Raw genomic sequence first — 71,542 nt, forward strand, 5'->3', positions numbered from 1 at the left:
TAATGACAGTGAGGAAAATAAAGAATGGGCTGGGTGGGGGCAGATAGTGGGTAAGGTCCAGGTTCAATCTTTGGTGTCACATATGCTCCCCTGACCCAACCAGTAGTGATCCCTGAGCACAGACAGGTTTGCCATCCCCCTTCAAAAAATATTAAGAACTGAATTCTGACCGTATAGGAGGTGGCATAGCCCTAACATAGGGTTAGGTTGAAACCTCTTTTTGCACAGTTGATCTATGCTGGGTGATCTGTGAGGTGGAGGAGGCTCTCAAAGAGGCCATAGGTGCAGAAAGACCTTTTCCTGCTACTTTTCCTTCTTGATCAGTTGAGAGATGAGGAGGCTCAATTTCCAGAAGCTCGAAACAAGCCCTAAACAGAGGCAGTCAGGACCTTCCTGGCTACACCTCCAGACTAGACACTTCCCTGGAGCTGTCTCCTGATAGAGGGAGAGTGATAATTGTTTGGGACCCATGATAGGGAAGTATGAGGGGAATGTGAGGGAAAAGGTGAATGCATTCCTGGGAGGTGGTCTCTGAGGATGAGGAGGAAATCAGGATGCTTTGGTTTTCATGGGCAAGTGGGATAATGCGCTGAAATCTTGTATGTGTGTGGGGAGGACTTTTTCCCCCCCCTTATTGTTCTCAGCAGCCATCTAGGTCAGGGTGCTAACCTAGCTCTGAGTCCTGGTACTATCTACCATGTCCCCCTCCCTAAACTTCAGCTTTCTCTGTAAAAAGGGGCCAGTAAGCATGTCCACCCCTTTGCTCTAGGGATTGGGAAATGAATCCACAAGCCACTGGCTGCAGACCTGCTGGTGCAGAGTGCTCTGTCCATGGTAGCCCTTCTTCCTGTGGAACCCCTCACAGCGCTTCCAGTAGATCCATTCTCAGCGAGTCCTCACTCTAACTCCAGAAAATGGGAATGCTCTTGGTTCACATCGGACTCAGGGGAAGTGAGACCCAGAAGGCAAAGCTCCAGTCTTTTCTGTTGGTCAGTAAGGGGGTGGGACTCCAACTGGGCCTCAGGACAGCCTGAGGTCAGTGAGTTGGCACGGAGGGCAGGAAACATCTACAGGTTGCATGGGGGCAGTATCCCAGGGCTGGGAGGCTAGAGCTGGTGTGGCCTGCAAACTGTTGGGTCTGAGCAGCCAGTAATCTGGGCGGAGGCCAGAGAGCCATTCTCCTTGGTTAGAATCCTGCAGCCAGTCTCCCTGCTGTGCAGACACATAATTATATTTCACATTAAAGGGGAAGCTGGAGGCTGAGGAGCCCCGGAGCTCTTTGAGGCTTGTGCTTCGGCCACAGACCTGCCTCCTCGGCCCAGTTCTGTGACCCCAAGCAAGGAGTCAGATGGGTGATAAAGTGGGGTCTTCCTTGGTCTGGACTAGACAGACAAGTCTGTCCGTCAGGATGAAAGGCCTAGCCCTGCGGGAGGCTGAGAGATCTGAGGACCAGACAATAGGCCTCAGGAGGTTGGGAGGGCAGGGGAGAGGGGATGGAGTGGAGTGGGGGCAGCCTGAAAGAAAAACCTGAGTTTCCTGGGGCAGGGTTGGGAAGAGAAGAGGTTTACCAGAGGGTCACATGGGGTTCAGGAGTGTTGGAAATTTGGGTGAGGGAAGGAAGAAGGAAGAGAGAATGAGAGCACACGGGGAGGAGCAGGGAGGAGAAGGCAGACTAGCAGAAAGCTGGGAGGAGTGAGACACGATGAGAAAGGAGGAAGTGGTGTGTGCAAAGGGAGCCGTGCGTGCCCGGCGTGCAAGGTGCAAGGCACAGCGTGGGAATGTGGGAGCCTAGATCTGTGTGCACGTGCAGTTCTTCTTACCCCCGCAGTGCACTTCGCATGTGCACGCACCTGTGCACCTGCAACCACGGTGCACGCCCGCGCCTGCGTTTTTTTTTTTTTTTTCTTTTTCCATATGTGGCTATGGATGCGCCGAGGGGGGAAGGCGTGTGCAACTCGTGTGTGTGCGTGTGTCAGCGAGTCTTGCCTATGTGTGCACTCGCCATGCACCTGTGTGTGTGCGCGTGTCCCTGGGAGGACATGCCACTTTGTGTGTGTGTGTGTGTGTGTGTGTGTGTGTGTGTGTGCGCGTGTGTGCGCGCTTGCGCGCGCGCCCCAGTGCCCAAGTGGCTGCTGCTGGGGTGTGTGTGTAAGGGAGGGTGGCGGCTTGCTTGGGGCTTGGGGGGTGCTCTGGGGCAGGGGAAAGGACCCAGGTGGGCGGAGGCAGTGGCTGCTCGGGTGCTGGGCGGGCGAGCTATCGCCGGAGAGTTCAGAGGAGTTGGGGAGCTGGGCTCCCCGGCTGCAGAGAGCGGGGCGCAGAGCTGGGTGCGCGCCGAGCCGAGCCTCATCCCCGCCGCCTCCTCTCCTCTCCTCTCCTCTCCTCGCCCTCCATTCCGCGCTCCCCGCCTTCTCCCCCCGGTCTCGCCGCTGCTGCCACCGCCTCCCTGGGAACGGTAGCCGGGGGCGAGGGGCTGCTGGCGCGGCAAGGCGCGGGGCGGGGAGGCGCGGGGCATCGGGGGCTCTGGGGAGCTTGCCCGCCCGCCCGCCCAGCACCGAGCGGATCCTTCCCGGGATCAGATAACACAGCCGGCGGGGGAGGGGGGTGGAACCGAGGGACACACGCCAAGAGCGCGGGCCAGAACCCCGCGCGCTCTGCTGCCCGGCCGGGGGGCGCCGTCCAGGTGGCAGAAGCCAGGAGGAGGGGGATCGGCGTCCCAGGACCGGCGCGCCCCTGGAGCATGGAGCACCCCCGGAGGCTGCCCTAAGGAGGCGGCGGCGGCGATGCGGCCAGCACGGTGGCAGCCGGGGCCAGGAGCGGCCGCTCCAAGCTCGGAGGACGCGCAGCGCGCACTGCCGGTGGTGGCACCGACCGAGGTAAGTGCGCGGCCCTCGGGGTGGGGATGGGCTGGGTCCCCTTGTCCCGCAGGCCCCCCTCCGAGGCCCGAGGGGGTGCAGCGGCCCCCAAGGTGGGTTGCGAAGGCTGTTTGCACGCTCTCGCTTTCTTTTCCTCCTGTGTTTTTCCTCCCCTGGGTGAAGCCATCCGAGGAGGAAACGCTGACTGCGAGCTTTTTTTCTTCCCCTGCCATGTCTCCGGCCACCGCCACCACCAGGGAACTTTGCTCCCTGCCATTGTTGGTCTTGGTAGTGGTGGTGGGGGGGCTTTCTGGGAAACTTTGAGGCTCCCCTGTCCCCCCCCTTTTATGCCCGGCTTATAGGAAGGGGTTCGAAAGGGAATGTTAGGAGGCACTTTCCCTCTTGGCATCCTCCGCTTGACCTTCTCACACACACCCTGGATGTTGGGAGGGGAGTGGATGCCCAGGGGTGGGAGACTTGAGAACCACGCACCTCGGGAGGCCCCCCACATCCCATATTTAGGCATTGCAGGTGCTCCGAGGCGCTTCTTTTGCCCACCCCCCTGTGCTCTCTGGGAGTCGAAATGTTCTGGAAACGGGTTGTGCTGGCCAGCGGCGGTACATAACTCCAGCCGCACCTTTCTCTGCATTTAGAAGCCGGCTTTGGGCGCTGAACTCAGGGTCCCCCTATGCTGAGAAGCCTCTCGGGGGTTTCAGGGCCTGAGTACCCCCATAGGCTCCTGTGTCACATCAGGGCTATCTTGGGGGCCAGGGTGGCAGGGAACTGGGAGCTCTTCCCAGTGACAAGTGGGGTGGGATGGGATGGGGGCATTCCCTGAAGCTGAGGCCCTAGCCGTGTTCGTCCCTGGCGCCTGGTCTGTTGGAGCCTGCACATGTCATGTGAGGTTGGTTTGGGAGCTGGTTTGGGAGCGGAGCCAGGAAAAGTGGTGCTCAGGAGGTGGGCTTAGATGCTGGAGCTCTCCTACCTCCTCCCTGCCTGGCTCTGTCCTGCTTCCCATCTTCCCTGGTTACCCATCTGAGTGTGCCACGGCCCGGGAGCCCAGGCCTGGGACCTCCCGTAACCCCCAGCCCCCAGACACCTCCCGAACCCTGAATCTCCTGGGCTCTGCCTTCCAGAGTGCTGAGGCGCCCACACGTCGCTGAAATCAGCAGCCGCCTCCTCGAAGGTGCGAACCCAGGAGGCGTTAGCCTCCGGCCTACCCTCACCCTTCCTTGAGGAGTCCCTGAGGCCAGCCGGCTGATGCCCCTCCTAGCCAGGCTCCCACCCTGGAGTGCTCCTGAGTGGAGTGCTCCTGTCTTAGCTCTGCCCGGACTACCGCCATGTGGCCAGGGAGGGCCAGGAGGGGATCCTGGAGGTTTGTGGGCTTCCTGTGGAGTACTCACTTCTCTTCTGAGAAGAACATCCGTCCTGGGGCCTGAACCCCCAAAGAGACTCCTGAACAGGTCTGTGGCTCAGTTTTCGGGGCCTTCTTTCCTCCAGCCAGACTGGAAGTCAGCATCTCTAAGAATGGACTAGGAAGGACCCTTATCCTTTGCATTCAAGACCCCCACAGAGCTCAGAGCCGGGGGGAGGAGCTTGAGCAGTTCTGGGGTGAGGAGAGGGCTGGAGTGAGCATTCTACCCTGGTGCATGGCTAGTTTGGAGGCTGGGGTTTCTGAGCAGGTCTGGCAGCATCATTCACCTCCCCGATCCCTCTTCCAGTGAGGGAGAGCCATCCCAGGAGCCTTCTATGTCCATCCACCACTACAGACCCCCCCCCCCCATAGGCTTTCCTGTAGGCACCCAACTGGAGGTCAGTGGACTGTATGCCAGAAGACAGAAGGGCCCAGAGAGGAAGCTTCCATTCCTCATCCAAAATCATACAGCGGGGCAGGATTTGAACAGAAGCCTCCAGCTCGCTCTGCCCAGGTCAGTGGTCAGCTCTTGACAGGCTTCCTGCCCCAGAGCCATGGCATCTATCCCCTCAGACAGCCAGTAGCAGGGAGGTGACCCTGAAGACTGTGTGATGGGGAAATAATACTGATGGCAAAGATATCAGTAGCAAAGGGCAGCAGTGCCCCTCAGTTCAGCAGCTCTGCCCGTGGACAGCTTTCTCTGGCCTATGGTGCCCAGGATCACAGTTGGCAGCACAAAACATGACACCTGGAGGCCTTAGCACATGTATCTAGGAAGTGACCGTGCCTCTCTCCCAGGATCCTCTGTGGCTCCTGCCTGCATGAGGCTTTCCAAGTACCCTCTGAGCCCACTATTGCACTACCTTGCCTTCCCTCTCTGGGCCAAGCTCTGAGCTGGCCCAGCCCTCCAACAGGTGCAGGTGGTGGCTGCTGCTGCCCCTGCCAAGGCCTTCCCGTGAGTGACACATGGGCACACCTGCCCTTCCCTTGAGGCCTATGACTGGAGCTCTGCCACAGGCTGGCACGAGGTGAGGCTAGGCGGGAGGTGGCTCGTGGGCAGCGGGAGGATGGAGGTTGGATTGGCCACTCAGGAGCAGTGGTGGGTGTGGGCTCTGTCCCACGGAATGGCTGCGTCGGGGACTTGGCAGCGTGCTCACTCGGGAGCCGGCAGCAGGGAGAGTGGAGATGAAAGAGCCTGCCTGAAACGGGGCCTGAAACTGGGCCGCGGGCAGGGCGGGGAGACCAGGAGGCCTGGGCAGTGCCGGGTGTGGGGAACACTGAGCTTCAGGAGGGGGGCAGCTGTTCAGAAGGTGCTGGGCTTCAGAGCAGGATGGAAGCCTTCTCGGGGCACTGGCTGAGGGCCCAGTGCTCCACCGGCTGATTTAATTTCCTAATGGGCTTCCAGTGCTGAGGATGGCATCCGCTCCACTGTACAAACAGCAGGCTTCAGGCCTGGGAGGTGTAGGGTGGAGGGTGGGGGTGAAGGGGCTCGGACAGGAAGTTCTGCCACACTCCCCTCTTTGCAAGACACCCCAGCCAGTACATGCTGTCCCTACACACACGGAGGTGCCACCAGAGAGGCTTTGCCACCTCTCAGGCCTGGTTCCCTACAGGGTCCTGGAACCTGGCTGTCTCTTTGCTCCCATGCAGCTGTATCTGACAAGGATGAAGGCTAGGATCTTGAGTGCTCAGCAAAGGTGTAGGGTTTCCTGTCAGGACTGACTTCCGGGTCACAGAAGTTCCTCAACTCATGGGGCTGGCTGTAGGTTCTGGGGTGGGCACCAGGGGTAGTGCTTAGCTGCAGCCCTATTGTCCTCACCCACAGCAAGTGTCTACTAATAGGGCACTAAACAAGTGGAGACCAAACTCATCAGGGGGCTCCTACAGGGAAGGAGATGAGGGGGTGAGGGCATTTGTGACTTTTTTTTTTTTTGATTTTTGGGCCACACCCAGCGGTGCTCAGGGGTCACTCCTGGCTGTCTGCTCAGAAATAGCTCCTGGCAGGCACGGGGGACCATATGGGACACCTGGATTCGAACCAACCACCTTTGGTCCTGGATCGGCTGCTTGCAAGGCAAACGCCACTGTGCTATCTCTCCGGGCCCGCATTTGTGACTTTCAAGCCTGGGTCATTCCTGTCCTGCCTACCCTTGTCCATGTGGGGAAACCAAGGCCCAGAGAGTGGCGTGAATTGCTGCAGCAGAAGGCCTCGAGGGGCTCGACACATACCCAGTAGGGTGTCCTGCCTTGCTGCTGAAGTGCACTGTAGGGACCAGGGAGCGGGTACATCTTCTGCACTGTCCTCAGGCCTGCAGCATCTTTCCCCTTAGGACACATAGCCAGACCAGGGCAGCAACTCCAGACTTCAAGCCTGGTCCCCATACTCCTGCTGCTTTGTGCTGCTGAGGAACCCTTCACCTTCAGCGTGGTCCCATAGGGGAGGCTGCTTTCTCATGGATTTCTCATGCTTTCTCATGGGGCCCTCATGGATGCCTAACCATACCCTGGACTCCCTCTGGGGACTTTGGTCCCAGCACAATCCTCAGCCTTGGGCCTGGTCACAGTGCCTCCTCCCTCCTTACCATATCCCAGGCCTGCTCCCCATTATTTTCTTTGCCTTCTGTATCCTTTCCACAGACTCCCACCTGCCTCCTGCCTGTGCCTCAGGATCTTTGCACTTGCTTCCCCTCTGCCTTGCCCGAGAATGCTTGCCCATTGTTCATCACTTGCATCTTCTCTTTTATCTTCTTAGCTCTTTCCCAGAAGCACTTTTATGAGCCTGGTTTGGCTACCCTGAAACCTAACAGCCTTCCCTGCTTTCCACCCAAGTCCTTTCCTGCTTCTTCTGGGATAGGGTAGAGGGTGGTTTACGTCATTTCACACGTCGTGTTTTCATTGCTCCTCTGTTCCTTGGCTGGCTCCCACCTGGAACATGAACTCTGGGCTCTCGGGGTTTAGGGGTGCTTGTTTGAATGTGTCCTCTGTGCTGGAGCAGTCCCTCTCTGCAGGAGGCATTGGGGGTGAATAGGCCAGTCCCTTTGCCCATGGGCCAACATAGGACCCGCTCATCACCAGAGCTGCCTGCTTGCCCTGCAGATGAGGAAGGGAAGCCTCAGCGAGGAGCTGGCTGGCCCCAGAGCTGGCGCTTGCTGGGCAGCACTGGCACCAAACCTTTCCTGGAGCCCGTGGCCTGCCATCTGTCTGTGTGAGGGGAGGGAGTCTGTGTGTATTTCTGTCCCCTCTGCCTTGCACTCTCTGATCTGTGACCCCACCTGCTTTCAGCTCTCAGCCTGTCTGTGTCCCGGGTGCCTGGCCTCCTGCCAGCTCCAGCTGTCTGCACCCTACCCTATGCGGGTCAGAGCCGGCCTCACCTCTGATCCAAGTACAGGGAGATGCGGATTCTGTGAGAATGGGCTTGGGAAACTCTCGCTCCCTTTAGCCCATCTTTCCTGCATTTTCTTGCAGTAGCCTGGGTGGCTGCATTTATGGGGCCGCCCACCCCAACCCCCCCCCACCTGCCTGATTAAGCATATCAGAGCCCCATTGCTGGGTCTGCTGTCAGTCTTACATGCCCCTGGCAATGCTCTCTGTACAGGATACCCAGACTTTCATTTTTTTTTTTTTATGTCTGATAAACCGACTATCATCAAGTTCTCAGTTGCCCTATTATGAAGAACCACTTTGCTTGCCCCATGGGCAAAGCCCAGTCTGGCCTCTCTGTCCACAAATCCTGTTGCCTCTGATAAGCTGGGGCTCAGGGCCCCTTCTATGGGTGACCAAACAGCTTCCCAGACACTCTACCATCTGCCTGCTGGCCATTGAATTGAGGTGCTTAGGCAGGGCTCCCCTCTGGTCCAGAAAAGGGACCCATTTCTGCTAAGAACTAGATTTATCTCCTGGTGTCTCTGTACATGACCCTCGGGCTTCATGCTCAGAACCAGAGTCTTCTCCTGGGGTCTCTAGCCTGCCCCACCTGTGAGAAGTATGTGGGAGGCAGGTCATTTGACTATCCCACGAGTAAGGATATCCCGAGTTCCAGAGAGGGGCCCCCTTAGCCAGAGATGCACAGTTCCTTAGGAGCCAAGTGGAGGAGCCCACCTCTCCATCACCAACCCCCCAGCCTGGCTCTTAGGCTCTTAGTTTGGAGACTGGCTCTCAAGGGCTGGCAGGAGGGAGTGTAGGGGGGTACAGAGGGGTTGAACTATGTGTGTGTAAACACCCAAAAAGCAGAGGGCAAGAGAGGTCAGTGAGAGGCTGCAGGGCTCCCTCCTTGACTGCCTCACTCTCCTTCCCAGCTGCAAGCCCAAGCCCCCTGAGCCAGCGGCTCCAGCCCTGCAATTCTCCAGCACTTAAAGCAAAAATAAATCGCTGCCAGCAGCTGGCATTTTGGGTGGCAGCAGCCGCACCATCCCTCCAAACCCCCCACCATTCGACCCTAGGCCTCTGGGCTCTTGAATCCAAGCCAAGACCAAACCCGGCTTCCTCCAGGGCTAAAGGAGGACCTGAAGAGCTAAGGGACATTGGCCCCATCCTTTCCCTTTAGAGAACTAGAAACTTAGCAAGGCTCTGATGTCTGTGGGAGCAAGGGCCAGAGAAGGAAACTGTGCACCGCTGAGTCTCATGGGGGGAAGGCAGAGGTACACGGACACTTTGAAACTCTTGACGTGCTTTGATCCTGGGGTCCATTGAGGGACTTTTTTTTTCTTTGCACTCACCTGTCGGCCCAGGACCTCCATTGAGGGACTTTAAAAGACTATTTCCCAAAGGGGCTTACTCCTAGCTCAAGGCTCAAGGATCATTCCTGAGCCCAAAGTTGGGAGCCATATAGGGTGCTGGGATCCAACCTGGGCCATCTATGTGAAAACCAAATGTCATATCTGCTATACTATCTCTCCAACCTCTGAGCTTAGATCTTTGAACCAAGCAGGTCATGGATAGGACTGAGGACACATATCTGCTCAGGCCCTGGGGGATCACCTTATTTTCTACCATTGGGGCCACACCAGACATCTTTTCTTTTCAGCCCTCCTTCCTCATCTCAGAGGATCCTCGAGGTTTTGAGTATTTCATGCAAGGCCACCACATATTGGTGGTAAAGCATCAAACAAGTCTAGTGAAAGAAGGTGAAATTTTCCTTCACAAAACCTCTCTGCACCCTGGTCCCTAGCTCTGTGTTCTTTTCTGGGAGGGGGCCAAGCAAGGGATGGAACCCAGGGCCTTCCACATTCAAGATTGCTTGCATCACTTTATACTCTTGAGATAAGCATTGTTGCAAGAGTGCAGGGTTATCCTAGTGTTGTGAAAATGCGTGATTGTAGTTACATGTGATTATAGGCAGCACATGTGGTTCTTCCTCACACTCACCTGCTGGCCTGCTGCTGCATCTAGGATCTTCCTACAGGCCAGGACTGTGCCTTCTCTGTGGAGGGGTGTTGGCATTAGGGTAAAATTCAGCTCCCAAACTGCCTGACTTCCAAGACTTCAAAGTCTTAAACACACAGGGTTAGGGAGGTTATAGCCTTTTGATTATTTTTCTTCTTCTTCTTTATTTTTTTGATTATTTTTCTTTTGGGGGACATAGTTATCTGTGCTCAGGACTTATGTGCCCTGGCTCTATGCTCAAAGATAACTCTTTTTTATTAGTAATATCTTTATTTAAACACCTTGATTACAAATATGATTGTAGTTGGGTTTCAATTATGTAAAAAACACCCCCCCTTCACCAGTGCAAGCTTTTTCATGTCTCAAGCCCAATTTTGCCAGTTCTCTAGCTTGGTTTGAACGGGATCAGCTCTCTCTGGGGATCATGAAAAACCACCAATGAGACTGAGTCTGAGAGGCATGTGCTCATTCCTAATGTAAAGCCTCAGTTTCTCTGTTTGTAAAATGGGGGTAAGCATTGTGTCCACACCTGGACTTCACTTATCTGGATCTCTGCTCTGCAGCCAGGGAGGTCAGGCAGCTTCCTCGCCCTGCTTATCCCTGCCACCCACCCAGTCTCTGCTGTGAGGACCGGAGGCTCAGCCATGCCTGTTACTTGGACCTGCTGGGCTTCAAGCTGTTGGTTGCACCTGCCAGCTTGGGATAGCCAGGTCTCTCTGGAGCCCTGAAAGACTGTAGTATCACTGAGTAGAATGTCTTTCCATTCTAATCCCCAGGCAGCTCTGGATTGTCCTAATCCCTCCCTGGGGCCTGGGTAACAGAGGAGACCCTTTGCTTCCTTCTAGGGGTGCCACTGGCCATACCTCACTGGCACCTGAGGTCCTGGCTCCATTCCCATAACAGGTGCTTTGGCCCAGAAGCCGCAGGTGACCATATCCTGCCCTGACACAGATGTTCAGCCTTTTAGGGGTATCAGCCCTGAGGGGCTACATGAATGCCAGGACTTCCCCACCCAACCCTGTGTAGTTTAGGTTTTAGACTGCTAGGACTGAAGCGAGCGGTGTGGCTGCCTTGTGCTTTGGTCTCTGCTGTGGGGTCTGTGGGATGGGGAAGGCTGGGATGAGTCCCTGTTTCTGACATCAAGGCTTGAAAAGCCCTGGGGAATGGTTTTGGGGGGTGCTTCTTAAAAAAGAGAAAGGACTAAACAGAACCCCATGATCCAGATTAGTGACTGCCCCAACACAGTCCACACCAGGGCACTTTGTACAACACAGGGTACTGGGTTCTGGGGAAGTCTGAAGTCAGGTCACTGCCAGGATTGGAGTCTGCAGTTCTGAAGGATGGAGGGCTCCAACTACACTCTCTGCCACTTGGCTGCCAGCAGCCCTGTCTTCCCTTGAAGTCCTCCTTCTCTGAGCTCCTCTCTCTTTTTTGGGGGGGGGTGTCACACCCAGCAGCACTCAGGGGCTACTCCTGGTTCTATGCTCAGAAACTGCCCCCGGCATGCTTGGGGGACCATATGAGATGCTGAGATTCGAACCACCGTCCTTCTGCATGCAAGGCAAACGCCTTACCGCTGTGCTATCTCTCTGGCCCCTGAGCTCCTCTCTCTTAATGTTCTTTTGTCCCTTATTCAGGACACTTGTCATTGGACTTAGGCCCTTGCCTTCAGGAGTCTCCTTCCAAAAACTGAATAATAATGCTAGAGACCCCTTATCTAAATGAGGTCATACACAGAGATTCCCAGTCAATGTATTTTTTTGGGGTGTGGGGAGACCTCCCAGAAGTGCTTTCGGGACAAGCAGGGCTGACCCACTTGTGCTATGGTGTGGGATTAATCGAATCCCATCCCACTCAGTATACACCTTCTTACTCATTGGTTGGAAACATCTTTTGAATGTAGTACCTTGGATTGGTGTTTAGACCACTTAATCTCCACCTCTTGATGTGGTCTGATTCTTCCTAATAAATTCCCTGGGTTTCAGGAAAATGCTCTCTTGTGTTTCCAGATTTCCCATTGAACTTCCTGCATCTTAGGAGCTGAAGGCTTATGTATTGGAACTCCTAAATCCGCTTTACCTTCTTTAGTGTGTGGATTATTTCCTACATCAATATTAGCTTCCAGACTCATGTCTCTCCAATGTCCTTGGCTTTGGAACTTGAGGCCTGATTTTAACACTATGGTATTACCCATGGTGGGCATGTGAGAACAGACACCCCTAAACCTGGCATCTTTTTCCTTTTTTTTTATTCCAAGATTTGGGCCACACTCAGAGATGTTCAGGCCTTAGTCCTGGCAAGGCTCAGAGGACAATGGAATGCCAGTGATTGAACCTGGATAGGCCTGTGCAAGGCAAGTGTCCTACCTGATGTACTATAGCTTCAGTCCTGAAGTGTCTTTTTTTTTGAGGGACATCACCAATGAACTCTCTGCATGTGGTTAATCTGGGAGTGCTTCCTATGTCTTGACTTTTTCTTTTTTAAGAAAGAGTCTGCTTTAGCAATGGGTCTTGGAGATATATAGACTTGGGTTGATGAGTTTAGGTGCTGCTGCTCATCTACGTGCCTTCAGGCTAGTCTTCTTCCTGATGTCTTCCTTTACTCATCTGTGATATGGAAGCCTTGGAAGTCTGTCCTCTGTCTTCATCCAGCAAGGTGGCCAAGCAAGTGCCCTGGGCGGAGATGGCACTGTGGTAGACAGAGATGGCAGTTTTATAGGTTCAGCCACTGTTTTCACTGTTGTCTTGCATAGCAGCATTTCCCACCTGAGCAGTAACCCAATGCATGATCAGCTGGTCCTCTGTGCAGGGGCTGAACTTGGCTGTGGTTGTATGGAACACTGAAGAAAGTACCTAGAGACTTGAATCCTCAGGCTTCAGTTGTTTCCACAGAAAGTTCTGGAAGTGAACTTGCTAGGTCTAGGGACAGATACCTTGGTTGCCTGTGTGGTGGTCACTACAGTGCCTCCCATAAATAAAGGGGCCCCATTTGCTCCACTATTTGACTTTGGGTCCCACACCATAGAAATCTCTGAGACCTGAGTGAAGTCTGCAGAGGGCTGAGGTGCAGGAGGTGGCAGAGCAGAGATGGTCTTGTAGGGAAGGGGACTCTGGCCTCTGAAAACATGGTGCTCTGATGCCAGTGCTCCCTGGATGAAGTCTTGCTCTTGGATACTAAGAAAATCTGTCAGAGCCATCTCTAATCCTGAACAGAGTGGTCCTTGCTACCTGATTCCTCTCATCCCCAGTCACCCCAACATGTACATTCAGGTATAAAAACTTAAATGACACAAAAAACAAGTCCATGTGGAGTCTTCTGCCATTCAAGGTGACCTTACAGACAAATATTCTTACAGACACTTCAGATTTCAGATTCTACTTTTAACTGGGGTTCTTGGCTCCTGATCCATCTCTTCTCTCCCCATTCCAGAAATTCCACCCTTCTTTTCACCCCAAATAATGGGTCTCTACTGGTAGTATTGCCTTCTCTTTTGCTTAGGATTTCTACTTGCTCCTACCAGCCTTCCCCCCCCCCCCCCCGCCCCTCTCTCAGAACCTGTTGCCTTCATTGTTCTTCATTTTTTGTGATGGACTATTTTCCCTTCTGTCTGATGGTCCCCATCCCCATGCGCCATTACTCTAAAGAGTTCCTCTGTTTCTACTAGATACATCCCTATGACTTGACCCTCTTTTTCTAAGGGTAACCACTGAGAACTCACTGTAGTCAAATACTTTCCCCAAGCACCAGGATGATCCAGAAAACAAAACAAAGTTCATCCTATATCAGTGATAAAACAAATCAACTCTTGGGGTTGGAGAGAAACTACATTGGGTTACTGATTTTGGAACATCATAATGACCCCCAAGACCCACCAGAAATGACCGATTAGCACAGAACTAGGGGTAAACCCTGAGTATAGCCAGGTGTAACCCTAAAACCAAAATACAAAAAGAACAACAACAACAACAACAACAAAAACAAGTACTAGGAATAGAGGGAAATTTTCTCAACTTAATAAAGACTACCCAAAACCTTCAGTTAACATATACTTAGTGGTGAAGAACTCTTATTTCCCACTGAGACCAGAAACAATGCAAGGATGCCCTTTCTCACCACTCCTTTTCAGTATTGTACTAGAAGACCTTATTAAATGCAAGAAGACAAGAAAAAGAAATGAAAGATTGAGAAGATATGCATGTCTTTGCAAACAAAATGGTCAAACATATAGAAAATTTGGACCATTAGACAATACAAAAATCATAGAACTGATTATAGCAAGACTGCATAATATAGGTTAATATATATGAAATCCAGTAATTTTCTTATACACCAGAGATGAATAAGTGGAAGTTGAGTTGAAAAATTAATACCCTCAGCTGTCCAAGAGTCACTCACACTATGTACCTTCTACTTCCCATCATTCCTTATTATCAGACCTTCCTAAATCACTGACTTTGATTAGATCTAATTATCCTGATTCCCTTGGTTGAAGTGATCCGTTTAAGAATGGGTTTCTTGGGCCTGGAGAGATAGCACAGCGGCGTTTGCCTTGCAAGCAGCCGATCCAGGACCAAAGGTGGTTGGTTTGAATTCCGGTGTCTCATATGGTCCCCATGCCTTCCAGGAGCTATTTCTGAGCAGACAGCCAGGAGTGACCCCTGAACACCGCCAGGTGTGACCCAAAAACCAAAAAAAAAATGGGTTTCTTTTTAAAACTTTTTTAGTTATGGGCCCGAAGAGATAGCACAACGGTGTTTGCCTTGCAAGCAGCTGATCCAGGACCAAAGGTGGTTGGTTCGAATCCCGGTGTCCCATATGGTCCCCCATGCCTGCCAGGAGCTATTTCTGAGCAGACAGCCAGGATTAAGCCCTGAGCAACGCTGGGTGTGGCCCAAAAACCAAAACCAAAATCAAACAAAACTTTTTTAGTTATAACTCAATCGTCCATTTGTTCTTCCTCTTTCTGTGCTGCAAACTTTTAGCCATGGTAAACTCTGTGCTCTTGGGTTTTGTTTGGTGTGAAGTGGAATGTTCTGGAGATAGAAGACACTCTCCATGGAAATTGATCTCCCTCACTGTTTCTCCTACTTGCCATCATTCATGGTAGGGGGACCGTTAAATAAACTTAAAATACCACACACATACATATATATGTATGCTAGCATATACTGTATTTATATCTTTGTTTTTGTTTTTATCAAGGCCATACCTTGTGTTGATCAGGGGCTACTCCTAGTTCTCTTTTCAGGGCACCATGTGGACCTGGGGAACAAACACAGACCTTCTACATGCAAAGCTTGCATTCAATCTCTAACACTATCCACCCCCAACATAAATTTAAAATAAGAACAAAACAAAACAGAAACATTTACATTAACATGCTAAATGTTAATTGTTTAGTATATGTCTAATGTTTGTACAAAATCTATAAGGGAAAAACTACAAGATTCTGATTGAAGAAAACCATATAAAAACTAAGTAAATGGGAAAATATTCAATATCTATGGCTCAGAAGCCTTATTCTTGTCAAGATGACCTCTTGTTTATAGATACAGTAAAATCCCAATTAAAATACCAACAAGTTGTTTTGTGGAAGTCAATAGACTGATTCTAAAGTTTACAGAGAGGTACAAGGCTCAAGATGGCCAACAGAGCCTGGTAGAAGCAGGACAGAGCCAGAAAGGGGGATGGCATGGAGTGGAAAGGGTCATGTTATCTGATTTAACACTTACTATCAAGCTCTGTTAGTCAGGACATTGTGGTATTGGCAAAAGGATAGACAATAGATCAAAACAGAACAGACGAAGTCTAGAAATAGAATTCTTTAAGTATAGTCAATCAATCTTTGACAAAAGAGCAAAGGCAATACAAAGGAGCAAGGCTCATTTTGGAAAGGATGTTAAAGGGCTTGACATCCACATACAAAAAATCCTAGATACAGGCCTAATGCTTTATAAAACCTATTCACAATGAACCATAGACTTAAATGTAAAGTACATTACTGGGGGCTGGAGAGATGGCATGGAGGTAGAGTGTTCGCCTTGCATGCAGAAGGATGGTGGTTCGAATCCCGACATCCCATATGGTCCCCTGAGCCTGCCAGAAGCGATTTCTGAGCATAGAGTCAGGAGTAACCCCTGAGTGCTGCTGGGTATGACCCCAAAACAAAGAGAAACAAATAAAGCACATTACTGGAAGTAAATGTAGGGAACATCTAGGTTATTTGGGGGTATAGTTAAGTCTTTTTGGTCTTGTTTGGATGGATCTACACCTGGCAATTCTCAGGGGTTACTCCTGGCTCTGCATTCTGGAATTACTCCTGGTGGGACTGGGGGGACAGTATGGGATCCTGGGGATCAAATCAGAGTTGGCAGCATGAAAAGCAAGCACCCTAAGCCTGTTTAGAGTACAGGCGGGGGTCGGGTGGGGAGGAGGGAGATTTGGGACATTGGTGATGGGAATGTTGCACTAGTGATGGGTGGCGTTCTTTACATGACTGAAACCCAAACACAATCATGTATGTAATCAAGGTGTTTAAATAAAATATAAAAAAAAATAAAAAAAAGAAAAAGAAAGAAAAGCAAGCACCCTAAACACTGTATTATTGCTCTGGCCCCTACCTAGGCTTCTTAGACGCAACATCAAAAACTTCTATTCTGTGAAGTAAAGATCAAGATAATTAGAAGGACAGACAGAGACTGGGGGACAATATTTGTGAAAGCGAACCATAAAGGACCAAATTATACAAAAAGTTCTTAAATATCAACAATAAGAGAACAACCCATTTTTAAAAACTGGGCCAAAGGCCTTAATGGACACGTCAATAAAGATGTACATTTGGAAAATAGACATTTGAAAAGGTGCTCAAAATTCTGTGTCATCAGAGAAATGAGACTAACACATGCCACAGCATAACTAGGAAAATGGCCTGAATCCAGGCCACTGGAACACTGCATGCTGGGAAGAGGTAGGACAATGGAACTCATTGGTTGTCATTTTTAATGAAAAATGACACAATCCTAAGGAGACAGTTTGGTCATTTCTTAAAAACGAAACATATTCTCACCATATCCTATAGCAATCCTTCTCCTTGGTATTTACCTCGTGGGGTAGATAACTCATTCATTCACTGAAACCTGCACATAGATGTTCATAGCAACCCTGTTTATAACTGCCAAAACTTGAAAGCATCCTAGGTGCTGTTAAGTGGTTGAATGGATAAGTAAACTGTGGTGCATTCAGATGGTGGAATATTATTTACTGATCAAAATAAATGATCCCTCTAGCTGTGCAAAGACCTGGAGGGAACATTGAAGGCATCTGGCTAAGAGACAAACCAGATGAAAAGGCTACTCACTGCATGATTCTAACTACAGAGCATTCTAGAAAGTAAAAACAAAACAACAAAAAACAAAAAACAAAAAAATATGGAGTGATAAGAGCAGTGGTTGCCAGAATTTAAGTGCAGGCAAGATGAATAAATGGAGGTCAGAGGATTTTTTTCTGTGGGACTTCCCACGTAAGCCATACTCAGAATGCCCAAGGCCCCTTTCAATGAACTGGACAGCAGCATTGTGATAGGACTTGGTAACTGGTGCTACCTAGGACAATCAGGACCACCTAGGCCTCTCCAGCTACACCTATGGTTCTGAGGATACCATTTGGAGCCAGGGATTGAACAGTCAGGCTTGTTCTTGTCATTTTTCCTAACCCCTCTACTATTTCCCACCTCCCATCATACCCTTGAGGATTTTAAAGGCACAAAATACAGCATAACTCTTTAAATGTCACCATTTGTCCAAATTCATGGCATCTACAATAGCAAGAGTAAGCCATGAATTGAACTCTGAACTCTGGTTGATGATGGTCTACAGTTTTCTCAGTTGTAATGATGCCCCACTGTGGTCAGAGATGCAAAAAAAGTGGGGACTGTGCTGGGGTGAGGGTCATACAGGAAACAGTCTGAAATTGTTTCCCAGTAATTTTAGTATTACACTTACCTAAATAGTAGACATATTAATAATATCTTATTGGGAAAAATGCAAAACCCTGCTAATGTCAGAGAATACCTTGCGCATGTATTCCTAAGCAGCCCAGGAACTTGTGAACAGATACTGTTTGCAATCTTAAGGGAGCCCAGAGAGGGTCTGAAAGAAGGACCCAGGGAGAGGCTAGAGGTAGGGATTGGTCACCCAATTCAATAGCAGACAGAACAGCATAGCATGGTGAGGGCCGTGGGGGTCTGCCTGGGCCCGCAGGCCTCATCATGTCCTGGAGCAGCTGTCTGACTGGGTCTTTCTTTTCTCTAACAATAGCCGATTTTCCCCCACTCCCTGGTCAATGGCCAGGGCTCTGCTGAGTGGCTGCCAGGAGTTGGGTTTGAATCTGTCAGGCTGCTTTTGGGCTCGCATCTCTTTCATGCACCTCCTCAAAGAAAAGTTGGGTTCTAAGCTGAAACTCACACAACATAAAATGAGTCCTTCATTTGGTGCTTGTGATCCAGACATGATTTGTATGTGCACTCATGGTGGCCAGCAGCGCCTCTTGCTTCCCAGCATTTTCAGCAACCCCACCTGCACCCTGAGCAGACCCCTAGCACCCTCCACTCCCCCACCCCTGGCAGCCCCACCTCTTGCTGTCTGCATGGATTGACCATTCTGCACATTGTACATAAATAGAACCACACAGTATGGGATCTTTGTATCTGGCCTCTTTCCCCGAGCAGGCTGTGTCCACGGCTCATCTGTGTGGTGGCAGGTCAGTACTTTCCCTCTCTTTGTGGCCTAGTGATGGTCCATTTTGTGGACCCCACAGTGAGTTTCAGCAGCTGACAAGTATCTGGGCTGTGTGGACCTAGCATGGGTAAAAACCGTGGCTTTGGGACCCCGTGTATAGCTGCCCTGGGCATATGCCTTGTTCTGTGGCTTTCCTGACATGTGCTCACATTGGCTTGTTGAGGTTAATTCCCTTCAAGTACCCTCACCAAGTCCTCTCAGCTTCTGCCTCATCTCCCTGACCTCAATAACCTACACCTCCTCCCAGGCGTATGCCCACTTGGCCCTGTGAAGTCAGGGCAATGTTGGGGGGTTGGGTCCACAGTCTGGCTACTTGCTAGCACTGTGTGTGCTCAGAACTCTGGCTCTCCCTGAGCATGGCTAAGCAAAGTGCTCTCTGAGAGTCTCCTCACTGGGTGTCCTATCCCTCCACTCCTATTCCCCATTCTAATCCTAACCCTTCCTCTCCTCCATCTGCAGCTGAGCTCTGGTATCCCCTAAGCCTGGGCCCCACCCTACCTCCCTGCAAAGGAGGATGTGGTAGACATGCTTAGGATGATCACCCACCAGAATAGCCCTTTGGCCAGGCTAGCCTGAGGTCCGTCTTCTAGTAGGTACTTTCTGGCTCTGTGTGTGTGTGCATGTATATATGTGTGTACATGGGTAAGGGGGATGTCAGTTACTCCAATGCCTGGATCTGGATTCCTCCAACCCACCGAGGAAGAACCCAGGTCTCTATCTCCAGTCTGTTGTTGCAGCGGTGGATGTGTGGCTGGTATGGGTTGCCCCCACTCCTGAGCTATAGCAATTGCTTTGGCAGAAAGCACTCTGGGCCTGCCTCATTGTTCCCATGCAATATGGGTTAAGATGCCGCCTACTAGTGAAGGTCCAGGGAGCCTTGCAGACTCACTGTCCAGTCCCAGCTCAGCTCACCACCTGTGCTCACTCGGGGGCACCAATGGAGGCTGTGCCCAGCCCAGCTGGTCTTTTAGTATTGGGGATGGGCAGGCCACAGGGGCCCTTTCTCTGACCCCCTCCGTAGGCTGCAGCTGCTCAAGGCGGGAGGCAAGGGCTCAGTGGAGCCCCCACCCCCTAATCAGCCTGTCAGCATGAAGCAGCCAGTAGTGCCCATGGCCAAATTTGGAGGGAGTTCAAGCCACCTGGTTCCTTTGGCCTGGTGGTGCTGGAAACTGGGGGCGGGGGGGGGGGTTAGTGGACCACACACACTGTCTTCTCTGCTCCCTGTCTCTCAATCCAGCCGCCTCGGTGCTTTGAAGCCTGGCTGGGTGCTGGAGAGCGTCTGAGGGAGGGCCTGGGCCGATGTGAGTGGGTCTGGCTAGCTGGTCTACCTTGATAGACACTATCAGGTGTCAGGGCCTTGTGGTTGAGATGGGCTATGAAGACTGGTGGGATAGGGGTGTGTGTGTGTGTGTGTGTGTGTGTGTGTGTGTGTGTGTGTGTGTGTGTGTGTGTTACTGAGGAAATGAGACCTCTCTTGTGTCTTCTAGGTTTTGTGAACACTTACATGCTGCTGCTTCTCCATAACGCCTTGTTGGGCTGCATTCTTTTTTTTTTTTCATTTTGAAGTAAAGTTAGAAAATTTTCTGGCCTCACAGATGATTCCCTCTGCCTCAGATGTGGGTCCAGCTCTGGCTGACAGAGACCCTATAAACCCTGTCTCAGGGCATCGATCTGTCATCTCACATAGCCGTCTGCTTCCCATTTCCTTATCTGCCCAGAATCTTTAAGCTTCCTATCTTTGCACAGGGCCCTGGTGGCCTGCCTCTGGTTCAAAGGGGCCCAGCTTTCTGCCAGCCTCTTGCCTGCTCTGTATTTTCAATGGGCCTCTCTCCCCAAACTCACCTTGTCTTCACTGATTTGCCCCTAGGGGTAGCAGTTAAGGATGGAGGCTGTGAGTTCATTCTGCTCCCCTTGCTCCCAGAGTGTTCAGAGCTCCTTGAAGCTTGTCTTGTGGGGCCCTAGATCTGCAGCTGCAGGATCAACCCTGAATCTGAGAGTAGCCTCCCTCCAGTAGGCCTAATGATGGGTTACAAATAGGTCTTGTTCAAGTGGGGAGTTGGGGGCTCTGGGGCCTGGTGCTGGCTTCTTGTCCTGTCATCAGGACCAGGCTTCAGCTCCATTGAGTCCCCAGGGCTCGCAGGCCATCTCTTAGTGCCTCATTTCTTTGTCTGTAAACCAAGATTGATTCATGGCCGTCTCATGTGGCTTCAATGAGCAAATCCAGGCTCAGGATGTGGGGACAGGCCCAGCTTGTGGTCTGGGCCCACTAAATTCTTGTCAGTTGCCATTTCATGGCAGCATGGATCCCATCTCGGCCTTGCCCTGGATGCTTTGGGCTGCTACAGTAACTTACTTTGAGAGTGGGTGTTACTTATTTATTTTTTAGGGTGCAGATACCAACTTTGATTATGACTATGACAGAGGCCCTCTGGGGGCTACAGAGAGTTAGGGGAGACTCCAGACCCAGTTGGGGGCCTGAGGACAAGCCAGAGATGAATGGGAAGTTGGGTGAGTTCTAAGAGAGTAGGGACTGCCTGAGCAAAGGCATAGAGTTGGGAACAGGAAATGCCACTTCATCTTCTTTCTAGAAACTTCTCCTTAGTCCTGCAGGGGCCACAGAATAGGGGTTTTTGGAAGGTTTGGACATAACCCACACATGGTTTGGCTAAATCAGGAGGGCCTGGACTGCTTCTTGCTGAGACCCTGACTGGGGAGAGGAATGTCGCTTTCTGTGCTGACGGTCATGGTGATGGTAACAGAATTGTTCTCCGTAGATTCCTCCTAGACTTTCTCTGGAGCTCAGTCACCCTCGCATGGACTCATTTCTTACCTCTGTATCACAGGAGGGTACCCAGGTGGGTGCAGTGACCCATCCAAGTTACCTGTCATTGTGCCTGGGAGAGAGTCAGGGGAGCCACACTCAGCAGGCCCGGACCTGAGAGTAGTCATGTGTGCTAAGGCTGGAGTGGCTGGGCGCCTGCTGGGTGGCCACTGTGCCTGCCCCATTCTGCCACTGAGCTCGGGCACTAACCATGCTGACAGGCCTCTGAACCCGGCTTGGCCCAGCCCTGGTGCTGTGAGGTTTCTGGCTGACAGGTTTGCTGGATGGGTAGGTGGGACTCTCTTAATGCCAGAATGGGACTGAGGGTCTATTAGTTTCACATACCTGACTGTTCCCATATTCCATGTGTATCTCTGTGAGAAAAGAATGACATGCTCAGCCAACGGTGAGGGAAACTGGCTCAGAGGGGCAACTGGTGCCTGGGAGATCCAGCGGTTCTGCAATCACACTGCCTGTGCTTTGAGCTGCGCTGGCCCCCTGCCACCAACCCCTCCCATGTCACCATCTTCAGAGGTTTTGCTAGTGTCCTGTAGACACTAAACCCCAGATGGGGAGGGACATCCTGCCCACAGGAATCAGGGGAACAGTCAGCTTAGTTCTCTGGGATTTTAGAGAAGCCAGAGAACTCTGTCTGGAGCTAACACCTCTGTGAGGGGTGCTGAGAGGTCATTCCTGTGCCACAGAACCTCATTTGTCTCTGTGCTGACAGCTGGGTCCCAGGTTGGGCTCCTGATACTGTACATTATAGTGAGGCCCAACATCCAATAAGGGGGACAGCACGTGGTTATATCTTCAGGTCCCAGTGGGACCTTTATTCTCGCCCTCACCCCCCCCATCCCAGGCTCCTCCCATCACTCAGGGTAGTCACAGTTCACAGGGGTCACCCAGGGCACTAATAGGAACACACACATACACATACATACATACATACATACATTTGGGTTTTGGGCCACATTCGGTGACACTCAGGGATTACTCCTGGCGATGTGCTCAGAAATCGCTCCTGACTTGGGGGACCTTATGGGAAGCCGAGGATCAAACTGAGGTCTGTCCTGACCCAGGAACACATTCTTGAGTAAGGTCACATATCTGACTTTTGTGTCTGGATGTGTGACTCTGGGCGAGTCTCTTGACCTCTCTGCACCCTGGTTTCCTCCTCTGTAAAGCAGGGATCTCTGCTACCTAGAGCAGGTAGGAGACACAGGTTCTGTGGCCACCTGCTGGGTTTATTCTCTAGCCCTGTGTGACTTTGAGTCAGTTCCTTCACCCATCTGCCCCTCTCTTCCTCGGTCAGAGAAGAGAGCTCTGACAGCACACAGGGGATTGTCCTTGTGCCCCTGTGCGTGGAGGCCTGGCCCCAGATTCAGCTCAGAGCTGCCCCAAAGAGCACAGGACACAGTACCTCAGAGTGAGTCCACTTTCTAGACTTGCCCATGTGGGGGTTTTAGCTCCTGCTGCCTGCGGGGAGCGAGTCACCGCGGTTCCCATGCACTGTCTGATGGAATATAAATAGCAGGCAGTGTGTTTGCCAGCGAGGAGAGGGAGGTGGCTGAGGGCCGGCCTCTTCCCCGCCCTGCACGCCCTGGCGGCAGTGCTGACAGCGGGCCATGGGGAAGAGCAGGAGAAAGGTGCTCCTGAATAAATCATCCTGTGATAGGGCTAATGCACAGGCCACAAGGCAGCATGTGCAATTAGTGGGTTAATTGTGCAGAGAGAGTGACCTCTGGGTGAGCCTGGGTGGGGGTGGGACAGGCTCACAAAGTGCCTGGTGTCTGGGGGTGTCTTCATTGTGGGCTTGATGATTGTGGGAGTGAACTTTCCCCAAATCTATATGGACTGGGTCCCGCTGACCTGGGATCTCCACTAGTTAGGTAGTGGGAGAAAGAAAGAGAGATAAGGAGAAGAGAGAAGAGGAGGAGGAGGAGAGAGGGTGAGAGAGAGAAGAGAGAGAGAGAGAGAGAGAGAGAGAGAGAGAGAGAGAGAGAGAGAGAGAGAGAGAGAGAGAGAGAATTGTGTAAGGCTGAGCTGAAACTCACCCAACTCCAGAAGTTTGAGTCCATTTTGCTTTGCCTTTCTATTGTTGCTTGTTTTGGGTTTGGGGGACACACAAAGGGTGTGAGTAGTGCTCAGGGGATTATGCAGTGGTAGGGTTGAGCCCTGGCCTCCCACAATGCAAAGCTTGTGCTCTAGTCCTTTGAGTTCTCTCTGTGGCCTTTGTTTTTATTTTTTTGGTTTTCTTTTTTTTTTTTTTTATTCCCTTTTGATCCAAGGCTGTCCCAGCTTAATCTGTTCTTGTCCTGTTGCCAGGGTGACCAGATCATCCCTGCACCCCCAAACACTGCCAGGAGGGACGACGAGTGTCCAGGTCTGCAGCCTAGCCTATGAGGCACACATGTGAGGCCACCCAGAGCTTATGTTTGCACACGCAAGACCTCTGCAGGTGCTCAGTTTGGTCCTGAGTACTAAGCACCCTGCGTTGCATGGTCATGGTCCCTTGACTGTGTTCCTGCAGGTGGCACCATAGCCTGAGCTTAGCTGGGTGTGAAGCCAGCCACACGCCCATGCCAGCCTTCTCTGGCCTGTGGAGAGGTCTGTATGTGCCCTCATGGAGAGGAACGTGTGTCCTGCCTGTCATCTTTATGACAAGGTGACAGGTCTTGGTGGTGCTGCTGGACAACCCACACTGACCTGTCTGGGAGCTTCATTGCCCTACGAGGAAAAAAGGAGCAGTGTTCTCTGTGTCCAGTCAGTGGAGCCGGGGGTCTATGCAGTGACATGCTTGTCCCACACTGTGATAATGTCGCTGCTTATTTTTCTGCTCCCCATCCCTGCCCTAGTAAGACAGATACTCCCAAATCCTTGACTTTGCATCTGTTTCCAGGGTAACACACCAGCTCTGTACCTGCTCAGACCCTCGAGAGTAGCACAGCCTGTACCCCAGGCCAGGAGTCCATGAAGGAGGTGGCACTTTGCAGCACCTGGTGTGAGCCAGACCAGCGTGTGGTCACGTAGCATAGACAAACTCCATGGGTCCATGGCAGTTGTAAAAGGGACAGGGACATGCCCATGTCTGCCTCCTTTGGTCTTTGGAGAGAATCAGGACCATTTAACAGATGCAAATATCAAGGCAAGGATTCAGCAGACAATGTGTGCTTTGAAGGTGGAGGTGGCAGACCATGGCAGGTGTGGCAGGACCCCAGCATTTCACACTCTGGATCCATACCTGGTCATCTGGTGCACTTGGGTGTCTCTTTTGAAGGGACACAGTGCCCAGACACTAACCAGTCTGTGGCTTTGGGGTGCTGTAGTCTCACTCTAATCTTGTGTTAACCTTTCCGAGCAGAAGTAACCCAGAAATGGCTCTGTAGGGTTGGTCAGAGATGCACACACATGGGGCCAAATAGAAGTTCCTATCTGGGCAGAGCTTTTCCGGAGGACATCATTGGCTTCCACAACTGCACTGGGTCCATTGCTGGCATGTGACATGCTGTCCTGAGGAGCAAATCCCTGAACACATCTCATTTTCCTAGGCACAAGCTCAAAGAATGCCGATGACTCAAGGTCACACAGCAATAGCAGACATCCCTCCCGCCCTGCCAGCCCTAGACTCTTGGCACTTCCTGTATCTCCATAGCACAGTTAGCTACGAGGGAGAAGTTGGTGTGAGCCAGCAGTTAGAGAAGGCCTTCCCCATAGAAGGTGACTCTGAGCCAGACCTGTGGAGAGACTGTGGTTTCTCCTTCCACCATTACGACCAGACCTATGGAGTCCTGGGTCTCTTGGTCTCCCTTCTAGGGACAAAAGAGTCCCCAGAGGGCCTGGAACAATGTGTGATTTGGGGTGCAGTGTAGCAATTGAGGAGTAAGAGCACCATCGGCTCCTTGCCAGGGTGTTCCCCAGTCTCAAGTCCCCTTATTATGGAGAGGAAAAGAGCCTGCTTTCCCAGACATCAGGGGAGTCGCACAGTCCCTGTTAGATCCCCATGTCCCAGAAAACTGCAGGTTTATATTTCTGCTCTGAGAGCCGCAGGCTCCTTGAAGATGCGTTTGTGCAATGAATGAATGAGTGAAAGAGGGAATCAGTGGCTTCGACACCAGGCAGCGCCGGCCTGGTCTACCTGGGCGATGCAGATGTCTTTGATGTCTCTGTGCTTAGAAGCATGTGTCTGCCGGTGAGGACACAGGCTCACAAAGGGAGCGGGTATGTGGGAGCCGCGTCAAGCATTATTTTAGAAGATGCGATCAGTGATCAGCATGCTGTTCGTAATAACGCTGCGGACATCAGAGCTAGCAGAGGCCCTGACACCAGCTGCCCTGAGCACCAGGCTTTGCAGGGAAAGAATGAAGAAATGGATGTTTCTTTTCTGATAAAACTCCCAGAGCTGTGACTTCCAACTTTGGGACTTTGGCCCCCTGGAACTCACTTCCTACATGCAGTCTTCCTAGCACTGCCACCATGGCTTGCACCCCGGCCCTGCTCTACCCTAGACATCCTTTCCTTCTCCCAGTCTCCAAGGCAACTCTTCCAGGTCTGGATTCTGTTCAGCATCTTCTGCTGTGGCCTGTACTTCAGTGCTCAAGAGTGGGGAGAGGGGGCACCCCTCATGTGATCTCTTCGTGTGCAAGGCCCAAGGTGATCACTGAAATATTTTCCTATGGGGTCCTGGTAGGGGCAGATAAATCCTCAGCACACTGAAGCCTGGCTGAAAGTAGCATGTTCTTTTTTTTTTTTTTTTGGGCCACACCCGGCGGTGCTCAGGGGTTACTCCTGGCTGTCTGCTCAGAAATAGCTCCTGGCAGGCACGGGGGACCATATGGGACACCGGGATTCGAACCAACCACCTTTGGTCCTGGATCGGCTGATTGCAAGGCAAATGCCACTGTGCTATCTCTCCGGGCCCGAAAGTAGCATGTTCTAACTGGTGGGCTCAGTAGGGCTCAGATAGTAATGGCCAGAACCTTTCCCTCTGGACAGCTCTGTTGTGAGCAGTCACTAAGGGACCCTGTGGAGGATTTTTGCTCCCTAGATCGTAGCTTCATAAACCATGGGTGATAATCCCAGATGAAGTTGCATAACTGAATCTGTAGGGTCACAGTTTTGCTAACAATTTTGCTAGCAGTTTTGCTAACAGTAAAAGCTTCCAAAATGTACAATGACCAACCATGCTGTTACTTGGAGTTGTATCTATCTGGTGGTGCTTACCCATGCTGTCTCCTAGATGACAAGGTGTGAGTGAAGAAAGTTTAGGAAGTCCTGCACGAGAACTTGGCCTTCTATTTTCAGGGGATTGGGTTTCCAAAGGGGTTCAGAGGGTCCACATCTTCAATGGATACTATCAGCTAACCAGGCTATTGGTTCAGCATCTGGTCCAGAGGATGTGGTGTTGCTCAGACCAACAGAGCCAAGAGGCTCCAAGGGAATCCAGGGCTGCACCTGGTGATGCTCAGGGGACTATGTGGTAATGGGAAGTGAACCTAAGTCTGAGGTACACCAGGCACATGCCATAACTGCTGTCCTCTGGTTTTCCTGTTATGAACAGGAGCCCAGAATAAGACCTAGAAGCAGGTGAGGAAATAGGCCCAGAGAAAAGTGACTTGTTGAGGTTTGCAGAGAGCTGTGCTGCAGTGGTTCAGGGGTCACCTACAGCCCCCAATGTCCCTTTGTGGAACAGGCCTTCAGGGTATTCTCTGGCCCTGGAGGCAGAAGGGGCCTTTGTGGCCCTCCCCAAACTCATCCCCTTCGAAGCACTCAGTCCCAGCCCTCTGCCTCAGGGAAGAACCTAGTCCAAGAAGACTCTTTGAGATCTGGGCTGTAACCCCCATCATGGCCTGGTCCTTGACAGAGGGAACTTGGAAGTGGATATGAAAGACTGTAGATGCTTACAGAAGAACAAGGGCCATGCAATTGGCTGGGAAGAGGTAGAGGAATGTCCCGCAGCTCCTGAGCTGCCTCTGGCTGGGAATCTCCTCTCCTCTCCTCTGTCTTCTCTTTCATTTCCTCTCTCTCTTTTCCTGGATCATTCTGCTTCTGCCCTGCTACCCTCCCTCCAGTTCTTTGAACACTAAGAGCCACAGTTTCGCCTGGGGCATTTGTCCCAGCTCTTCCTCTCTGGTCCCTGCACAGATCTTAGATCACGTGCCCTCTCCTCACAGAGGCCTGGTCTGTCTTCCGTGGCCTTGGCAGAAGCAGAGCTACCCTGCTCTGAGGCTGTGGGATTCCCTTTCTAGAATCCAGCTGCAGTATCTGCTCAGGGCTCAGGCTTTGTCAGGGGGGTGAGAGTGACAGGACTGTCCTGGGGGTGGCTGCAGGCTGCATTCTGGGTGCTGTTTCACCCAGGATGTGAAGGGTGGGCTTAGGAGCTGAGGGCCTTCTGGAAACCCTGTCCTGGCCTCCTGCTTGCAAAGGGAGAAACCTGAAAAGGTCCTCATATTCAATTCACATGAATTACACTTCACTTCTTCTTCTTCCTTCCTTCCTTCCTTCCTTCCTTCCTTCCTTCCTTCCTTCCTTCCTTCCTTCCTTCCTTCCTTCCTTCCTTCCTTCCTTCCTTCCTTCCTTCCTTCCTTCCTTCCTTCCTTCCTTCCTTCCTTCCTTCCTTCCTTCCTTCCTTCCTTCCTTCCTTCCTTCCCACCCAGTGGTGTTCAGGGCTCACTCGGGGCTCTGCTTTCAGGGCTCACTCCTGGTGGTGCTCAGAGGACCATATGTTTTGACAGAATCTCACCTGGGGTGGCCACATGCAAGGAAAGTGCCGTACCTGCTGTACTGTCTCTAAACCCATGGATTTTTTTGTTTCCCTTATAAGGACACATTTAGGAAATGAGGACAATGATTGATAGAGACCAGAACAGCTGTTCTTGTGCTCCCTGGAGTGGATGTGTTCATCATGTTTATTGCGGGGCACAGTTCAGGCTTCAAATAGGCTTCACATGGAGTCCAGCTCCTTAGAGAGAAAACAACCCCTCTATGCGGGGCTTTTCCCTGATAGGCACAAGGCAGGCTTGGAGGCTCCAAGAGAAGGTGCTGGCATCCCAGAAGGCAGGATAGCTCCAAGTGAGAGCCAGCTCTGGGCTCAGAGGCTAGAAATATCAGACTTGGCCCTGTACCTACCTGTGCCTTCTTTCCTCTGTCAAAGGTGCTCAGGGTTTCCTCATTTGGAAGATTCTCTGATGCAATTCTAGGAACTCGGTTGTGGGAACTCAACAGAAGACCCTGGGAAAGTTTGGAGGGCTTCACAGAGGAGGTATCTTTGAGCTACAAGGATGAACCACTTTCTAGAATGCAGAATGAGGCACTTTATGATGAGAGGCAAGCTCTCTTTGAGGCATGGGCATTCCTAAGATGATGCTAACTCAATGTCTCTCATGCAAGAAAAGTGCCTCTCAGCCCTGAGTTGCTGTTTATTTTTTTTAACCATATCCCTTTCTCTTGTATTTTGCAAAACCTCTTTACATATGAAGTACCTGAGTCCTTTTTTTTTTTTTTTGTTAATTATTTTAGGACTTGGGAGTGCCTCACCTGGTAGTGTTCATGGGCTACTTCTGACTCTATTCTTGAGGAAATAGCAAAATTTTTCCAGGGGTTTCTCGGGGTGTGGGAGCATACATGGTATTGGGGATTGCATACAAGGCAAGGGCCTTACCTTTATGGATCTCTCTGATCCATATTTATTTTTAATTCATGTGTGTGTGTGTGTGTGTGTGTGTGTATGTTACATCTAATGGTGTTTAGGGCTTTCTCCTGGTTCTGCACTCAGGAATTATTCCTGGCAGTGCTTGGAAAACCACAGGGGATGCCGGTCAGCTATATGCAAGGCAAGTGCCCTACTCACTGTACTATTGCTCCTCTAGCTCCTTACAGGGTTTTATTGAACCCAATAGGATTTTAATAGCACCAACTATGTTTTACTTCTGTTTTATATTTAATTTACTTCTTGTCTGATCTTTACTCTTCAAGTTTATTTTTATCTGGGAGGACACATCTGGCAGTGCTCAGGGATTACTCCTGGGGGGCTCAAGGGACCATATGTCTCGGGAACAAAACCTGGATCTGTCTCGTGCAAGGCAAGTATCCTGCCTGCTGTACTACTGCTATGGTTTCTCTTGCCCCCTTTTAAGACAGTAGGTATATTTTGCCTTTCACTTTGCTTATGATGGATTTCTATAAGCACCAATGGAGATTTTTTTTATGTTAGCAAATCAATATTCCAGCTTTCTCTTTCAAGCTCTTTCTTGTCCCGAGCTGTTAGTCGATTTGTCTCCGGTTTTTGCCCAGGTCTTAAGAAACGTCAGAGATGATTTAAGTCAAGCTTGAGAAATGACAGCAGTCAGAGAGACAGGGGCCATGACACCTAGCTCACTATTCCTTCTGCACTTGCCTCCTCTCATGTCCTTTCCCAACCTGCCATCTGCAGGGTCTGAAGCAAGTTTGGGGGCTCAGAGATGTGATGATGGGAGGCAGGTGGGGTTGGGAAGACTGCTCTGGGCAACCTTCATGAGTGACTTTGCTGACTCTGCACCATAACCCCATGAGATAGATGCTGTTACTATAACCGCACTTGACAGGTAAGAAAATTGGTTCAGAGAGGTTTTATAATTTGCCTAGGGCCACACAGGCTGGTACAAAGATGGTATTTGAACCCCAGCTCTATTGCCTAGAATTCATATTTTCAAATTCCTGCAGTACCAACGTGCTCAGGGTTTACTCCAAACTACTTTTAAGTGATATTAGTGGCTGGACAGAGCCTCATTTTCTTCATCTATTGTGAAGATGCCCCCATACACACATCAGGCACCAAAAATACCCTTTGCCTTCCTTTTATCAGTGTCCCATGGTCTATCAATAACCTCTCCCCTTACCTAGGATTCTGCAATGTGGAGGGGGAAGGGGCCACTGTGGCTTAGTCCCCTTATTTTCATATCACAGAGGCAGGTGGAGCCTTTCCAGTCCATGCATGAGGGATAGTGCTGGGACTGTCTATGGGTCTGCAGGACCCAAAACCCCTCATGCTGGGCTCTCTACTTCAGCTACCCCTTAGGAAGAAACCCCCACCTCCCATACCCCCTCTTTGTTTAAATCTGTTTGAGGCTCCAACAGTACTGGTGATTTTGGTTTCAATGATGCTCACCAGGGCGCCCCCTGCAGGCAGGCTGGTTTACCTCTAAGTCCCAGGGGGCCCACTGAACCAGTCTTTGAGCAGACCCACTTTGAGGGTCTGGATCTATAATACAGTGGGTAGGGAACTTGCCTTGCACACAGCCAACTTAGGTACACAGCCAACTTGGGTTTGATCCCCAGCATCCCATATGGTTCCCTGAGTACTGCCAGGAATGTTTCCTGAGCACAGAGCCAGAAGGAACATCACTGGATGGGGCCTCCAAATAAACAAAGAGTTCAGATTAAAGCTTTAGAAGAAAAAAAGAAAGTAACTATAAGATGGAGCCCCAGAAAGGGATGGAGAACTACTCCAGGTCACACAGCAAAATGGGACAGAGTAAGGGCCTTACAGGGGTCATGAAATCCTAAGAACTGCCAGGTCCTGCAGGATCCTGGGCCTCAAAGCCCAACAGGGGGCCATGTCTGTAGCCAACTTCTTAGCAGAGGGTGCCTGGGAGCCTCTGTCCTCTGCTGCTTTGGGGGCCTGGGGCCAAGGACACCCTGTCTCTCCAACCCCCACAGCCCAGGGAAAGATGCTCTCAAGATAAAAATACCCTTGGAAACATGTCCTGTGCCTGGCATGACCTGCCATCCACCATCAGGGCTAGAACCTCCTGCTTTGACTTCATTTCAGGGTTCAGAGAGAGGTGACTGTTCTCCTAATTCTTCAGAGCAGCCCATGGCTGAGGCTTGTCTGTGCTGCCCACATCCTGGGAATGAGAGGGGCACAAGACCTTCAGTTTGCTGTGATGAGTGCAGCGAGTGGACTGGCTCAGGGCCCTGCTCCAGTCTGTTGGGCAGTTTCACATAGGCACATGGCTGTCGTGGACTTATCTTTCATCTGGGGTAGTTGGTGCTATGTGCTGGAAAACCCTCCTCTGAACCTGCTTGTCTGACTTGGATGGAAACTCTGTGTGACCTCCCGCAGTTTCTCTGGGAAGGTAGGGCTGACTCTATTTTTTGTTTAATTTTTTTTGTTTTTGTTTTGGGGCCACACCCAAAATGTGCTCAGGGATCGCCCCTAGTGGTGCCCTGGAAACCATGTGGGGGTGCTGGGGATTGAACCTGGTTTGGCCGGATGTGCCAGAAAAACACTCTACCTGTTCCTGCCATGTCAAACCATTTTATAGAGGAAGACACTGAGGCCCAGTTCCAGGGGTCAGACCAAGCTTGTGTGCAGGACAGGGCTCACTGGCCCCTCAAGGGCCCCTCCCCAGGGCAGGCTGTGCTGACCCTGGCAGCTGTGTCTCCTGTTGCTCCGCCATGTCAGGCCCTGTGCCCAGCACACGCTGCCCTTGCCACCTTGGGTGTCTGAGGAAGACTGGCCTGCAGGCTCGTCAGCCCATTGTGCAGAGGCGGAAGCTGCGCCTCCGGAAGGGGAAGTGCCTTGCCTGCTCGGCACCCGCAGCAGTTTCAGCCCCACCCCTGCTGGGTGGAGGAGTACCAGGGTGGGTGGGGTCCACCCATCCAATCTCACTCAGCTGCCCCTCCTTGGCATGCAAGCCCTGTCCTCACATGGCCCCCCACTGGACTAGTGATTGGACTCTAGGGAAGCACTGGACACTCCAGCTGGCCAAGTTCTTCCATAGGCTTTAATGGCCACTGTGGGGACCATGGGGGAGCCCAAGTCAGATGCCTGGGCTGGTATCTCTGCTGCCACACAGCTTTGATGTGACTAGGTGACTAGGAGCCACTTGTGTTTTTCTTCTGAGTCTCAGTTTCTCTCTGTATAGAATGGAGCTCAGTTGAGATAGTGCCCTATCTGCAGATGAAAACAAGTTTGATTGAGTTTGTTTTCATCTATGAGGGAGGCAAAATGAATTCCCTCATTTTGAGTTTGTGGGTTGGGAAAAAAAAACATTTAAAAAGCAGGGCCACTGTGGGCCACAAGCAAAATTAAAACAAAAAAGTGGGGCTGGAGAGATAGCATAGTGATCTTTGCCTTGCACAGAGCACACATGGGTTCAGTCCTCGGCATTCCATTCTAACCTTCCTTAGAGGGCCAGGAAAATATTGAAGAAGGTGATATTGGAGACCCCTACCAGGGCCTTAGCTTTTCGGCCCTTTATCTGCCTGTGTCCTGTGGGCTCGGAAGGTAGAAACAGCTGAGGCCAGAGCTAAGCAGTGTGGCTGCCCTCAAGAGGGAAGTGTGACATCAGAGATTTGGGCACAGGTCCTCAGCTTGACAGCCCTAGCATTTGACTCTGGTCTTTATGAGGCTGCTCTTTCCCCACCATCTTCAAAAGTGGAAAGTTTGAGGGAGCATATGGAAGGGCCTGATGCAGCTGCTCACAGGGAGTGAGGAGAGATGGATGGCAGGGACTGAACTGAGCATCTTTTCAGATTGTTTTGCTTTTGGGTCACACCTGGTGATGCTCAGAGGTTATTCCTGACTTTGTGCACCAGTCATCTTTTCTGGTAGTGCTCAGGTGATTCTTTGGGGGTGCTGGAGATCAAGCCCGAGTTGGCCACATGCAAGGCAAGTGCCCTATCTGCAGTACTATCATTCCAGCCCCTGAATGGGGCATCTTGAGGAATGCTGGCCATCCCCTTTCAAAGTAAAACAAGACCCAGAGAGAGGAAGTGACTCAGGCCACTGTCATACAGGAGTGAAACCAGTGTTGAGTTTTGAACCCAGGTCTGTGTTCTTAAGCCAGTGCTGTTGCCTACCCTAGGAGGCTCATATTACAGGGGTGATTCACCCATACTTCTAATCCCATCCAGAAAAGCAAGTGTCGCTGTGGATGCAGCCAGCTCCGGATTGTGAAAGGATGAGAGGCTCAGGTCTCTTGTCTGGTGGGCGGAAGTGGGAAGGACTTCTTAAGTTGGAAAGGTGACCTAAAGGGAATGGGAAGACTTCCTTTCTACCACATGCTATCCTGGTCTTCAGGGACTGCTAGGGAATAAAACGGGGCGTCTTTTTCACAGATGGAAAAACTGAGGCTAGAAGTTTACCTAGATACACTTGATGCATGTATGCTCAAGGCAAGTCTCTTTCAGGTTTCTGATTTGCCCCTATCTATCTACTCAGCCACAGTTATAATCCACCCTCCCAACACCAGCTGTCTACTCTCATAATAATCTACTCATCCCTTTATCTTTCCCTCTTCTCTTCTTCTCTTCTCTCCTTTCTCCTCTTCATCTGTTTATCCAGACATCCTTCCACCCTCCCATTCTTTCCTCCTTCCATCTATCTTTCCATTCTTTCCTTCATCCATCCATCTACCCATCCGTCTATCAATCAATCTCTCTAGAGTTCCTTGACTGGGCCCTGGAATACTGACCAGGAGCTGAAAATAGGGGCTTAAACTCCCACAACTTGCTTATTCTTCTTTTCTGGCATGGGAATAGCAGTCATTCCAACCTTGTGGGATTGGTGTGGATTACATGAGTTGATGTTTGTAGAAGACCTACCACAGTGTCTGAAATATCTGATAACTATCTGCTGTCATTTTCTCTTGGGATATATTCTGCTCCATCTTCCTCTGGTTCTGAAAGATTGCTGTGGGCAGAGCCACATGCTGTGAAACTCTGAGGCAACAGAGGTGAATCTGGAGGTCACTTCTGCCCCTCACAGCATCCAGGGGAAGTAAGCAGAAGTGTGATTTCAACATGGAAATTTCTGGATTTTGAACTCCACTGTTGAGAACAGCATTGTCCATAATTTGGCTTTGCTCTGTTCACTTTAGGCCCTTCCTGCGACGGGTTCCTTTCCAGTTGACGCCTGGGAAATGGCAGCTGCTGCTAGGACAACCTTAAAGACAGCCAACTGCCTGCTCAGCACAGTTACTTAGAAGAGAGGATTCAAAAGGTAAGATTCAGGTCAATGAGCAGTATCCATCTAGTCACCTCTTCAACCATAGAGATGTACTCAATAGATGAAAATATCTGCTTGTGTATCAGTTTACTCATCAGCTTTTTATTCACTCATCTCTACCCATACATCCCCATCTGTCTTACCACTGTTCTATCCATCCACCTATCCAACTCATCCACCATCTTTCCATCCTTGTATTCATTCACTCACCTGCCCATTCATGCAACCTTCTATCCACCCATTCATCCATATATTGGTTCATCCTCCCAGCAATTCAGACATCTACCCATCTGTCAGTCCCACTTAGTGACCTGTATGCTAAACTATACAGATATGAGTCTGTCTATATATTAGTTCATTCATTCCTCATTCATCTCTTTAAGCTGCTCATTCCGGTATTTTTTCATCTGCTTAAGAGGCAATTTCCTCGGCACCCCCTTCTCTAATAGACCTATATCAGCCTCTGTAAGCCTTGGAGGTAGGCTAGAAGTGGATCATTGGCAAGGTGGATTCCACAAAGTGGAAAATACTACCTAACATGAAAATTCCAGGTCTGTGGAGAGTCAAGAAGGGCTTTGTGAAAGGGGTGATGTTGAGTTGTTGCTTAGTGGAGATGTACCACGTTCTTGGGATCTGTGATTTGGAGATTGCATCACATGGGTTGTCAAAAAATTCGTCAAGGAGCCTGTTCCTGTTGTTGTTTTCTGACAGGAGACACCCAAACAAAAGGGAGGAGTTGGATGGATAACAGGGAGTAGGAAGGTTTTGGAGGAGAGGAGAAGTTGCCTTTGCCACATGGAGATCAATCAGACAACTGGGAAGGATTCTTGGGTTCAAGACCCTGAGGAGAGGGACACTTGAGGCCTTTGTGGGTTTACTTAGTGAGAAGAAATCTTAGGTAAAAATAAGGAAAGTGATCCCAGGAAGGAAGGGAAACTATTTGGTGTGTGCTATAGGCAAAGTAACTGCAGGGATGACTGGAGTGACCCCTGGGACAACTGCCCAGAGGATGCCTATGGGGAACAGAGAGCTCCTTGTAATATATGAACAGAGGATGTATCTTGTCATTGACTACTCATAGTGTGTGCAAAGCATCTTCTAGCTGTCAGAAAGAGCCTTAAGGCTAAAGATTTGATAGTGGTCAGAAGTGGCTTGGAGAGAGTTGAGTACCAATAACCCCTCTCCCTGGTACCTATCTCTGCTGATTCTTTTTTTTTGCCCCTCCCCTCTGCTGATCTTTTGAGCACTAGTATCGACTTGGCACTATGTGAATCCTAGATGTTTACAGATCATGGTGTAATCATGGTGTAATCATGATGTAATCATGTTTACAGATCATGGTGTAGGCAGAGGCCCTAAGCACAGGTAGAGGAAGTTGAGCCTAGTGATTGTCTTCTCTTCCAACTGGAAAAATGCTGTCTCTCTTCCTCTCTCTCCCAGCTCTCTTTCAAGCCAACTTTTGGCTCTCCTCGGTCAAACTCTCTTCCTGGACCCTGATATAACACCTTTCCTCCTTCAGCATCTTGCATTATTATATTTGTCATTGTTGGCCTATCCTGCTTTATCCAGGCCCTGTTCTGCCTCTCACTTCTGTGTGGCTGAGTAAGGCACCCCCCACAACACACACACTGTGAGTCTCTGTCTTTCTATCTACGTTAAAGATTTAGTTTTTAAAGTCCTCATGCTAAACCTGATGGATAGTGGCAGGAGTAGGAAAAATAGTAAAGTGAGCCTGGATCAGTAAGAGAAGGTTCAGGGATGGATTAGTGATGTCTGCCATGGACATAGGCAGAAGTAGTTGGATTAGTGATATCTGCCTCCTGCACACACATGGGTAGTGGTGTATAAAAGCCTTCTACTGGCTTTCCTTGAACAGATGATTACTCAGAATTCTTTCAGTAGTATGACTAGATCATGTAGGATAAGATTGAGGTTATTCAGTGCCCTGATTTAGATTTCTAAGCAAGATCAGAATTCTGTTATGACCAGGGATTCCGGTGTATATGTCTTCCCTCTGCTTCCGAGGGCTAAGATTTGGGACCAACACATGGGATTCAGTTCTGAACCTGGAATCTGTGTCCTGTCCTGGGGCCTGAGGAGGATGGGAGCATGAGTATTCTTTCATTTCCCACAGTAGGAACTCCGTAAAGGCTGTTTGACTCTGAACAATGAGTCAGTCTTTCTGAAGTTCAGTTTCCTCAATTGGAAAATGGCGATAATAATTATAATGTCATAGGGATTAAATGAGTTAGTTTGAGCTCTTGGCACAGCTCCTGACAGTAGCATGAGCTTAATAAATATTGATATTAGGCTCTTGTCTCTGTAGGATCCCATTGACCTGGGCCCCTGACAGAGGGACATCCTCCATTTGAAGCCCCTCCATCAATCTGCTTGGTCAGTGCAGCTGGGATGAGCCCAAACCTTACCTTGGTCTACTCTCAGATGTTATTGAAACCAGAGGTGCCTAGAGCCTCAGGGCACTGGATGAGAGGGTGTCCTACTCCATTAAAGCTACCTCCCAGTGACTTTTGGGGCCCGCCCTTGGATCATGTGGCTTCTACCTCTAAAAGCTCTCCATGTAGGCTGGGCAGTACTAAGAGCATGCTGAGTGTCTGGTCTCTGTCTGCTGCACTGTTGCTGGTGGGGAAGGGGCTCCAGGAAGCGGGGCTTTGGGCGGTTTTGCCACCTCCCACAGGTCAGTTCTTGCCACTGCTCTAGGCCTTCTGCACTTGCTTTTCTTTCTAAGCTTGGTCCTCTCCTATAGCTCAGGGAGGAACTCCAGGCCTCTCTCCTATTTTCCTCCCAGAAAACTCTCCATCTGCCATGAGCCTCACTCTCCGATCTTCTCTTAGGCTGTGAGTTGCCTGTGCCCTGGGGTGAGCTTTAGTCTTGGATCTTCCTCCTATCAAATAACCTCTTTGCTTGTTTTTTTAGCACAAGCTCTCTCAACATTTTTTCAGCACAAGCTCTCACAAGCTATCTCTCCTCTCTCTCTCTCTCTCTCTCTCTCTCTCTCTCTCTCTCTCTCTCTCTCTCTCACACACACACACACACACACACACACACACCTCCCCCAAAAATGGGGACCACACTAATCTGTCCCTGCCCCAAATCCCACCTGAGGGTAATTGTCTGTCAATAGTCGAAGTAGAACCATTGGAGACAGAAGAGCACAGTGATCTTTGTGTGTGTCTGTGTATCTGTGTCTGTCTGTCTGTGTCTGTCCTTGCGGTGATTGATTAGTCTGTGGCACTGGCTCTGATGTTCCTCTTCTTGAACTTTCCCTGTGGCACTGTATTCACCAGGTGTCCAAGAAGGACTCCCCTTACCTGCAGCATAGTGCCATGGGGGAAAAAAGAGCATGATCATAGGCACAAGGGGCTGAGGACAGGGCAATACTGGGGCCTCCTCTACTTCTTTTTCTATTCCTCGGTTTCTGGAATCTGCTTCAGCTGGAGAAATGGGGGAGTAGGTATGAGTGTGGTCTTCATTCACACTATGTACATCAAAGGAAGAACCTGTGTGATACATCCCAGATGGTCCCCAGTCAGAGACCCATCAACCACTGTCGCATCCCTGCCTGCTTGAAAGCTGCTGGGGATGTGGCTGTGCAGCATGTGGACAGTGCACCAGGCCCAGCTCTCCTGGCCTTTGATTCTTGCAATTCTGTTCCTGCAGGCTTCTAGCTGCTCAGAGCACCAGTGGAGCAGCCATGACCCGCTGGACATCACTGAAGGCCTTCAGGTCACACAAATCCACCCCTTTCCAGCCAGTGACCTCTCGGCGGCATCTGAGTGCCCCAACCCTGGCCACCACCCCCCAGAGGGCCCAGAAATCTGGGGCTGGGCCACCTTCCAGGCACAATCCCAGGGGTCCCCGTCAACACCGGCTCCCTGCTTCCTGGCCCAGGCAGAAGCAGCATCAATCTTTATGGCCTCAGACCCAGGGTGAGGTGGTTAACTGTGGGGACAGGCACAGCAGTGTGAGGTACCTACCCACAGCTGGTGATCTTGTATTGGATTGAAGGGCTTCAAGTCAGCGCTCCTGAAAATGGGCTGTGTAGCTTTGAGACTGTTGCCAAACCTCTCTGAGCCTCTGTTCTGAGAGTGGAGTAACAGATCTTTCAAGTGGCTCCCTCTGGGCTGTGGCAAGGATGACTCAGAGTATTTACTGATGAAGGCTAGCCAGCTCTTGGGAGGGTAGCCAGGGTCTTGAGAAGTTTCAGGGAGTTTGAGAAGCTGCTCTGTATAGCAGGAGAATCTGTATCCAGGTGTCCTGGAACTGCAAGCCCTAGGCACTCAGCAATGGGTGACTAGAACAAACTCTGGGCAGGTTTTGAGACTGCTTGATCCAATGGGCTTCCTTGTCATCTGTCTCCCAGATGTCATGTGCAGAGGGCAAAGGTCATGTCCCCATTCAGGCTCTGACTGCACCAAGTCTCACAGAGCAATGCTGAAACACAAGTTGATCCCATCCTGTTTCTGGCTTCCATGTCCTTGTCTTTAAACTGAGGATACTGAGGGATTCTGGGTGAGGAGAGCTGAGGGCATGGCCCCATTTATTTGGCACATGCTCAATATTCCTGCTCCCTGGACTATCTTCCATGGGTGCTCCCCAGCATGCCAGCTTTCTGGCTCTGACCTCAGAGTGAGACTGGCTGGGGCTTGAGGACCCCATGGGAAGTCTGCACACTCTCAGGGCACCCGTATCCTTGCACCCCATCCACCCCATGGCTGCCATCCTTCTTGGGAAAGGCCATCTGGCTCCAGAGCCGCTTGGCTTCTGTAGATGGGCATGTCACAGCACAGCAGCACAGAGCCAGCAGGGCAGCAGGAGGGACAACTGCTTGCTTGTGTCCTGGGGGGCTGGATGATTGTGCCCCACTGTGAGACCAGGACTCGTCGGGCCTCGGGTGCTCACTGTGGGGTGTGCCAGGGATTCCTGGGGCACACAAACTGCAGATGACAGGCTAGCCAGTGCTCCTCCCCAAGTGGCTGAGGACTGTGCCACTCCCAAGTGCTCTCCACTTGCTTTTGCTTAGATCTGCAAATGGCTGAGCTCAGCCAGTAAGTGCCCCTGGGTGCTTCTCTTCTCCTAGATGAGAGGCTGTAGGCAGAATAAAGGCAGAGTGTGAGCCTCAGTCACGGGGTGTTGGGCCACATGGGGGTGTCTTCAGGGCTAGGATCCGCTCTGGGCTCTGGAAATGAGACAGCAGAGAGCAAACTGCAAACTCTGTACGAGGAGATGCGGTGCAGCTGCACGCAGTAGGCCTTGTGCTCATTGTCGCTTTTGTAGAAGTTGGAACTTCCAATGTGGCTGGGGGTCCTAGGTGGGCTGCACACTACTGAGGGTATAGGGTGAAGGGCTCTGGGGACATTGGATGCCGGCCTGGAGGAGGTGAATATCCAAGGCAGGGTAGGGCAGAGGCCAGGAGGTGAGATCTGGTGCCTCCTATACCTGCAGACTGTGCTGATGAGCAGAAAAAGACCAACAGGCTCCTGTGGGTCGGGAGCAGAAAGACTGATATGAGTATACGGGCAAAGATGGGTGACAATGAATCAGACAGTACAGCATATAGGGAGATTGCCTTGAACACAACTGGTCTAGGCTCTATCCCCAGCACCTCAGACAGTCCCCTAAGCATGTAATCTCTGAGCTTAGAAGCAGGAGTCAGCTCTGAGCATAGTTGGGAGTTGTCTGAAAAAACAATGAAAATTAAAATAGAAAAGATGGCTGATAATGAACTATGGACTGAAAGGGCAGTAACCAGGGTTAGGTATGAGCTAGAGACTGAAAGTAGTTTTAGGTGTGAGGGTGCAAGTGATTGAGGAATGATCCAGGGGTTTGGGCTGTAGACTCTGATGAACTCGGGAGGGCTGGTGACAATTCTCTCAGCAGAGAAGGTGAGTTTGGAAGTGGCTCAGTGGGATGGAAGCTTCATGCTCAGGTACTTCTGAGGGCCCAGGGGCAGAAGGGAATCAGTGTGACACATGCTGTCTCCCAGCCCTCCTGTCTTCTGTGTTGCAGGTGCTGCCCCACCTGGAGCTGGCCTGGGGGTGAGCCAGGGCCCCCCTGCCCCCGGGATGACCGCAGCTGGCCGGGCCAACCCCTATAGCATCGTGTCATCCGAAGAGGACGGGCTACATCTGGTCACCATGTCGGGAGCCAACGGCTTCGGAAACGGGAAGGTGCACACGAGGCGCAGGTGCCGGAACCGATTCGTCAAGAAGAACGGCCAATGCAACATCGAATTTGCCAACATGGACGAGAAGTCGCAGCGCTACCTGGCAGACATGTTCACCACCTGCGTGGACATCCGCTGGCGCTACATGCTGCTCATCTTCTCGCTGGCCTTCCTCGCCTCCTGGCTGCTCTTCGGTGTCATCTTCTGGGTCATCGCCGTAGCCCATGGAGACCTGGAGCCGGCCGAGGGCCGAGCAGCTCGCACGCCCTGCGTCATGCATGTGCATGGCTTCATGGCAGCCTTCCTCTTCTCCATCGAGACACAGACCACCATCGGCTATGGGCTGCGCTGTGTGACGGAGGAGTGCCCAGTGGCCGTGTTCATGGTGGTGGCACAGTCTATCGTAGGCTGCATCATCGACTCCTTCATGATCGGGGCCATCATGGCCAAGATGGCTAGGCCCAAGAAGCGGGCCCAGACGCTTCTCTTTAGTCACAATGCCGTGGTGGCCCTGCGTGACGGCAAGCTCTGTCTCATGTGGCGTGTGGGGAACCTGCGCAAGAGCCACATCGTGGAAGCCCACGTGAGGGCCCAGCTCATCAAACCCCGAGTCACAGAGGAGGGAGAGTACATCCCCCTGGACCAGATCGACATCGACGTGGGCTTTGACAAGGGCCTGGACCGCATCTTCCTGGTGTCACCCATCACCATCCTACACGAGATCGACGAGGCCAGTCCGCTCTTCGGCATCAGCCGGCAGGACCTGGAGACGGACGACTTCGAGATTGTGGTCATCCTGGAGGGCATGGTGGAAGCCACAGCCATGACCACACAGGCCCGCAGTTCCTACCTGGCCAACGAGATCCTGTGGGGCCACCGCTTTGAGCCTGTGCTCTTTGAGGAGAAGAACCAGTACAAGATTGATTACTCCCACTTCCACAAGACCTATGAGGTGCCCTCCACGCCTCGCTGCAGCGCTAAGGACCTGGTGGAGAACAAGTTCCTGCTGCCCAGTGCCAACTCCTTCTGCTACGAGAATGAGCTGGCCTTCCTGAGCCGGGATGAGGAGGACGAGGTGGACGGAGACCAGGACGGCTGCAGCCCCCAGGCCAGGCATGACTTTGACAGACCTCAGGTGGGAGGTGGGGGCAGCAGCGCCCTGGATCAGAGGCCCTACAGGCGAGAGTCAGAAATCTGAGCCGCCCTTCACCCCTTAGCCAAGGTGCCAAGTCCGACACCCCCACCAGGGAGACGCCTTCGGACCAAGGGGGCCTGGGTTTGAGCTGAGTAGGCCTGGTCCCCCGACTCACGTGGACTCCGTAGCGTCTTAGATGTTTTAGGTTTCTTCACGATGGCTGCAGAAGCTGGATGGGAAAGAGTGTGGCCCTCTGCTTCGGCAGCGGGCACGGCTCAGGAATGGGGTGGTGGCCATGGGAATGGGGACAGCCCCAGGAGCCAGGGTCCATGACCTGAGCACAGAGTCTCAACCTGCTCAGAATGGAGTCCACGGTGACCGCCGCTGGGGGCAAAAGAGGCAGGTTGTGATGCCCCTGGCTGGTTTTTAATCTGGGGGTGGGAAACACCGGGTTTATGGCTTTCTCAACCTTAGCTTGAGTAAGACTGTTTACAAGTAATAATACTAATGATAATAATAACAATAATATAATAATTATGTGATTGAAAATTTTTTTAATTTGTGGGCAGGAGGGTGGGGGGAGGGCTATTAGAGTTCTATTGGTCTGCTGGGATTTAGGCAGCAGGATGGAAGCTCCAGAAGGTTCCCTGAGGCTGGTCTGGCTTCTCTGTGAAGGTGGTGCTTACCCATAGTTCTCTCTGCTCCTGGAGCAAATTTGGCTCTGTCAAAGCCATTGCGAGGGAACGGGGACCGGGAAAACACCAGATTGAGCTTTTTGGGGTTTGACTCTGTGCCTCAGTGTGCATCTCAGATGGCCACTGGATGCTTTTCTTCTCTTTCTTGGGCTTCCGAGACTCCTTTTACAGTGGCCACCAGGTAGGACAGGTAGGCAGGGCTGATCCTGGCAGTGAGTGGGGGTCCTGGCTCTGCAGAACTGGATGGCCCCTCTCCCCATGGGGCCCAGTATGAGTTGTGCCTTAGAGACCCCAGGGGTCCAGCTCCAGTTGTTTCTGTTTTTATGGAACTTGCCCATCTTTCACTAGGGAGGTCTAAAGAAGCCAGGCTGAGCTGGCACTCATACCTGCCCCCCAAGGACGCCAAACCTGAGCTATGTGGGGGTAGGGAGAGTCCAGGCAGGGCAGCGAGGCTCTGCCAGCTGCTTGGGTGCAAATAGATGTTTAGAGATATGGACCACCAGGAGTGTGACTACCAATGGTTGCCTGTGTCAGGCCCTTGAGTCACTTACTGTCACTGACGATGCCACTGTTGGCCTGTGAGCCAGCCCTAGACCTGGAGTTTTCTGGTCTGGTCTTGTTTTAGCAGAGGAAAAAGTGGAAGGGCCAGGCCTGCTAAGACCATTATCCTCAGGGGCCAGGCCCATCTGAAATCAAACATCATGAAGCCTGTCTGTCCAGGTTGTACAATCTGTGTCCCAAGACAGCTCACAGAAGAGAAAAACAGGCCCAAGTGGAGAACTGAGGCACGGTGGGTGGGGTGAGTGAGACAAGGCCTCTTTCTCCCTCTCACCCTTGTAGCAGCTGGAGATTTGGCTCCAATTTAGGGACCATGGGGATTTTGAGGGTTTCTTCCCCCTAGTCCCTTGGGGTCCCCCAGGCCTAGGCCCTGAAGTTGGTAGACTTCAGAAGGCCTGGACAGGCACAGGTGCCACCATAATTTCTGGCAAGATATTTTCCTCTCAGGCTATTCTGGAAGCAGGGGGTATCAACTCCTTCAGGCCCTAAGCCCACTGGCTTTCTGAGCCTTTGTTCTGGAGATCTGGGGGTATTGGTGAATCTGGGAGTGCTCACCCAACCCCAATATCCAGCTGAGATCATCAGGCTGAGCCCAGTCACTGGCAGCCTGGATAGGGGCCCATGGTCCCCTCGGCCCAGTGGCCAGAGACCCTCCCAGGGAGGTATCGGCCAGCCTTGCACACCCCTCCAGAGAGGAATCCGCAACCTCCAGGCTGCTAAGGCCTGGGCCAGCTCAGGGGCGTTGTGCTCCCCTTGGATGGATCAGGCTCAACACAGCAGGAAACAGCTCCATTAGCTCCACCTGACAAGGCCGAGGCCGTCTTTGACTGCTCCTCCCTGCTCCTCCCCTATGTTGTCTGTTCCTTATTCATCATTTATTTATTATTGCTCTTGCTAAAGACCAAAATAGTCTCCTCTTCAGTGCACTTGAACAGGAGGGCGGGTGGGAGGAGCCCTGTGTGCAGAGCAGGGTCTGGGCCCTGGGCGTGTGTGCAAGCTCGTGTGGGTCTGTGAAGGGTGGAGCGCAGCTAGTTCCTGCGGTGCAGCTCACTATGTCTGCCTGCACGGCAGGGCCCAGAGTGAGTGCTATGTGCGTGAGGTGGTGTGTGGCTTGTGAGCATTTGTGTGTAGAAAGCAATGGCCTGTGTATCAGGCAAGTGTGAGGACCAGCTGGCCCTGCCCTCAGGCTGGGCAGGAGATGCCTCATCGCCTATAAGAGGTGGCATGAGAGAAAGAGTCGGCTGAGGCATAGCCTCAGTTATCCAGCACTCCAGTGACACAGCAGAGGTGGGATCCTGACACATCATCCTTCACGCACTCTCTCAAGAAGCATGGGGTCTGGGTGCAAAATGGGTGTCAGCCCAGGAGGGTATGTGTGAGAGAAAGGTGAAGGCTTGACTTTGCCCTGTAAGTACACCATATAGAGGCACATTATAGGAACCATGCTGTCCAGATGTGTGCTGGTCAGATGTACGCAGTATAGATGTGTGCTGTCCAGATGTGTCCAAGACAGGTATATGCATTACAGCTGTGTGCTGTACAGATGTGCCATGTACAGATGTGCTCTGTGTAGTTGTGCTCTGTACAGATGTGTGCAACACAGGTACATGCTATTCAGAGGCTTGCTGTGCAGATGCATGCATTACAGATATGCATATGCCATCCCCATGTGTGTAGGTCTGATATGATGTCATATGTACAGGGGCTCCCTGTGTGATATACACATGACTGTAGGTACTTAGGTGCCCATAGGGAAGCCTCATCCAGTGGCTTGATTTATTGTGAACAGGCATGAGAGGCACAGGCCAATGAGGAAGGATGGGGCTCTTGAGAAACTGCTGCAGTCAAATCCCAGCCCTCTGATGCCAAGTGGTCATGTATGGAGTAGGTGCCAAGGAATAGCCTTGGTCTTGTGGGTGTTAAGTGATAGTTGTGCACGTGTGAGACACGCCAGGTGAGGTGGCCTCTGCAGGTGGGAGGCTGCATGTGTGAGTGCTATGTGGGTGTGGATGTGATTTCCATGATGGCTGGGCCAGGCTCCATGAGCAGGGCAGTGCCATCTGCAGGTGCTTGTCCATGGCACACTCAGTGACTACCCCCTCCTGTGTCCTGCTGGTGCTGTCCCACTAGGTCCCTATGTCCCGGGTCCTGGGGGGACCAGGGGCCTGACGGGAAGGAGGCTGGTGGGGACCTGCTCTTCTTAAGGTCAGAGAATGTCAAATCTATTTTAAGTGGTGAAACTGGAGAATTCTCATGTTATTTTCAATACATAGTGTTACCTAAAGACTTAGGCCATGAGACTAGACCACATTAAATGCATTTTGATCTCTTTGAGTGCTGCTGTGTGCTGACCTATGTTTGAAAACCCCACTCTGAGCACTGCATGCTGGTGGCCTGCACTCTACTCCATGTCCTGGTTTCTGAGGGAAGGACCCTCACAGCCACACAGCTGAGAGGGAGCGCAACACAGGCTCCGGCCAGCATCTCCTTTTAGACCTGTGGAACTGTACTCTCCTCCCACTCAACCACTGAGGATGATGGGACACCTTGGGAAAGGCTGACTGGCTGCTGTGAGCCTGGGCAGTGGCCTGCTCCTGGGGTCCACCTTTCCTTTCATCTGTCAAGATTGGCCTTCATGGGCTGGAGCTATAATACAACAGGTAAAGCGGTTGGTCTACACACAGCCAACTGGGCTTTGACCTCTGACATTCACACATAGTCCCCCATTCTTTTTCAGGGGATCCCTGAGCACTGCTGGGTATGGCCCCTAAACCACCACCAAGACTGGCCACATCTGTGGATATGTGCTAAGGATGGGAGCAACTGGCCCAGTACTTATGTAGAGAAGAAGCCAGGGGGGATTTGGGGACCCTGGATTCACAGAAGCTCTGGTGAGGGTGGAGGAGGCAGAAAGAGTTCCATGTAAGAGACATGAGTTTCTGGGATGTATGGTCTCTGTAAGGGGCCACAGGAGAGAATTTCAGACTTTGCCCAAACCATTTCTAAGAGCGGGCATCTGCCACTGCCTCATCATGTTCTTTCCATACTCACTCTCCCTGTCTTAAGGACTTTGCACACACTGTCCACTACTCGTAGCACTTTCCCCTCAGATCTGTTTCCATAGCCCCCAGTTCTGGATCATACTGGCTTCTTCCTCTATGAAATAAATCTAGTTTCAAATATGTTTTGAACCAGAACAGGAGATGTGGAGAGGGGACTTAATGCTGCATATTTATTGAATACTGCTCACTCAATGATTGAAGTACAGAGAATTGTGGGGTTCACCCTGGGAACAACACCAGGCATCTTGTTTTAGCGATTCCAATCACTGGCCCAAGGACAGTGGGAGGTTGTGATCCATGCTGTATTCTGAGCACCACCATTCTCAGCTGTGCTGGTGCCATCCTATTGAATGAAGGCACCCAGACACTTCTAGCACCTACACATTCACCTGCACATTCAGGGCTGGGCTTTCAGTTTTGTCCAATTGATGGAGAGCCCAGCAGGGTACTGGCCTGGACTCTATCTCTCCATCCAAAATATTCATCCTACAGGAGATTGGCCTCAGACTTCTGGGGAGAATCAGAGATAGCTTCTTTCTGAAGCCTGTGGTGGGTTCGAACCTACCTGCCCCCTTGCTTCTTGGCAGCAGTGAGAATTTAGCAGACTTTTGAACCTATCCTGAACCCCATGTAGGCCACCTCCCTGCCTGAAGCCCTCATTGACTTCCTAACACTGCAGACACGATCTGACCCGCTTTCATGGCCTCAAAGTCCTTCTCCTATCCCTGTGTCCCCATGCTCTGTTTCATAGACCCACTTCCCATGAGTGCCATAAGTACCAGTTTCTCCCTAACCCAGGACCTTTCCATGAGCTCTTTTTTGCCTCTGCTTGAATGCTTTCTCTTGGCTCTGCCTCCTCATTCTAACTCTCAGTATAGGCCTTCCTGGTTTACAGGTAAGAACTCTCTCAGAGGGTCAGAGCAGTGACGCATCGGTAAGACATTTGTCTTGCACGCGTCTGACCTAGGACAGACCACAGTTCGATCCCCTCAGAGCTCCATCTGGTCCCCCAAGCCAGGAGCGATTTCTGAATGTATAACCAGGAGTAGCCCCTGAGCATCACAAGGTGTGCACCCCGCAAAAAACATGAACTCTCTCAGGCAGATATTGTCACCAGTCCCCAGTGCAGGTGCCTGTAGCTGAGTAGGAGGCTGGAAGGTAGGTTCTTTTTTTTTTTTTTTTTTTTTTTTTGGTTTTTGGGCCACACCCATTTGACACTCAGGGTTACTCCTGGCTATGCACTCAGAAATCGCCCCTAGCTTGGGGGGACTATATGGGATGCCAGGGGATCGAACCGCTGTCCATCCTACGCTAGCGCTTGCAAGGCAGACACCTTACCTCTAGCGCCACCTTCCCGGCCCCGAAGGTAGGTTCTAACACTTCACTCTGGAAAGGCTTTGAGGGTCTCTTTAGCCTATCCCCCTACTTTTCATATGGACAGAACTCAGCAGCCACTCTGAGGGGAAAACAGCCTAGCCTGCTACAGGGACAGCTGACGGACACCTGAGGAGGAGGGCTGGTCCTGAGAGGGAGGATGGTAGCATGAAAGGCCCTGGGATCCCCCAACCCTTTCTTCTTCAATGCTCCTAAGAACATATAGAAGACTGACTCTCTCTCTCTCTCTCTCTTTCTCTCTCTCTCTCTCTCTCTCTCTCTCTCTCTCTCACACACACACACACACACACACACACACACACACACACAGCTGGACTGGCAAGTGCTGAATTATGGCCTTTGTCCCTCAAGCATTCATGACCAGCTATCCCAGGCCTCAGTTTCTCTCTATAAGAAATAAGATCTTCATTCATTTCTTTGACTGTCTGTGAGCCACAGGGCTCTGGGAGGAAATAAGACAGATCCAGCTGCTGCATCTAGGATTTCCAGGGACAAAGCTGCCACACAGACCTCTGACAGTGTCACCTAGAGGCAGGGACTGGCGGTTCTCTGCTTCTGATTCTGTGTGCAAGAAGGGAAGGTGGAGATTCTCCAGGGGTGGAGCAGAAGAGGAGCTGGAGCCAGCAGAGCACCCAATCCTAGGTGTTTAGACTTGAGAGCATGGTGGGGTGTGCCTTGACTTAGAGGAGGGCTGAGTTCCCTGCCCCCAGCAGTCAGGTGTCTCCCACACGTGGGAGGCTCTGCGACTTCCATTCCTGGGTACAGCTATGGGCCATGAGCTGCTAGGGGACTTGTTTCTCCCCTGAGGGAATCTAGAAAGGCACTGCCAGTCATAGCGACAAACATTGAGTACGTGGAGATCCCGAGTTAGAGCCAGGGACAGATGGGGGTGCTGAGAGGAGGGGAGAAGAGCAGGAGGAAGCCAGTTGGAAACCCAGAATGAGTCTCTTAAAGAAGGGAGATTCCCCTGAAAAAAAATGAGAGGAGCAGTGTTTGCCTGATGTGTGTGGGCAGCTCTGAGTGTGTGTGTGTGTGGGGGGGGGGTGCAAAGGCCCTGTGGCAGATAGGAGTGGAGGAAGGACTGAAGAAAAGAGGAGAAAAGAGGAAGGGGTGGGGGGAGGCAGACTGGAGAGGGATGAGGAAGAGCACACAGGGCTCTGGCTGTGCTGGGCCTTCACTCCAACTCTGCCTCTCTCAGGCTTCCCAGAGCACTAGTATTTTTTTTTTTTTTTTTTTTGGTTTTTTGGGTTACACCCGGCAGTGCTCAGTGGTTACTTCTGGCTCTAACTCAGAAATTGCTTCTGGCAGGCTCGGGGGACCATATGGGATGCCAGGATTCTAACCACCATCCTTCTGCATGCAAGGCAAATGCCCTACCTCCATGCTATCTCTCTTGCCCCAGAGCACCAGTCTTAATTGTGGGACCTTCTGTTCCATTCTGTTCAGTGCCTGGGACCAAGATGGTGCTCAGGAAGCCTTTGGCTCCTCCTACAACATATAAAAGGGGACAGGAGAGAGAACTCAATGTGCTGAGCACAAGCTTTGCATGCAGAAGGCCTGAGTTCAATTTCTCGTTTCACATGGTTTTCTGAGCTTTATCATGGGGATCCCCAAACACAGAACTAGGGGTAACCCCTGAGCTCTGCTGAGGCTTCCCTGCAAAGAAAGCTATAGAAGAAGCATAGGGGTAAGAGGTGAGCAGGGATGTCCTTATCTGTGCAGGACGGATTGAGGCTGGGCCTCAGGGTCAGTCAGGAAGGGATACAGCATCCTAGAAACCTTCACTATTATCTGTGCCATGGTCTAGTACAGTGGATAGGACATTTATCTTGCATGCAGCTAGCATGGGTTCATTCTCCAGTTTCCCATATGGTTCCCTAAGCACTGCCAGGAATAATTCTTGAGTGCAGAGCCAGGAGTAAACCCTGAGCATAGCTGGGTGTGACCCCAAAACAAATAAACAAAAACCACATAGAAGAAACCCTCAACTCCTTAATATTCTGTATAAAACCCCACCTGGGGTGCAAAAGAAACACAGCCCAGGGAGCATTGATGCCAGTGACACAGAGGGGGATGCACTTGTAACATCCTCCTGCTGCTCTACTTTCCCCTGCTCAGAGCAGTTGTACAGTACCCTGCTAGGTCCCCAAGAAGCTGGAACTCGGGGTCAGAGACTTCAGTATTTGACAGATGCAGAAAGGGAGGTTAGAGGTCTGGAGTGGGCCCATCGTGCTCTGCTCTGCTGCTTAGGTCATGGCTCTACTCCTGATTTTGGACACCTCCTCTCTTTCCTTGAATTCAACTTAAGTCTAACACTCTGTCATACAAGATTTTTTTTTATAAGGAGCATACTCAGCAGGGCTTGGGGGCCACCAGGAAAGGAGTCAAGGGGACCATATGGTGTGGTGATTGAATTCAAGGCTTCATACTTGCTAAGTAGGTGCTCCCTAACCTGAGCACCTTCCAGGCCCTGCTCTGCCCTGTTTGAACACTAAGATTTACTTTGAACCTAACTGCATTTCTCTGTTGCTTTGCTTTCTCCTAATCTGGGCCACTCTTGCTGTCATTTGGACAATTACACCTGCTCCTCCAGAGAGGAGGAACCACCTCCTGGTCCAGAGCCACCTGGTCCTCTGGGCTTCTCTACCTGGCAACCTGTATAGCCCTAAACTTTGGGGTTTGTGGGGTCAGTTGGATCTGTTGGGGTCCTGCAGAGACGCTTCCCCAGGCAGAACTCAGTTGGATAAAAATGGCATGATATCAGTGACTTGGAGCCTAACTTCTTCCATTCAGAGTGACTCTGCCAATCCCAACCCTTCCATGAACCTGATTCCCCATAAATAAGTTGACTAGAAATGGACCACCACTATGTGGTGCAAAAGAAATTGCATTTTCAAAGTGAAGGATGAGGAGGACAGTCCCCGAGACCATCTCTGAGAGTCCTGGTAAGTCGCTTTCTTGCCTCTATCAGGGCTCAGCTTCTGCCTGTCATGACAGGCAAGCTACACACAACAGAGGGGAACCTCACATTGAAAGGGGTTCTCAGAGCCACGTTGCTTCCACGGTAGCAGGTGAGGTGGGAATTATCTAATGTCAAAGCAGAGGGAAAGATGTACTTAAACATGGAACATCATTCTGGCTGGAGCAACTGCAGGCTGAGTGGAGGGAGGTGCAAGGACCAGGAGAGAAACTATCCAAAAGAATGTCTCCTGTCTTTTGTTGTGGGGTGCCAGGGCTTGGTTTCATAGCAGAGCTGCTGGAATGCAGGTGGAACAGGACTTCAGGGCATCCTGCAAGGTAGCAGACATCCTATGGAGGTGTCAAACCTCTGCAGTTTATGTCTCTCTGCTCAAAGTGTGCCAATGGGCCTTCTCACAATGAGGAATCCCGTGTATTATGCTAAGATGCATAGTCCTCCTTCCTAGGACTTCTTTTACTTACCATTTTGGGTAGGAACCCAGAGAACGTACAGGACAAGGCATGGAAGGGCCACAAAGCAGAACTGAAGGTTTGAGACCAGAACTTTGCTTAGAGTAGGGTCCCTAATCCAGGCTCTGGAGTGATAAGAGTTGCCTCCGTTTGTACTACACAATGCCTGAGATAGCACTTACATCTGACAAAACTTGCATAACCCAGTCATTGATGAAGGTCATCTCCTGTCTATGTTGTCTCCTGTCCTGCTGAAGCTCATCCTCAGTGTCTCAGAACTCCAGAGAGAAAGATCTCAAGGGCCAATAGAAGGGACCAGAACCCAGAAAGAACATACAATAACACAGACAGGAACTGTTCTGCTTACTCCAACAACTTTTCTGTAAACTCACTGACAGAGTAGAGGCTGTTTGGAAGAGTGTTACAGATTCAGGACACACAGACAAAAATACATATGCACAGTAAAACACATAAATTTTCCAATCCTCACAAGGCACACATGTATTAAACAGGTACAAACACATGTACAATGGTACATGCAATATTATGTAGCAGTGAAGGAAGGATACTCCCTTGTGCCCGCAACAAAATGAAGCAATCGCACAGATGAAATGTTGAATTAAAAATAAGAGACCAGGGGTTGGAGAGATAGCATGGAGGTAAGGCATTTGCCTTGCATGCAGAAGGTCGGTGGTTGGAATCCCGGCATCCGATATGGTCTTCCGAGCCTGCCAGGAGTGATTTCTGAGCGTAGAGCCAGGAATAATTCCTGAGTGCTGCCAGGTGTGACCCCCAAAACAAGACAAAAAAATAAATGAGAGCCGATAGATACAAATGTTAGCATTTCCTGGGGAGGGGTGTGAAAAATAGGAGCTCCACAAATTTCTGATTGTTACAATAAAGCGTTTTGATTAGTGGCAAGTTAGTTGAGTTTTAGTGCTGATGGATGGACTGGTTTTGGCTCCTCTGTGTATCAGTTGGCCTGGACACACCTGAGATTTGATGGTCATCCAACCTCTCACCCATCCAACCTGGAATCAGTTTACTTAGACTCAAAAGGCTCCAGAAGTTTCCTCGTTCTGTCAAGACCCAGACAATAGAGGGAGGTATTCCTTGAAGTTCAACAGGATAAATCTTGAAGAGATGCATACAGTTATGGTGAAAGGATTCAGGATAATGGCTGCTGCTTCTGGAGACCTATGGCCCATGGCTAGGTATTGAGAGGCAGAGCAGGTGTCTGGGATTGGGTGGGAGAATTGGGCATTGGTGAAGGGGGGCAGTCCTGACATGTAGGTCTCAGGTCACAGGAGAACTGGTCTCCTGGCTGCAGTGTGGAGTCAATGACTAGCCTGTGGCTACCAGATCAGCAGTGAGAAGAAGGGGCTAGAGATGGGAGGTGGTTGTGGAGATGAGGAGTGCCTGGGATGGAGAAGGTTTCATATTCGTGATAGATGTGGTAGATGACAATTCAAGGTCCTAGATGCTCCTCCCAGAGATTCCAGAGCATGAACATGGGTATCCAGTTCTGTGACTTCTCAAACTTCTGCTTTGCCACAGAGATAGATGGTCTTTCTGTGCCCAATGGCTAGAGGCCCCTGGGAAAGCACTGGGAGTTCCCCAAGGTCAGGATATAGGGTTTCTTCTGCTCAGTGGAGAGGCCCTCCCCCCAGGCATGACCTGGAAGTGATTAAGGTGACCTACCCACCAACCACAGCTCTCACTCCTGCCCTGAAACCACCCAGAGAGTAAACAGGCCCCGGGTGTGACAGTTAGTGTGAGGGCAGTGGCTGCAGTGGGTAGGAGCAAGGAAGGCCTAGCAAAGGTGGATTTCTTTAGATCTCTTGCTGTGTGTGGAAAGCAGCCCAGATGGTGGCTTTTAGAGTAAAGTCAAGGCCCTGTGGGCCTTACAATATCACTCTTAGCATTATTTAGGGGCCATAGATTATCTAATATTTAGAGATATTTGAATCTTTATATATATAAAACATATATAAACAAGTCTTTTTTGTTTGTTTGTTTGTTTTTTGTTTTTGGGTCACAACCAGCAGTGCTCAGGGGTTACTCCTGGCTCTATGCTCAGAAATAGCTCCTGGCAGGCTCAGGGGACCATATGGGATGCCGGGATTCGAACCACCGACCTTCTGAATGCAAGAAACACCTTACCTCCATGCTATCTCTCTGGCCCCATATAAACATGTCTTAAAGCAGGAAAAGTATCTAAAACAGAAGTTTTCAGCCATTTTACACTGTGGACCAACACCAGTCTGTGGTTAAGAAGTACAGATTTAAGGACCTAAGAGATAGAACAGGGAATAAGGCACTTGCCTTGCATATATACAGATCACCCTAATTTAATCTCTGGCATCACACACATATGGTTAGTTTCCTGAGGCTACAGGTATGTTACCTGAGCACAGACCCAGGAATAAGCCCTGAGCACTGCCAGGTGTTGCTTCCTCTCTCCCCAAAATGCCCACATATATATCGGACAAAGCTCTGTCTGTTAAAGCTGACTTTCTTAGCATGTGCAGACCTTTCTTCTTGGTATGCCCAATCCCTTACTTCAGAATCAAAGCCTTTCATTAGTTCCATTTTATTTTAAATTTACAGATATATAGGGGCTATATAGATAGTATAGCATTTGGGTAGGGCATTTGCCTTGCATGTGGCCATCCAGCTTTGATGCCTGGTATCCCATATGGTCCCCCAAGTCCCACCAAGATAATCCCTGAGTACAGAGGAAGGTGTAAACCCTGACCAAAGATAGGTGTGTCCCTCCAAAACCAAAAGTATTTATAAGCAATAAATACATAAAGTTACAGTCATGTGTGTTTGCTGTGTGTTATTAAAATTAATTTTTTCTCCTACCCATCTGATGGTAATTTGTTTGTCTATCCCTAGAAGAACCTAGAGGTATGGGGGAGAATTGTTTCCCTGTGCCCTGACAGTTCAGTCAAGGGTTCTGGAGTGGGACCTGAGTTAGGAAGACCTCTCTGACTGAGTTTTGAGTAGTCCGGGTTATGAAAGAAGGAGAGCAGGTTTGAGCCTGAGGGATAGTGTCTCTGGACTGGCAACTTCTGACAAATGATCCACAACCTCCAGTCATCCCACTCCTAGGAACTATTCCAGACAAATGAAAACTCATTTCATACAAACACTTATAAGTAGACTTTGTTTTAACAGCTATATTTGTAATGGCTCAAACCAGAAGGTGATGAGCCAGAGCCTCAGGAGATATGGTAGACGACCATGAGGACTCGCTGAGAGCAAGCCTGAATGTTGAAACTCATGATGGCGTCTGTGAACAACCGGAAGCTGACTCCTGGCATTCTAGAGGGTCATTCTCAGGAAGGGAGAAGTATCGTGGTTGGGACCCTGAGGAGGAAGGGGCTGAACACAAAAATAGTGTGGACAGTTCTGTGGGAGTGAGGGAGACATCTGGGCCCAAACTGAGATGATTACTGAATTGGCAGTATTCTACGGTACAAGGATAGAAGGAAGTTAAGTACACCCGATAGAAAGAATTAGAAATAAGTCAAAGGGACTGGGAAGATAGCATGCTTTGCATGTGGGCCTGAGTTCAATCCCTGGCACCACAGGCCCCTCAAATATAGCACTCTGAGTGGTCCCAGGTACTGCTAGGTGTGGTTCAGAGACCCTTCATAAATAAATACAATTTAAAATGGTAATGGTAAACAATTGTAATTACCACAAACTTTGCTTAAACTTCTGGGTGCCTGGGTATCAGATCTGAGTGCTGAGCTGGGAGTCCTGAAGCAAGCATGAAAGCTTCAATAGTTATGGATTCAGAGCTGGAGGACCAGGAGGTCAAGAAGCTGGAAGAGAGTACAGCACACCTGGGGAGGGGGAGCTGAGCTGTAGGTGTAGGACAGATAAGGTGATGATGACCCCATCTATGTAGCACCCCCAGATCAGGATATGTTTTTTTCTCCTGACACTAATGGGGGATGCTTTAAGGGCAAAATGGATCGGGGGGGGGGGGGTAGGTAGAATTATAGTACACTGGGAAGACCATTTGCTTTGCGTCTGGCCTACCAGGGTTCAATCCCCAGCATCTCATATAGTCTCCTGAGCCTATCAGGAGTGATCCCTGAGTGCAGAGGCAGGAATAAGCCCTATGCTCCCCATAGCAAAAAGCATCCTGGGGACCTCAGCCAGGGCAATCAGACTTCAGGCTCTCTCTGCAGGGAGAAATCAGGGTACAGGGGGTCTCTGCCAGCCCCTTCCTGGTACACCATAATACCCCTGGGGACACCATAAATGGAAGAAAAAATTAACTTTTTGTCTGAGCCAGAAACCTTTTGCAAATGAGAGGCGTGATTAATTATAATCCTGGGGCCGTAGGTACAGGTGGTGGGGATAATAGCAAAATAATAGATCAGCGCTCTGCTGGATAGATTCACATGAAGACTACCAATGAGACTTGTTAGGGTGCCAGCACCCAGGGTGTGTGGCCAGGCCAAGAGCTTACATACTGCCTTTGTGTGTGCTGTCCCCCAACCCACTCCACCAACAGAGTGACTCATCCGCCATCTCAAGACCGCTCTCTGCCGAGCTCAGAAAAGTAGTCCCAGGAGGAATGGGTGTTCTGGGGGCGTAGCATTCCCTGAGGGAGGAGTGGGAGGAGCAGTTTCAGAAGGGGCGGGGCATTCGCAGGGCCAAACTCTGAGTCAAGTTGACACCTTGAATCAAACACATCACCAAATGCCACATTAAGCAAAGTGATGCACAAACAGAAAGGCAAATGGAGAGACAGAATGACTCATAGATATAACAGTTAGGTATTTAGATATTCAGATGGAGACCAACTTTTATAGATATCAAACATCATGTTTGATATCTATAAATGACTAACAGATTTTTACACACACAGAAAAATAAATCACAAACAGATACAAACAGCTACAGAAACAGAGCGAAAGACATTCAGCCTGACTGACAGCAGAGATATAATTGGGCAGACAAATAATGACACATTAACAGAGAACTATGCAGAAAGACAGATGGACAATACTTAAAGAGAAAGAATGTTGAGAACATAAGTATATGTAGATGGACAAATGTAGAGACAGGTACCCAGTAAGACAGGCAGAAGCACCAAATACATATTGCATAGGCCCTCCGGAGCTCAATGCAATGACAGAGTGAGAGCTAGACCCATCTGTCTGAGAGCGTGGGAGAGTCAGACAGAGAGGTGGGGATGTACGCAGGCAGGAAGGCAGGGGAATATAGAAAGACACATGGACAGAAAAGGAGACAGATAGATGGAAAGTCATATAACAAGGTAGAAAGATAGAGGCAGGTTGATTAATGGAGAGTGGAGGGCAGATCGGTGGATAACAGATAAAGAAGTAGAATGTAGACAGACAAGTGATTGATAGAAAATAAACTTCACAGATACAGAGGTAAATAAAGACAAACTACTTATACAGGTACTAATTAAGAAATAAAAAGTCAGATAAACAAGAGATTGCGTAGATATGCAAGTAGGCAAGAAAGAAAGGTAGATAGAAGAGTAGATAGATAGGTACTATACAACACAAATAGATTGACCCAAAACAAGAAAGATGTTTGGACAACAGGCTGTTAGACTCATAGCTATGTGAAAAAAGAAACTGACAGAGACAAGTGGAGAATAAAATAGACAGAAAGATGGCCAAATAGGCTTATTTGCAGAAAGATTGGCATATAGAGCAATGAGAAGACAAATAAATGAATGAGATGGAATAAAAGGCAGATAAAAACACACAGAAAGATGGGGGCTGGAGAGATAGCACAGTGGCAAGGTATTTGCCTTGCATGTGGCCAACACAGGATGGATTCCGTTTTGAATCCCGGCATCCCATATGGTCCCCCGAGTCTTCCAGGGGTGACTTCTGAATGCAGAGCCAGGAGTGGACCCTGAGCACCTCTGCGTATGACCCAAAAACCGAAAGAAAGAAAGAAAGAAAGAAAGAAAGAAAGAAAGAAAGAAAGAAAGAAAGAAAGAAAGAAAGAAAGAAAGAAAGAAAGAAAGAAAGAAAGAAAGAAAGAAAGAAAGAAAGAAAGAAAGAAAGAAAGACAGAAAGAAAGAAGAAAGAAAGAAGAAAGAAAGAAAGAAAGACAGAAAGAAAGAAGAAAGAAAGAAAGAAAGAAAGAAAGAAAGAAAGAAAGAAAGAAAGAAAGAAAGAAAGAAAGAAAGAAAGAAAGAAAGAAAGAAAGAAAGAAAGAAAGAAAGAAAGAAAGAAAGAAAGAAAGAAAGAAAGGCAAAGGGAAGGAAGGAAGGAAGGCAAAGGAAGGAAGGAAGAAAGGAAGGAAAGAAACACACAGAAAGTCAAAGTTATAGGAAGACATACAGATAAAAAATACATGGAAAATATATTGTTAACAGACAAACTATTTGAATAAAAGTTAGATTGTCATGATAAAAAGATAGGACTGGAGAGAATAGCACAGGCTTCAAAGCACCTGCTTTGCATGAATTCGATCATAATTCAATCCTCAACACCATATATAATCCCTTAAACACTACCAGGAGTGATCTGTGAGCACAGAGCAGGAGTAAGCCCTGACCTCCACTGGGTGTGCTCCCCAAAACAGGCAAAAAGTAAAAGGAAAGAAAAGTAGACAGAGAACAAGATAGATGAATAATGAAAGATGGATTGAGAGAAAAAGACAAACAGGCCAATAGCTGTTCTTCAGCTGTAATAAGACAAGCCCATCCTGATTCCTCCTGTGTTCTCCTATATTCTAACTCCATGCCTGCACAACTGAGTACAGCTCATTTCTTCTTTCCACCAAATGATCAGTTTGCACCTAGTAGGTCCAATCCTATACTCTACTTCACATGCTCTGTCAGGAGCCAGTTATTGCTGACTTCATTTCTGCAGAACTCTTTTCTGAAATAGATCTGGGACCAGCAGGGGTGAAAAGGGAAAGGTTGGTGTAGTCAGGAGTTTCTGGGCACAAGACTTAGAACTCAAAGCAAAGAACTGGAAAAAAAAATGGGTATGTACATGCATATAAAATAAGATATATTTTGTTCTGTTTTTTTTTGTTTGTTTGTTTGGGCTTTCTCAGCAGTGCTTGAGGCTTTCAGGGCTACATGTACTTCTGGGGAACAAACCCAGGCCATGCACATGCCAGGAATATACTCCAATCCTTTGAGCTAGTATTTCCCCAGCCTAATAAAGAAGATTTTTGAAGTTCTGATTATAATTATATGGTGTGTTATATGGGGAAGTTTTGGGGGATTACAGAAGTTATACCTTAAGCCTGGTGAGAGGAAGCATGGCATATGAATTAAAGACTCATTTTTCGTATCTTAATTAAAAATGAACAAAATACAGAAAATGCTAAAATTTTTGGTGGTGCACATCCAGTGATGCTCAGGGCTTACTCCTGCTCTGTATTTAGTAATCACTCCTAATGGACTTCTGGGATTTTATGGGGTGCTAGGGATTGAACCCAGATTAGTGAGTTGCATGCAAGGCAAGCAACCTCACCACTCTAGCCTCTAACTTCAAATTAACATTTCTGAGTGTTATGACTTATCCCTAAGATATATTTATCAAGCAAAACTTTTAGTAGCGATTGTCTAGTCCCTTAACATCTATCTCTTAAAAACTGTTGAGTGGTCTTTGGATTAAAAAAGAAGAAAGGAACCGGAGAGATAGCATGGAGGTAAGGCATTTGCCTTTCATGAAGAATGGTGGTTCGAATCTCGGCATCCCATATGGTACCCCGTGCCTGCCAGGGGCGATTTCTGAGCATAGAGCCAGGAGTAACCCCTGAGCGCTGCTGGGTGTGACCCCCCCAAAAAAAAATCAAGGGAAAAAGAAAAGAAGAAAAAGCTACTTTCCTAATTTTATGCTAATGGTGTCTAGAGATGAGCCTATTCTTATAGGCTTATAGAGCCAGGAGTAAACCCTGAGCGCTGCCAGGTATGACCCCCCCCCAAAAAAAAAAAAAAAACATGTCACAAAGGAAGTCCCAAATCTCCAGTGTCAATGGTGTTAGTACATAAAAGTTCTCACCAGACATAATACTTGCTTTTGGCTAATTAGAAGACAGTAGAACTGCCAATTGTTCTATGTGACAGCACACATTATTTCAAGTATTCATCATTACCTGAAACCTAAATGCATAACTTCCGGTTAAAGTTACTCAGGGGTAGAAACTTCCTGAACTGGTAGACTAACAGCCAATAAGCAAAGCTCCCTGCTATAGTACCACAAATCAACTACAGATTACAGGCAAAGTCTCCTTAGTTCAAGCCTGGCAAGAAATGCAGGTTTCTTCCTTGTGCTTGATGTTGGGTGACCAGAGTCCAGAACTGGGAGTGCTAAGATTGAATGGTAAAGGACAATTGCATGGTTCATTCCAGTCACCCAGTTACCATTGCTGTTAGGGTACTGAGTCGGCTCCACAACATTCATTCCAGATGGCGGTGAAAGAATGTCCTGATGTTGAAAACTGAGCTCTAGGACCCAAGATATGGAAGCAAACCAGCAAGGAAGCAGAGAGCTCTCCCTCTGGGCTGCCTCCCTCACAACTTCCCACTCTACCTCACAGTTACCCTGTGATCATGAGTGATTTTTTTTTTTTTTTTTTTGGTTTTTGGGTCACACCTGGCAGTGCTCAGGGGTTATTCCTGGCTCCAGGCTCAGAAATTGCTCCTGGCAGGCACAGGGGACCATATGGGGCGCCAGGATTCGAACCGATGACCTCCTGCATGAAAGGCAAACGCCTTACCTCCATGCTATCTCTCCGGCCCCGATCATGAGTGATTTTGAATCAAATCATCACCCCTCTTACCTCCTCAGACATGGCCATAGAAGCAAAACAAAATTCCAAACCCATAGTCAGAGCACTACCTGTCGGAAAACAAAACAAAACAAAACAAAACAAAAAAACTAATTAGATGCATTAGCAAGAAAATTCTGTAGACAATTCTATAAAAAATTTGATGAAACCCCTTAAAAGAAAAAATAAAGCCTGCAAGGGCTGGGGAGAGAGATCAAAGGACTGGAGTACATGCCTTGGATGTGCTAGGCCCTAAGCCTAATATTCAACATTACTTTTTGTCCCTCACGCCACCCCTTCAAGCACAACGAGGCAAAACCCTGGTGATACCCAAACTCTTCTTAACTGGAAAAGCACTGCCGGTCCAGCCCATGCCTGAGATATCAGGCCTGACACTTATCAGGCTGAGTGTCATCAGGAGAGGTCCCAAGGCCCTCTGAGCACACCCCATCACTACAAAAGGAAAATGATGTCTCCAGAGGGCAAACTTAAAGACCCAGTATTAAAGGAGGTGACAGACAAAACTGAGAACAATCAAAATAGAACAAATTTAGAGACTCTCAAATCCAAAAGAGCAGGTTCAAGATATTGAAGAACTACAAGAGCACAGAACATTTTTAACACCCAAAAACAATCAAACAACCTGAAACTAAATTAAAATTTTTTAAGCAGAGAAGCTTTCTAGTACTCATTCGTAGAATAAAATTCACTTAAACATGGAAAATATTACAACTAGACAGTCTGGCTGAAGAATATCAGAAATGGAAGACAAAAAAAAATGCAGCAATGACCTATAATTTAGGAAAGGAACACAATTTAGGAATGATTTGGAGAACCCATGAGAAATTCCATTAGAAGGATACATATCACAATAATGAGAATTGCACAGGTAAGAAGAGTAAGAAAGGAGAAGAGATCAAAACAATACTAACTAGTGAGAATTCTATAAACTTAAGGAAAAACTAATCAGAGATATCCAGGAAGCTGTAAGAAGACCTAAATTGGTGAATCCCAAACAACCTACATCAAGATCCATCGATGTTAGAAGTATCAAAATTTAACAGTTTTTGCTTTTTTGGATTGGGATCACACCCAGTGGTGCTCAGAGATTACTCCCAACTCAGCACTTTTGGTGGGGTGCAGGGAATTAAATGAGATGCAGGGGATTGAATCTGGTTGACCATGTGCCCTGCTCACTGTACTATCTCTCTATCCCCACTGTACTACAATATATATACATACATATATGTGTTATGTATTATATATACATAATTTTTCCATATCATCACTAGTTTCTCTTAAGTAAATAGAACTAAGATTCGTGGGTTCATGGGCTGGAGAAATAGTACAGTGGGTAGGACACTTGCCTTGCACTCAGCCCACCTGAGTTCAATCCCCAACATCCCATATGGTCCCCCAAGCCTACTTGAAGTGATTCCTAAGTGTAGAACCAGGAGTAACTCCTGAGCATCACTTTTGGTTTTGGCATTTTACCCCAAAACTAATCATCTTCTCCCCAAAAATATCTGGGCTCAAGTATGTATGAAATAGAAGGTAATCAATTTACACATATTGCCTATCTTCCAGAAATGTCACATTAATAAACTTCAGCTACTGTGGAAAATAACTATTCTTTTTTAAAAATTGAAGGCTCCCAGGGAAAAGGTAGTAAGCAAAATCACCTCTATTAGATTTTCATCAGACTGCCCAGCAGGAATCCTTCAGACAAGAAATGGAGGGAATAAGCTTCCATTACTAAAAGGTAAAAATCTTGATCAGTCAAGAATGCTTTTCCCTGAAAAAAATAATCATTTGAATGTTATGCTATGGAGAAATAAAAATTCTTTTTTTGCTACTAAAAAAAAAAGAGAGAGAGAAAAAAAACTCACTAATAGAATTTATCACCACCAGACCTGCTCTCTAAGAACATTGAAAGGAGATCTTTAGGGGCCGGAGCGGTGGTGCAAGGGGTAAGGTGTCTGCCTTACCCACGCTAGCCTAGGACAGACCACGGTTTGACCCCCCGGCGTCCCATATGGTCCCCCAAGCCAGGAGCGACTTCTGAGGGCATAGCCAGGAGTAACCTCTGAGTGGTTTTCCCTGAGGGAAAAAAACACTACTTGCTTATGAATTGAAAGGATAAACTTCATGAAAATGGTCAGAGAGAGAAAAAGAGAGAGCATGTTCTGACTGCATGTTTTACGTGCAGGAGGCCTGAGTTAAGTTCTCAACACCTCATGGTCTCCCAAGCACTACCAGGAATGACCAGAGCATAGAGTCAATAGTATTCCCCTGAATGGGATCACCACTGGTTGTTGCCTAAAACACATAAAAAAAAAAAACAGCTAAAAATAAAATAAAATAGGGCCAGAGAGATAGTACGAAGGTTTAGGCCCTTGCCCTGCTGTTGTCTGGCTCTGTTTTGATCTCTGGTACCACATACAGTTCCCTAAAGTACCTCCAAGAATGATTCCTGTGTATAGAGCCAGGAGTAAACCTTGAGCACTGCCAGATAGTTTGGGGCCCAAAACAGAAAAGGAAAAAGAGAGACAGGGAGGGAGAGAGGGAGGACAGGAAGTAGAGAAAGAAAGAAAGAAAGAAAGAAAGAAAGAAAGAAAGAAAGAAAGAAAGAAAGAAAGAAAGAAAGAAAGAAAGAAAGAAAGAAAGGAAGGAAGGAAGGAAGGAAGGAAGGAAGGAAGGAAGGAAGGAAGGAAGGAAGGAAGGAAGGAAGGAAGGAAGGAAGGAAGGAAGGAAGGAAGGAAGGAAGGAAGGAAGGAAGGAAGGAAGGAAGGAAGGAAGGAAGGAAGGAAGAAAAAGAAAGAAAGAAAGAAAGAGAAAGAAAGAAAGAAAGAAAGAAAGAAAGAAAGAAAGAAAGAAAGAAAGAAAGAAAGAAAGAAAGAAAGAAAGAAAGAAAGAAAGAAAGAAAGAAAGAAAGAAAGAAAGAAAGAAAGAAAGAAAGAAAGAAAGAAAGAAAGAAAGAAAGAAAGAAAGAAAGAAAGAAAGAAAGAAAGAAAGAAAGAAAGAAAGAAGAAAAAGAAAGAAAGAAATTGCTTTTGGGGGCTACACTGATGACACTCAGGGGTTAATACTAGCTATGCGCTCAGAAATTGCTCCTGGCTTGGGGGACCATATGGGACGCAGGGAGATCTAACCTCTGTCCATCCTAGGTTAGCACATGCAAGGCAAATACCCTACCACTTGTGCCACCACTTTGGCCCCAAGAAAAGGACCATATTACCATATTATTTAAAGCCATCTGGATTCAGCACAATCCCTATTAGAATAAATGAAGGCATCACATTTCTTGCCTTAAAACTATATTAGAAAGCATTAGCAGCCCCCCCCCCAAAGTCTCGCACTGAAACAATGTAATAAAGAGCCCATAAATAAACATATGTCTATGGACATTTAATCTGCAATGAAAAAGCCATGGTTAAAGGAAAGTCCCAACAATTCATAGTGTTGGGAATCTGGATAGCCACATGCCAAAACAGGAAAGGGGAAAATAGAAAAAAGTACAGAGATTAAGATGCTTATCTTGCATGAATCTAACCCTGGCTCAATCCCTGCTTCTGCATGATCCTTCAGGTATTGTTGGTGGTTCCCGAACCACAGTCTCAATTGTATAAGAATCCCTGAGAAATGCCTCTGGCCCTGCTTGGAAAATCCCTCCTTACCCCCAAACACATCCAATTATGAACCTAGATCACTATTTATCACCAAAATTCATCTCAAATATATTAAAAACTTAGATATTAGATCCAAAGCCACAAAATACAGAGGCAAAAATAACTGATAAACTCTATGACTTCAACGTGATATATATACATATATATATATATATATATATATATATATATATATATAAAAATGTGTTATTAGGGAATTTATTTTGTTGTGTAAAGCTTTTTAATTTGCTGTCATTCCATACATTTATTCTTGTGTTTATTTCCCTTGCCACTGGAGTTGAGTCTTTAAATATATATAAATATTTATATTATATATAAGTATATAATATAAACACATAAATATTAAATATAATATAATATAAATATATATTATATAATAATGAATATATAATATGAATAAACATAAATAATAAACAAATATATATAATATTTATATTATATTATATTATGTTATTATATATTAATACAATATATATTTAAAGACTCAACTCCAATGGCAAGGGAAATAAACGCAAGAATAAATATGTGGAATGACAGCAAATTAAAAGGTTTTACACAACAAGATCAATTCCCTAATAACACATAAAAACAACATCATTCAGCCTAGAAGAAATAAAAGACCCAAGCATACATAAAGCACTCACACACCTCAACAACAAAAAGAAAGCAATTCAATCCAAAAAATAGGCAAAGATACTAAATAGACATGTCTCCAAAGAAGACATACATATGGTCTACAGACCTATGGGCGGGGGGGGGGGGGAAGGGGGGGGAAGCTCAACATCACTAGGGATAGGCAAACCAAAGTCAAAATAGGATGTATGTAACCTCATATACAGCAGCGTGGTCAAAACCTTCTTGTCAAGATTGAAACGGGAAGGAACTCTGGGACACTGTTGATGAAGATGTCAATTATGGAAAATAATAGAGAATCCTGTTTAAAAAAATGGAAGTTCTGTACAAGCCAACAATACTACTCTCAGGTGTATATCAAAAGGGCATGAAAACTCAAAAGGATGGCTGCAACTTTATGCTTATTGAAACTACCGTATTTTCCGGCGTATAAGACGATTTTTGAAACAACAAAAAAAAGTCAACCAAAAATCGGGGGTCGTCTTATAGGCCGAGTATATCCCAAAAAATGTTTCAATATGCCGCTAAACGAAAATTGTCTGAATATTGCCACAAAACGAATTTTCCAACTGGATCCTGCTCCAATCACTGCAAGGCTGCTCGGACGCCTCTCTAACTCAGCCAATCCAAGCAGGCTTTTGATGCATGCAAATTAGACAATGTTCTGGACACGAATCTACACTGTCAAAAGCCTGCTCAGATTGGCCAGAGTCAGAGAGGAAGTCTATTACAGCATAACCTTTGAACCTTTGCTTGTGATTGGCTCACTGTGGTACATGAGCACAGGAACACATGCAGCACATGCAGCACAGGAACGTTCTGTCTGATACAGCGAATATAGGCCTAAACCTATGTTTTAACTGCAAAATTAGGAGATCGTCTTATACGCCCAGTTGTCTTATATGCAGAAAAATTTGGTAGTCACAATGTCCAAGAAAAAAAACATCTTTTTTAAATTAAATTTAATTATTTTTATTTTTATTTTGATCATAATGGCTTACATATCTTTCACAGTAGTATTTTAGGTACATATTAACATTGAATCAGGGCAATACCCATCACCAAATTTGTCCTCCCCCATCCCAGTTCCCTTTCTACAACTCATATACCCCACCATCCCCCCTCCCCCCCCCCCTCCGGGGCTGCTAGAGTAAGTGGTCCCCTCTTTGTCTGGCTTACTATTAGTGATCATATATCTGTTTGGTCCTGGTACCCTCCCTTGTTTCCCCCTCTATTTAAGAGGCAGAACTAGATAAATCAGTTATGTGGTTTTGTTTGAAGGAAAGAAAAGCAATAGATTGTGGTACAAAATAAGAAAAAAATAAAAAAATTAAAAAAAGAAGTCAAATATGCTGAAAATGGGCGGAGTCCTTCTAGAGGCTCTCAACCTCAGTTTGAGAGAGGATGTGAAAAAGATAATTGAAACACCACAACAATACAGAAAGAAATATCAAATTAGGGCCCGGAGAGATAGCACAGCGGCGTTTGCCTTGCAAGCAGCCGATCCAGGACCAAAGGTGGTTGGTTCGAATCCCGGTGTCCCATATGGTCCCCCGTGCCTGCCAGGAGCTATTTCTAAGCAGACAGCCAGGAGTAACCCCTGAGCACCACTGGGTGTGGCCCAAAAACCAAAAAAAAAAAAAAAAAAAAAAAAAAAGTATACTGTCATGGGATTAATTATAGATCACTTACTCTCCCCTCAGTGCTTTCGTACTGTATGGAAGACTTCTGCTTCGTCTTGGATGGTAAAATCAGACTTCTGTATCTAGAGATCTTGGTGACTGTGCAGCTCAAGGAATGGAGCTTATGATGAAGTCTTTCTTTGTGGTTCTAGCAATTCTGCTTCTTCATTGTCATTTTAATCCATCTTTTGTAGTTGGTGGTCTTGGTCATTATGTTGCTCCTAGGATGGAGCCTGGGATAAAGTCTTTTGTTATGTTTCCGGAAGACCCATTCAGTTGCGGTTGTCTCAGTCAGACCTCTGGAATTGGAGATCTTGTTTGTTGAACAAATTGTAGATCAAAAGCTAGGCTAGAGCTTTTTGTTGCTGTTGTTGTTGTTGGTCCCTGGATGTGTACTGTCCAGTTCTGGTTGTAATAACCAGTCATCTGTATATAGTGATCTTGGCTTTTGCACAGATCAAAGGGTGACATGTTTCCTGATTTTGTCTTATTGTTGGCTGATGAGGAAGGACAACTTGCTCTTAGATCAAATTGTTCCCATTTCCTCGTTGTCAGGTTATCAATTTAGAACTGGCACATGTTGGCCTCAAAGCAGCATTATGAATGCCCTGGAGGGGATTTGGCTCCTGGAGCTGTTATGGAGAACTCTGTCGTTTCTATATCTGGGATTCAGGAGTCAAGGCTGGATGGTCGGTGTCTAGTTCCCTAGATTCTAAGTTGTTTCCACATGACATACGTTCAGGGTGGGAGATGTCCCTCTATTGTAAATAAGTATGAGTTCTTATCCCTAGTAGATAAAAGCTTGTTTTTACATATAAAATTTCCCCTTTGTTTACTATGTCTTTTCAGGAAGAAGTGGTGCTACATTATATTGCATTTGGGGGTGGAGAGAGAAGAAAACAGACACCCGACAAAAACTTATATATGGGTGGATTTGGGGTGGAGAGAGAAGAAAACAGACACCCTACAAAAACTTATATATGCTCACGCATATCTAGGAGAGAGTCTTTCATTATGTTCCAGAAGATCTGCTCACACATATCTAAAGAAAAAAAAAAAGTTTATCTTTTATAAAAAAAAAAGATTAAATAAAAGACATAATTAACGGAATAAAGTGGGGCCGGGAGAGATAGCATGGAGACAAGGCGTCTGTCCTTTCTACAGAAGGATGGTGGCTCAGATCCCGGCATCCCATATGGTCCCCCATGCCAACAGGGGCAAACTCTGAGCATAGAGCCAGGAGCACCCTCCAAGTGCCGCCAGGAGTGACCCAAAAGAAACAAAAACAAATCAAATCAAATAACAAAAATGAAAACAAAACAAAATAAAACAAAAAAATGAACAAGATAAAGAAAAAAAATAAAAAGGGAAAAAGTGATGCAGGAGATTACTTTACATTTGGGGAGAAACAGGATAAGAGGTAGTGTTATATAGGTCAATACCAGGGGTCTCAAACTCAATTTACCTGGGGGCTGCAGGAGGCAAAGTCGGGGTGAGGCAGGGCCGCATAAGGGATTACACAAAAAAAAGTCCTCAAACATCATTATTAGCAGTTTTAATTATTTCTTCTGAACATGAATAGAACATTGAGTGAAGACCATGAACAGTTCTTCTGAACATGGCATCTTTTGCCTATTCCTTGCTGCCAGAGACTTGACAGCACTTCTTCTCACAAATCTGAACTACATTTGGCTTTAGAGAGGAAGCAGTTGAGACCCTCAGTATGGCTTAAAGATGATCATCATTAAGTCTAGACCTGTACTTTGATTTATTGAAGTTCAATGTGGAGAATAACTTTTCACACAAATATGTGCTCCCAAAAAGGCACATGGTGCACTTGAACATTCGGGAAAGCTCAGGGAAGCTGGGGGGCAATTCTTTCCAAAATTGCCCATGCATGTCTGCTTTTCCACTAATCTCCCTGAACTTGGCTTTGAGATCAGAGTTGCATTGCAGGTCAATGAGCTCCATTGGGAGCACAGGAGGGGCATCTTGCACATCAAAGAAAAAGGGGTCCACAAAAATTTGGAAAGTGGCTCTGTGCTTTTTAAAGTCTGCAAATCTGTGATCAAATTCCTTCTCTAGTCTTAAAAATAGCATAACATATTTCTTACCACTGAATGGTATGCCTGCATCCACAAGTTCCTTGCATGCTGGGAAATGGCAAAGGTTTGTCTGAGAGAGCTGGGATTTCTATAACACAAGTTTTGTGGAGAATGCTCTGACGTTGTCATAGGCAGCACTGATAAGCTGACCCGGGCCTTGTAACATCTTGTTTAGTACATTCAGCTTATGTGTGATGTCAACAAGAAAAGCTAAGTCCATGAGCCATTTGTGATCACTCAACTCAGAAACAGCATTCCCATCCTTCTCCATGAAGGCTTCACTTCTCTCAACTCAAAAAATCTTTTCAGGACATTTCCCTGCTGAGCCAATGTACCTTGGTGAAATAGAGCACATCTTCGTAACCTGACTCCATTTCCTCTAAAAAAAAAAAAAAAAAAAAAAAAGCATGGAACCTCCTGTGCTTTAAGCCACTGGATCTGATTTGGTTGATGCATTTTACAACAATAGACATCACATTGTCACACGGCAGGCATTTACTGCAAAGGGCCTGAGATTGGATAATGCAGTGAAGAGCGATGGCCTTCTCTATACCCTCCTCTTCAAGTTTTTTTTTTGAACAAGTGCCACCAGTCCATTTTTCCTCCCTGTCATCAATGGCACTCCATCGGTTATTATTCCAACAAACCTCTTCCATGGCAAACCTGCATTCTCAATGGCATCACACAGATGCCGAAATATCTCATTAGCAGTGATCTGGCCATGCATTGGAATTATTGTGAGCAGTTCCTCTGTCAATTTAAAATTGCAATCAACACCACGGACATAAATTGTGAGCTGCGCGGTGTCTGTTATATCTGCTCTTCAAGAGCAACTGAGTATGCATCAAAACATTTGACTTTCTACACAGTTGATGATAAATGTCACTTGACATGTCAGAAATGTGCTCTGCCACAGTGTTGGCAAAAAGGCTGATTTTGCTAAACTGACCTTTCTTTTCCAGACAGATAATACTTGCATTATAACATATAATGTATGTAACATGCATTTTTTTTTAACAAACTCTCCTTCTGTGAATGGTTTCCCTGCCTTAGCAATCATCTCACTAACCATGTAACTAGCTTTGACTGATGCAACATTCTCTTTGGTTGCTTTCTTGAAGAAATCTTGTTGCCTCATTAGACATGCTTTAAGACTGGCAACCCGCTTGGCTCTCTCATTTCCTTAATATTTTGCACATTTCTCAGCATGTTTACTTGAATAATGGCGTTTCAAGTTGTATTCCTTGTGCACTGCAACTTTCTCTGAGCAAATAAGACATGTGGGGATGCCCCTGTGCTCAACAAAGAAATACTGCGTCTCCCACTTTTCCTGAAATTGTCTGTGCTCATCATCAATCTTTCTCTTCACTGCAGGCTTTGATAAAGTCATGATGAAGGGATGACAAAATTTAATTCTGTAATAAACTTCTCTCCCTTCTCTTCCTTAGACCTCCATTAATGCAAGGAACAGCAGGCAGGAGCAGTGGAAATGACGTCTGTGCTAGGCGCAAAGTATTTGGGATTATTCGCTTACTAAATATTCGCAATAAAAAATCACATTAGTAAGAAAAAATCGCAAAAATTGCATTAAACATTTGCATACCCCGAACGAAACTGCTCGGGGTATGCGAATGTTTAATGCAATTTTTTCTTACTAATGCGATTTTTATCGCGATTATTTGGTAAGCGAATAATTGTGAATACTGCAATATTTGAAGGCTGGCCTTGGGCCACAAAATGTTGTACGCAGGGCCGCAAACGGCCCACGGGCTGCGAGTTTGAGACCCCTGGTCTATACTTATGATGAAAGTATAGGCCTCCCCATTGTCTTTTGAGATTTCCTTGTGAGGTGTGGGGTCCAGGCAGGGAGGTCTTGGGTAGAGTTCTTGCAGTGGGGGTCCTTTGGAGCTAGTTCCGGTCCACATTAGGGAGAGGTGAATAGGAGGGCTACACTGCATGGGTCAGTTGGGGTGTTGGTTGTATTTTCTTGCCGGGAACGAGGTGAGAGTTTGAGTGGGTGTCTCTTCACTTGGGTAGTGGGTACTGGCTCGTTGGGATAGGAGGTCGGTCTTGATGCCTAATGAATTAAGCACTGAGGGTGAAGAGTTATAATGTGGTGGGGATATCAGGGATGAAGGGATAGTCGTATTTCTGGAGGAGGGAGAGTGACTAGTATATGGGAGGGGTTATATAGGGTATAGGTATGGGTTGTTTGTGGTTTAGGTTTGTCCTTTAAGGAGGATTCCTATCTCTGTGTGCTCCTCCCCACATATAAACATATAGAAGTTAGCTTAGGTGTATATTAATGTAGAGAGGTGAGGAGGGCAAGAGGTGCATTGAGTACAGAAAGATAGGTAAGTATAGTACTTGTAAAGAAAGGAAACTCATAAATCAACTTTTGGATATGTATAGGTTTCGTGTCTCGAGTACTGACCATTATGTTAGTGAATTCTATCTATATAGGTGTTTACTAAACTTTGCAGTATTGTCTTCAGCACCCTATATGTCAGCTTTCCTTTCCTATAGAGGAGGTAACCGTGTGGTTTTTTATTTGGCATAGATTAAATTGATAGTGAGGAGGAGAAGGTGGAAGAAGAGGGAGACAAGAAGAGAGAATAGGAAAAACAAAACAAAACAAACCAACAATCAAGCAACAACAACAGCAAAAATATGAAGTAATGAGAAGGGAGGGTATAAGAGCAAGTGCATGTTAGTTTGGTTGAACATGTTCGATGCTTAGGCCCTGTGGTAAAAATCTGTGAGTCACAGTTGTTGCTTCAGTGATCAGGCTGGTCATGTGCTTCAGGTCCTAAAAGAAGGCATAATCTAGAGATAAAGGGTATGTTAAAGAGTTTTAACCGGCCATTTTCATGATTCAAGCAGAGTATGGTGCCTCGTGTGACTGAGCACCGAGGTACCACCATAGGATTTTCACCCTTTATATCCAGGAACCTCTATGGACAGAAAAACCGAGAGGTTATTTTAAATGTGGTAAGGTTGAGGCATTCAAACATAATGTTTTGAGATGTTTCCATTGGACTCAGTAATTTCCCCTCTTAATCTTTACCTGTAATCCTGTATAAGATCCCAGTAAATTATTATGGGCCTTTGTAGTAAAACGATAATTACATACCTGTTCTCTCTACACTGCTGTTTCTGCTGTTGCTGGTTTCTTTATGATAAAATGTGTAGCCAGGATTTGTGTTGCTTCTTTTCCCTTTGTTTTGGGCTCTACTCCCCAGTGTATGGTGATTATTACAGTGTTTGAAATTTCTATCCTGTTACACCCTGTTATTTAATCGTGGGGTATTGGTTGTATATCTGGTGTATATTCTAGGTACTTCAGAATAGTTCTATCATTCTGTGTTTATCTTTCATCTTCTGACTTGCTTCGTTTAACATAATATGTTCTAGGTCCATCCACATTGCTGCAAAGTCCGTGATTGTATCATTTCTGACTGCCATGTATCCATTGTGTATAGATACCAAATCTTAATGATCCACTCATCTGTTGTTGGACATCGAGGTTGGTTCCAAGGCTTGGCTAGTATACTGCGATAAACAGTGGGGTGTACACATACTTTGGGATGAATGTCCTTCCGACTTGGGGGTACATACCTAGGAGAGGAATTGCTGGGTCAAATGGCAGCTCAATTCTGAGTTCCTTGAGCACTCTCTAGACTGTTCTCCATAGGTGTTGGACTAGGGGGCATTCCCACCAGCAGTGGATGAGAGTGCCTTTTATACTGCATCCCCGCCAACACAGATTGTTCCCATTATTTTGATGTGAGCCATTCTCACTGGTGTAAGGTGGTATCTCATTGTTGTCTTGATTTGGATTTCTCTAATGATGAGTGAAGGTGAGCATGTTTTCATGTGTTTGTTGGCCATCTTTCGGTCTTCCTCGGAGAAGTG

The 71,542-nt window shown here is 48.4% G+C and overlaps 1 protein-coding gene across 1 annotated transcript; it reads left to right on the forward strand.

Annotated features, from left to right (window-relative positions):
- The first annotated feature begins 2,517 nt into the window (after positions 1-2,517).
- Positions 2,518-42,108, forward strand: KCNJ12 (potassium inwardly rectifying channel subfamily J member 12). Its single transcript, XM_049776903.1, has 3 exons — positions 2,518-2,873; positions 34,128-34,249; positions 40,283-42,108. Exon 3 carries the CDS (start codon positions 40,339-40,341, stop codon positions 41,635-41,637), a length of 1,299 nt encoding a protein of 432 aa, XP_049632860.1. The 5' UTR covers positions 2,518-2,873; positions 34,128-34,249; positions 40,283-40,338; the 3' UTR covers positions 41,638-42,108.
- The last annotated feature ends 29,434 nt before the right edge of the window (positions 42,109-71,542 follow it).

The sequence above is a fragment of the Suncus etruscus genome, chromosome 7 (genome assembly GCF_024139225.1).
Source record: "Suncus etruscus isolate mSunEtr1 chromosome 7, mSunEtr1.pri.cur, whole genome shotgun sequence".
Lineage (NCBI taxonomy): Eukaryota > Metazoa > Chordata > Mammalia > Eulipotyphla > Soricidae > Suncus > Suncus etruscus.

Bases quoted from the DNA above. Each gene is read 5' to 3' on its own strand.
- KCNJ12 (XM_049776903.1), top strand. From the start codon at position 40,339: ATGACCGCAGCTGGCCGGGCCAACCCCTATAGCATCGTGTCATCCGAA.